The 52,795-nt window shown below is 46.2% G+C and overlaps 2 protein-coding genes across 2 annotated transcripts; both read right to left on the bottom strand.

The window, feature by feature from the left end:
* Positions 1-12,545: 12,545 nt before the first annotated feature.
* LEPROT (leptin receptor overlapping transcript) lies at positions 12,546-18,593 on the bottom strand. The gene is made up of 4 exons (XM_063166281.1): positions 18,519-18,593; positions 18,224-18,299; positions 17,090-17,276; positions 12,546-14,921 (listed from the first exon to the last, which is right to left on the bottom strand). The coding sequence occupies exons 1-4, from the start codon at positions 18,532-18,534 to the stop codon at positions 14,805-14,807; spliced, it is 396 nt and encodes a 131-aa protein (XP_063022351.1). The 5' UTR covers positions 18,535-18,593; the 3' UTR covers positions 12,546-14,804.
* Positions 18,594-19,649: 1,056 nt separating this feature from the next.
* Positions 19,650-52,411, bottom strand: DNAJC6 (DnaJ heat shock protein family (Hsp40) member C6). Its single transcript, XM_063166280.1, is given in 21 exon segments — positions 19,650-21,880; positions 22,489-22,665; positions 23,697-23,842; positions 24,305-24,562; positions 26,885-27,019; positions 27,645-27,713; positions 28,479-28,631; positions 30,423-30,875; positions 31,481-31,537; positions 31,540-31,560; positions 31,658-31,851; positions 32,023-32,050; positions 32,053-32,101; positions 33,096-33,213; positions 34,132-34,326; positions 35,147-35,280; positions 37,219-37,341; positions 40,712-40,860; positions 40,951-41,000; positions 41,731-41,881; positions 52,210-52,411. Coding segments are annotated over 21 exon segments (2,949 nt in total). The 5' UTR covers positions 52,397-52,411; the 3' UTR covers positions 19,650-21,778.
* Positions 52,412-52,795: the final 384 nt, after the last annotated feature.

The raw sequence follows: 52,795 nt of genomic DNA, 5'->3' as shown, positions 1-52,795 counted from the left end.
ACCCTCACACGGGACGGCCGGGAAGGAGCAGCGAAGGGTTTGAAGCACTGGACCCTCACACGGGATAACCGGGAAGGCGCGGGGAAGGGTCTGGAGCCCCAGGAGAGGCTGAGGGAGCTGGAAGGGGCTGCAGAATCCCTGAGGAGCTGGGCAGGGGCTGCAGAATCCCTGAGGAGCCGGGCAGGGGCTGCAGAATCCCTGAGGAGCCGGGCAGGGGCTGCAGAGTCCCTGAGGGAGCCGGGCAGGGGCTGCAGAATCCCTGAGGAGCTGGGCAGGGGCTGCAGAATCCCTGAGGAGCTGGGCAGGGGCTGCAGAATCCCTGAGGAGCTGGGCAGGGGCTGCAGAATCCCTGAGGAGCCGGGCAGGGGCTGCAGAATCCCTGAGGAGCTGGGCAGGGGCTGCAGAATCCCTGAGGAGCCGGGCAGGGGCTGCAGAATCCCTGAGGGAGCCGGGCAGGGGCTGCAGAATCCCTGAGGAGCTGGGCAGGGGCTGCAGAATCCCTGAGGAGCTGGGCAGGGGCTCAGCCTGGAGCAAAGGAGGCTCAGGGGCCCTTGTGGCTCTGCACAGCTCCTGACCCGAGGGCACAGTTGGATCAGAATCTCCTCTTTGGCATACAACCACCAATGATGAGCAGGAGCAGGAAGGATAACAAAGGAGCAGGAAATAAAATTCCTACAGACACAGCAGGAGGGAGAACCTTGGAAGAGTTAAAGCCCGTCTCATTCCACCCTTGCCACTTTCCACGATACCGGGTTGCCCAAGACTCATCCAACCTGGCCTAGCGCCTCTTAATGATGTTAATTAATTCAAATATCTCAATACCTGGTTGTGCTGTAATGCACATATCCATTATTTGCTGGCTCTGATTTAAGAGCAGTTGATATAAATTACCTTTAACTCCACAAGTAATGGACTAAATCACATTTTTGACCCTTTTGCACTTCAGCGTGTGAGGAGTTGACAGATGTAAAGCAATACCACATATTTAACAGGAGCTTGCAATTAAAAAAACAACACCCAAAAATTATTTCAAGGAATTTCAAGCAAGGACTGAGCCCTGCTAGGAAGGATGGACCTTTAATTTTGCTTGTGCTCATCCTTTTGTAAAAGGCAGCAATAATTTAGAAACCAGTGAAGTAGAGACTGGAAAGTCCCAGCCAGGCCCAGCTGAGGCTTTTATACAATGGTTTTTCTTCTCAGCAATATTACTTTAAAAGAAATGCAAACCCACTATCTCTGCTTCATGAGCTATAAAGACAAATATTTTTGTTTCCCTTTTGCAAGCTCTACTCAAGTAACCAGACTGGAACTATCTTTTGGGTGGTGTAAACACTTCTCCCATGAGCAAACCCACTGATTGGCTTTAATTTATTTATTGACTTTCTGTAATTCACAACCCATTTTCTCAAAGCAGCATCAGCCAATTTCGCTCCTTATTAAAATAACCCTCTCTAAATTGATAAATTCTATTTTTAAAATATTTCCTGATTCTAGTATGGCAGTTTGGGAAATGTGACTCAATACAACTCATGTCTGAGGTTAGGAAGCCACTGAAGCTTTCACATCCCAGACTTTCACAGCATCAGCAAAAGCTGTCAAAAGCTGCCACTAGAAAATCCTTTTATTTAGAATATCTTGAGACAAACATTTGACAGAGTTTTCTTTCACTTCCCCATGTGCCACTGCTGTTCTGCCAGCCAGGAAAAAAAAAAAACCCTACAAAGCCTCCACTAATGCAAATATATTTATTTTTAAGGTTTTTTTCCCCCTGTAACACCTAAACCAAAACTTCCTTGAGCTTAATCCTCTTGAGGAAGACAGAAGAGAGGTAATTCCTCCTTTCTGAGGTCTCTGACGTGGTTACGTTGTGCTTTCACCCTGATCATCCTTTGTGTAAACTTCAATTCCAGTTTATTGTGTCTCTCTTTACAGAGCAGCTTTCCTGGAGAGCTCTGGGGCTGAGCCCTGACAGGATTTGGGAACCAGGTGAGGTCAGGGAATAGGGACAGGACAAGGCTCAGGTTGAGCCAGCAGGAATTTCCTTGTGGAATGGAGATTTGTTTTGATAAATATTGGTTTTAGAGGTTGTGAGATTTAGAGGAGAAACTACTTGGTTATAGTTCAAGAGTAGTTATAAGTTTTTTTTGTTATAAGGTAATATATAATTTCTTTAAACTAATATATAGTTGTTATAGACATTATTTTGGTTTCTTAATTTATTATTTTTATTTACTTTTATTGTATTTTTGATATTTATATTTAATAAAATATTTTAATATTATTTTAATAAATATATTACTTCAATATTATTTTAATGAAATAAAAATATTACATATTATACATATATATATTTTTGTATATAAATACATATATTTGTATATATGTTTTTATAATTTTAAATGTTTAATTATTAAATATTATTTATATAGAGATATACATTTTATATATAAATACATATATTTGTACATACGTTTTTACAATTCTTTATGCTTTTAAAATTTAAATTTTTAAAGTTATTTTACATAACTATATTTTATATTATAATTTTTTATTGTTATACTTATGTAGTTTTTATTTATTTAAGGTATATTTTTATTTGTAACTATATAAATATAAGTTTATGATTTTTTTGTTGAATGTTTGTGTATTGTGTTTTTAGATGAGGTCAGGCCTTGGCTGCCCAGGGAGGTTTGGAGTGCCCATCCCTGGGGGTGTCCCAGGAATTCCTGGAGGTGGCACTCAGAGCTCTGGGCTGGGGACAAGGTGGGGATCAGGTCCTGCTGGCCTTGGAGGGCTTTTCCAACTTCAATGATTCTAGAATTCTACTACTTTATTATTATTATTATAAATTAATATTTTATTATTATTTGACATCTTGCTGCTCAAGTGTTTTCATCCCCGTTGTGTTTCTCTTCATGTCTGAATTAGCTCAGTGAGTTGCCATTTTGTCAGTGCCATTTTGCCTCCAGGATTTTCAGTTTCTCTGTGCTTTATTCAGCAGGACGTGGAAATCCAGGATGTTCTCCAGCCTCAGCACAGCATCCCCTGTGCTCAGGGCCTCCTCTGTTTGTGGAACCAGAACAACTTCTGGAGAGGCTTTTATTATAAATATAAACAAGGAAATGTTGGTTTTTTTCTCTCAGCCTCCACATTTCACCTCAGATTTTCTCTCTCAAAGCATTATAGAAATACCAAGGGGCCAGAAGCCTTTCAACAAGTTTCATGTTGAAAAACAACAAAATACCATAAAATACCAAGCCCCAAGTGGTTTTGCAAAGCACATGAGAAGATTTCAGTGACCTATGTGCATGTTTTGAATCTAAGTGTGAACAAGAAACACAGAACTGTTCTCCAACAGAACAAAACTTCAGCCTTGAGGGTTTATTTATTTTAAAAATGTGACATTAAAGCAATTCCTTCCACCAATTATGCTGGATACAGTCACAGAGCCTCTGTGTGGCAGATCATAATAATTCCCTGATCTCTTACAAATAAAAATCCCTGCTCAGCTCTCCTGAGTCAATCTCCTGCCTGGTTCTCCATCCACATCCATTCTCTGAGGAGCAGCAGGGATGCCAGGCTGGGTTTGGGTTGGGAGGGACCTTAAATCCCATCCCATGGCAGGGACACCTCCCACTGTCCCAGGGTGTCAGCCTGGCCTGGGACACTGCAGGGATTGCCAGCTTCCCTGGGAATTCTATTCCAGGGCCTGCCCCCCTCACAGCCAGGAATTCCTTTGCCATATCCAATCCAAACCCACTGTCCTTTTGTGAAAAATGCGTATTTCATGATTGGCTTAGTGCAAGCATTCAAATGAATATTATATGTGCTGTGTTAGAAAGTTATGCTGTATTAATTCTCTTAAGTAGTGTGTTAAATAGGGTTTTAGGTTATAACAAATGTTAAAATAGGAACTATGCTGTGTAGGATACTTTTTTAAGAGAGCAGCCACAGGACACTGAAATCTTTCAGAGAAGGAGAATTTATTGCTCCGTTATTGAGCTCTTCCCACCTCGCTCAGCCCTGAAGAGCCATCAGGACTCAGAGGAAGAAGCTGACACTGCCCAGCCAGAATCCTGTGTTTGAATGGAATTTATGCATCATGTGTGAGCTGTATGAATATGCAACAGGCTGTTGCTTTTAAAGGTTAATCCTCTGGTAATGTGGGTTGGTTTTGGGCTTATTTTGCCCAGAAAAAGGTACCCGGACGTCCGTAACTCTTTAGTTCTATTGTCTCATATTGTCCTAATTCAAATTGTCCAAATTATTATCATTCTAATTGTATTACTATTTTTAGAACCATTTTATTACTATTAACTTGAAAAATTTTTAAAACCAAGGGATTGGTGTTTTTCACACTTCCAAGGTGAAGCCATTCCCTCTTTTCCTGTCCCTCCATCCCTTGTCCAAACTCTTCATCTTTTAGGCAAAGAACACCAGGAGTTTGCACCACAGCAAGCACAGGGAAGTTTCCAAAATTAAAAATACCAGCACAGAACCCATAAAACCCATGACATTCACAAGATATGACTCTTCATTTATGCAAATCTGTAATTACTTTATAATCAAAGCAGGGTTTGAGAGGCAGAACTGACACTGGGCCAGGAGGGGCAGAGCCACAGCAGCTGCTCATGGAGAGGGAAGAAGGGAAAAAGGGAGGAAAACCAAGTGGCACCAAACTCACCCAAGGGAAGTTCAGCTGAACCTGTGGAATGAACAGCTGATGAACAGATAATATTTCATAATATATTCTTTATTTTTCAATAGTTAAGCTCTGTTAGGAATAAGCTTTTGAGGGAAGCAGAAGGGAATGATCTACAGCAAATTTCCATCCCTTTTTAAGCCTCCACATGGCTGCACAAGAGGTCCCAGGTAATTAGTGCTGTCACCATTAGTGCAGCTTATTTCCCAAGAGCCATGGTGTCATTTGGAAAAAGAGGATCCTGAGTGCATTCAAGGGGGAAATTGCAGCAAAATATACAAGTTTGGCCAAAAAAAAAGTGGTCCTTGAAGCAGCAGGCTGTGCAGTTTGACTTTCATTTTGACAGGCTGGATGTGTTTGATATGTCTATTTAATGGGCTTTTAAATAAAACCACTGTTACTATAGTAACATTTACATCAGAGGTTGTGCTCATGCTGCCTCTGAGGTACAGAAAACCAATCTGCTCTGCTCACCTTTGTGCTTCACGCCGATATTTTACATGGCAAAGCTGTTTTTCTAATAAATAATTTCCTTTTTTCGGAGTATTTTCCTTCTCAGCTTGGAAATGAGGATGCATTTGAGCTGGTTGGCTTTGCAGTGACTAAGCCCTGTGAGTGGGAACAGCACTGCTGGTGCCAGGGAGAAGAAGGATTGCATGAAAAGGGAACTGCAGCCTGGGGAAATCCATGCTGCATCCCTGGAGGGGCCCAAGGCCAGGCTGGACTCTTGGAGCAACCTGGGGTAGTGGGAGGTGTCCCTGGCATGAGAATGGGATGGGCTTTAAGGGCCTTTCCAAGCCAAACCCTTCCAGGACTCTACACTTCCATCCAACAGGACAAATTTTGCTTTTCTTCTCCTCCATGAGGTTTCCCTGGTCCAACTCTGCTTTCACTGAACAGCACCAGAACATTTACACAGCAAAGCATGACCCTCTTCAGGTGAGGAAATGAAAGCACCCCAGGGCTCCCAATTCCCCTAAAAAGACTTTTCAGTCACTCATGTCCTTTACGGGAATTAGCAGCTGGAAAACAAAAAGGAAAAGGGAAGAGTGAAGGACACCTCTCAAACAGCTTGACTTGATTCTTCTTCTGTTTTTCCTTCTATTTTTCTTCCTGATGAGCACCATTTGAAATCAGCTTTCAGTGCACACGTGCATGGATGGGACTGTGGAAGAGCCCAAACACCGCTGGCCATGTAAAGCCAGCTTGGCTGATGCCACAGCCATGAAAAAGCAGGACTGACTTTGATTCCAAAGCATTGTTTGGTCTGTTATCCCCAGAGCCCCTGCCAGGGTGACACACTCAGCTCCATCTCAGCGAGGAGAAAGCAAACACCACCACTTTCTCCCTCAGGGGGTGGTGCTGGCATCTATTTCCAGCAGCACTTCAGAAAAGCTGGCACCAATCTGGGTTCTCAAGTGGGAGCTCACACAGAGACCAGGAATTCACAGCACAGAGCTGGCACACAGAGAAATGCTGCAGAAAAGGGGAAGGTATTTTGAATAAATGCCTTCATTAAAAAAAAAAAAAAAACTAGGCTTTTTATCAATTTAAGCATTTCTAAATCTGTCAAAAATTCAGTTTGTGATAGTCACAGGCTCAGAAAAAATATCAAATTGGGGGTTTAATCCAGATTGAGGCCATTTTTGTGGTTTTGGCTATGGAGAGAGGATTTTACTTAAATGTTTATATCTCAGTGATGAGTTTCATCCAACATGAAATAGAAACCCCATCTACTCATGCCCACAATAAATGAATCATGGAAGGGTTGGAAGGGGCTTTAAAGTTTTTTTTTTAAATGCCACCACTTTTTCATTAGAGCAGGAGAAGTTTGAAAATGGGTACAAGGATCCTCCCCCACCTTGTCCCACCATCCCAAAAGAGAAAAAAATATTCCTAAATAAGAGACAACCTCACACTTATTTCATCCCCAAAGGGAAAGAAAACATTGCTAAATAGGAGACAACCTCACACATCCTTCATCCCAAGAGGGAAAATAACATTTCTAAATAAGAGACAACCTCACACATATTTCATGGCTCTTTTTTGTGGCATTATTCTCAAAAATCAGATTATTTCACCTAAACATCAAGGGAAGTGCTGGAATAGTGTCCAATTTTTAGCTCCTACTAAGCACAGGTTTGGGCACTAATTTTTGGATAAATCCTTGGAAGATTTGGGTTTCAGTGTCCAAAATCTGGCAGCATTTCATCCCTGTTTAGCTGGAGTGTGGAATGGCTGGATCCATGTGCTGAGATGTTGATTTTATGCTTATTTTCTAGATAATAATAGGTGAGAAGGAATTGCATGAGGGGGAAAAATACTGGAATATTGAATGTGTGGTGGGAAAACAGGAAAAAGTGGGCTAGGAAGGGAAGATATGGGAAGAGGCAAGAACAAGAAGCAGATGGATCCTTCTGGGGTGGGAATGATGTGTCCAGATAGTGCTGGCACAGAGGAGTGTGACTGAAGGGATGATCCTGCAATTGTGACAGCAGGGAAAGGGTCAGGGACACAGAGTCCCACCAAACAGGGGTGAAATCTCTGTGAGAGGCACTGGGAGGCTGTGCCCTCAGATTTATGGGATGGTGGGAACGCTTGGATGCTGGATTCTGAAGTTGCTCTCTCTTTATTTGGCAGAAAAATGGGATCAGCACAGCCTGGGACAGCCATTGCCAGTTTTTGACATTAAAAATGGGATCAGCACAGCCTGGGACAGCCATTCCCAGTTTTTGGGAGAAAAATGGGATGCCTGGGAGAGCCATTGCCAGTTTTTGGTGCCTCTGGAGCAGGCTGGGAGCAGCTGGCCCATGGAGAGGGGTGCTCTGTGTGCCTTTCCCCCAGGAATTCCACATGGGAATGTTCCCTCAGGCAGCAGCACTGATGCCTTGTGCAGGCTGCCCTAGAGCAGAGCTCCAGAATCAAGCAGGGATTTATTCCAAGGATCTCCTCCATGGACCCACCTTGGGCAGCACCAGAGCCCAGCCAGGGCTGCACCCAAGATGAACCAAAATGGCCCCAAAATGCACGGCCGGGCACGGGCTCTGTCCCTGGGATCAGTTCTGCTCCATTTGCACCTTGCAGTTCATTGTCCCATCCCAGCTTTAGCCCAGGCAGTCCCACCCTGCTTGTTTTTCTCTCTCCAGCCCACGGGGTTTGTGCTCCTGGGCTGAGATTTGGGTCATTTGTCCTTGGTGCCCAGCTGGAGCAGGAATTGTTTTGTCTCCCTGCTCTGTGCACAGAGCTCAGCATCCCTGAATGTGAACCCAGCCCCACACACTAAAGCAGCACAGAGTGTGAAAATAGAAAAGCCAAACCCGAGGCATCACCAGCAGCCTCAGCCAGGGGCTCCTGCAGGAGTTTGGAGAGGCCAAGGCACTGCTGGGGCTGCAGGAATAGGAATGAGCAGGGCAGGGATCAGCTCTCCCACACTTGGCAAGGAGCTCCCCAAAAGGCAGAATTCCCAGGGAATCAGAAAGGAATCCCACACCCACAGTGGTTCACACCACACCAGGCAAGAGCAGAACATTCAAACCCACAACTCCCTCCAGCCTCCACTCACACCCCAGGCCCTGCACATTTAAAATGCCATTTTTGGACTTACATCTCTAAACTCTCCCTTATTGATCAGGTATTTGTGGCAAAACGCCTCCCTTGAAGGCTGCCAAACACAAATCCTGAATAATCTGATTTGATTATTCAGTGCAGACAGGTTTTCCCTTCAGAAAGGTCACATTTATTTAATTAATTTATTTAATTCCAACCTGGAGCTGGCTGCAGGATATCTGAGCACCCCTGAATCATCCAAGTTCAACATCAGCTCTCTCCCTCCACATCACCACTGCTATTTCTTTGTACATGGATTAATAAGAGATAAAATTGACTATTGATTAATAACACTAATTTCAAAAGGTTTCATTTTGGGGCAGGAGTTTTGAGGTTTAAATGGGACCAAACCCTGCTGCCAAACTCAGTCTCCAAATAAAAATACAGCCCTAAGGAATGACCTATTACTGCCATTTAAAAGTTAGCTACTATTCATTTAATTAGATTACTAAAAGTGCTACAGGAAATCAGGTGTTGGCTGACCCTCAAAATGAGTTTACCTCATTACCTGCCCATTACAGAGCAGAAAATGTAATTATTGCAGGAACTTGGAGCACCTCACACAAAACTGAAGAGTCGTGGGCAATAAAAGCACTTCAGTGTCAGGCAGGTGGCAGAAAATTGGTTTTGCCCTTTGATTTACTTAAAAATCTGCAAAGAATCCAAAAGTTTGGGTTCTATTTGGAAATGATCCCCCCCAACTGACTTTATTTCTGTTTAAATTCTTCCCATCACTAAAGGAAAAGGGAGCAGTGCTGTCATTCACAGTGACTTCCATCACTTGTCAGAAGCATCACTGCCTCAACATGAAGATGAGACTAAAATTAATTGGGCAATTTTTCACACCAAACCAAAGGCCACACTTTAAAAATACCTCACAGCCCACGAAGCCTGAGCAACCATCTCAAACCACCACACAGTAAAACAAACACATTTCTTTTCAAACATCAGTAGCAGTGATGAAAGGTTTGTATTTCATAACACTTGTTCTGACATTAAAAACCTTCCAAATATGGCAAATCAACCCCTGTGAAAGAGCAGAGAAACAGAAATACCTGTGATCATCCTCAGGTGTCCAAAGGGAGGTGAACAATCCCAATCCTAATCGAGGAAATTGGCTGCATCCTAATTAACTTTGCACATTCCTCACCTCTGAGACTCCCAGATAAAGGCTGGGCACTTGGAAATTGTGTCTAAGGACTGGCTGGCTCTTAAGAGATCCATGAAAACTGATTTATTTTCTGCTGTAGGTTTTAATTAAGCAGCAAAATATTTGTTAGGAATGCAATCTTTAAAGGAATGAGAAGGAAACACAGGATACTCTGGACTGGCTAAGTGATATTAGTTTGTATAATATGATTTCCAAGATAAAATGTATTTCTGTATGCAGGAGAAATATTCTGCATTTCTTAATCTGGTAAAATTGAACAGAGTTTTCTTATGGGAAATGGTTTTATCATCCTGGAGCTGTTTAAGACATCATTTATGTGGTGATAAAAACATGCCACACTGTGACACTCAGCTGTGTCCTAGGAACAAGGACAAGCTGTAAATCCTCTCCCTGTGTTTGAGGCAGGGATTTGTGGATCCAACAGCCCGTTCCTGTGAGGCACAGCCAGGAAAGCCACCCCCTGAGCCAAGGACAGTGACTCCCCTCACATGGCAGGGGTCACCAGCCCAGCTGGGTCAGGCCTGCATCCCCCTGATCCCAAATTCCCATCAGCTTCCCCAGGGACAGCTTGATCAGCAGCCAGAGAGTGACAACTATTGCAGCTTTGTCTCTGGGTGGTGGGAAAGGTTTTTTCCCCTTTAAAGATGGAGAACTGGGAACAAAGGCTCCTGTTATACTGGGAAATAGCAGAGCAGCAAAATCCCAACTCCAGATTAAACAGTCCCCACAGAGGGTAAGCAAAACATACAAATGTCACCCTCAATCCTCTTATTCCAAGTGCTGCTTTCAAAGGCACTTTAAACACCCTTCAACTTGTCCCCAAATGCCCAAAAACCCAAAACCACCCAGGCAGCATCTGCCATTTATTGCCATGGACCAAGAAAGGGAAAGCAGCACAGTCAGGGCCTTGGGAAATGAAGCTCCAAGCAGTGATAAATCAAAATTCAAAGGTATTGGTAACCTGAAATGCCCCCCGGACCTACCAGAGACACCAACATTGCTGTTTGTACCTCAGAGTTATTCTCCTTTTCTGGGTTTCAAGTAATGTAAAACTCCAGCCTGAATACAATTTCTGCTTTGGTTTTTCCAACTCCACAACAGTGAGAAATTCATTTTCTCAGCATTCCCCAAGAAAATGCACGAGTGAAAATATGTGACAATGTAACACAGGCAGTTTCCACCAGGGAATTTCCACCAGTTTGGCAAAGAGCTAAAAAATATTAGGGGTTCAGACCCCAACACCTGGGCTGAGCTGAAATTCCTCTTATAATCATTTCACAGAACTCTTCCCTGAATGCAAAACTGCAGCAGGAGGGGTAATTATCATGTATAATGTGTATTTATTATTAACATTATGTGCATTTATTATTAATATTATGTGCCATTTTGCACAGTTATGTTCACTACATCTAAAGTACTGTATTAAAGAAAGCCATGGGTTGAGTCTCACTTGGAAAACAATCTTCCACCTGTTCCCCAGGAATTTCCTGAGGGAAAAGAGGGGTGTTTTTATAATTTTATAATCCCTGTTCTGTCCCCAGCAGAGGTGGGCAGAAGGAACTCCAGGTGTGGAATCTCCTGCACAGGCAGACCAGGGGTGGGAGAGGAAGCAGGGACCAACCAGTCCATTAGAAAGATAAATATCCTGAATATTTGTTACAATCTAGAACTATTCTATAAAAAAATAATAATTCCATTAAAAAATAAATATGGTCATGGGGAATAAACATCTGTAACCCATTTTTAATATAACAGCTGAACCAAACCTCAAAATAAAGGGCAAAAGCAAAGCAATAAAACAAGATAAATACAGAACAGGCCTTTTGAGAAAATGTCTCCAGCTGATCTTTAACATTTGATCCCAATTCAGCAGCCAATGCTTCCTCACCCATTTTATCAGATTTTCCCTGGGAAGCCCTGCAGTAGGAACTGGGCCTGTGTTTGCAGGGGCCACCTAAACAAATCAATGGCTCATTAGTACCTGGGGAGCAACCAGCTTAATGAGAGTCTGTCCATCCTTTACCAGAGCCCAAACAATCCCTGCAGAGCAAACAGACAGGATCTGAAAAGTCCTGCTGTGCTAAGAATTGAGATCAGGGTTACAAAACTCATCTTAGAGCTTTCCACCATTTGCAGTTTGTCACCACAATTTGAAATGTGACTGTTTGGTATCACCCTGGTGTAACAAGTTCACACTCGTTTTGTGGAATTAAAGGCTGTTCAATGGTTTTAGGAAGTTACCCAAGGTCCTAACAACTGCTCAGAGAGGTTACCAGCTTCTGAGAGGATTGAAGAACCCACAAAACCAGTGCCAGACTGGGACCAGCACCCCCTGTGCTGGGTTTTAACCCATCCCAGAGGATGTGACAGGGAATAAGTGAAGAAAAACAGCTGAACAGGGGTGGGATAGGAAATCAAAGCTACCCCACACAAACACCCCCAAATCCAGCAGCAGGTTAAAAAGGGGAGCTCAGCAAGCCTGGAGCTGCAGTGACCCTGCCAAAGGTGAGCAGCATTCCCAGGCACTCCCTGTGCACAGATGTGACCCACACTCACCTCCTCCAGAGCCCCACACTCAGGGCACTGCTGTGAAAATGAATCTCCAGCCCTTCCAAACAGACCCCACAAACTCCTCCTCACTGTGGGCGATTCAGTAACTCCATTTTCCCAAGCTCTGGGGAGATCAGAATTCCCCACTTTAATATTTTCATCACTTTAATACCAGGAGTAGTGACCTGGAAGAGAAGAAGAGCTCTGATGCCCCCTGCATCCCTGCCCTGCTGGCAGAGAATGGATTTTATCCAGACTCCCTGGAAGAAAGGGAAAAGCTCAAGCACTACCTTACATCCCATCTTTTTTATGGAGTGCTTCAAAAACCTCCCAAATTCACCACAAACCCAAGAAATGAACTGTCATCCTTTACCTTTCCAACACATTCTACATGAATTCCACTCCCATGGCTCCTGGAATTGCCCATTCCACACCAGGAAAGCAGCACTGGACATGTTTTACCTGCCCCCTCACACCTGCCTGTTGTCACCTCTTGAAATTACAGACAGACAAATCTTTAAGCATCAGATATGTTTATTAGACAATTCCAAAAGTCAGTTTTAGTAGGCAACTTGGAAAGAAAAGTAGAAGATATTTGAATGTCCATGTTTTAATACTTGCAGATGTCAGGGATATGGCATTCATAAAAAACTGTTTACAAAAGGTACAAAAGCTGCACTCCCAATGGCAGGAACAGGATGAGCTGGCAAGGAAGCTTTGGGAAATGCTGATCATGGAACACTGATCTTGCCATGGAGGTGCAGCCACAAAAATCAGCCTTGTGTGGAAATTAAGGCACTTTGGATACACAGTATTCACTTCCACACAGGGAAACCATTCCAGAGAAAGCACAATAAACTCCCACTGCAGGGATGGGACACAATTCCCAGTACAGACCATCAGAGCTCAGCGGGAGTGAAGCTCTGGAGAAAAAACCCCACTGAAATATTATTTTTTACCATATTTGATAACAAAGTAAATTTACTTTAGAGATTCCATGATTCCAACACAATTTTAAACATGTAATGTAAAGTCCACGTGAAAACTGCATGAAATTCACATTAGGGATTAGTGCACGTAGCTACTTCCAAATAATACTACAAATAATAAAAACAATAATAAAAAAAGTATTGACCTTCTCTACTCACCACCCATGAGGTCCCCACCAACCACAGCCCAAAGGGGATACAGTACAATGGAAAAATTTGGCAAAAAGCAATTTAAACCAGCATTTTCTGGTCCTCCTGGTCCCTTTAGATTGTCCTTGTTCACTGCTCCTGTCACACACTACAGAATGATTTCTTTTCAGGAAAAATTCCATCTCAGCTGCTTTTCCTCCCCAAAACTCCACCTGTAATTGAGTAGTTTTGTAGATTTCTATCTCAGCCTTTGGTACATAAATGGAGTAAAAGCTTTCCAGAACCCAGCCCCAATCCAAGAGGAGCTAAATGGAATTGTTAGCAATGGCATTAGGAATTTACCATCAGGCACTGACTGGGTTTTATTTCACTGTTTTACTCCATTATTGAGTGAAAAGTGCCACTGTGTAGGGGAAAAAGGCATCTTCTTTAGAATCACAGCAGGATTTAAACATGGAAATGATGTTTCATATGAAATATTTGGTTTATCACTAACCAAGTCATTTTCCCAGTTCCAACAGCTTTCATCAAAAGCAGGAAGAAGACACTCAGATAATTTGTTCTTCCCAGGATTTTTGTAAGTTTATCCTGCTATGCCTTGGATGGAGCATTAACACCCAGAAATAAACTGTCCTTTAATGTTAATTCCTCTTTTAGCAGTAATTAATTACTGACCATTCCCTCTGTTCTTACACAACTAAAGTAATAAAATTAGATTTTCTTAAGTGTGATTATGTGAATGGTTACGAGGATAATGCTATTAAAAATATAGTGTTTTAATGCAATAACAACCTTCTTCCAGACAAAAAACAGGAGCTGAAGAAGGGTGTGTTAAAAGCAAGGAAGAAATAAGAAATCCTACCCAGCAGAACACTCCTTTCCTAGCAATTCACACCCATAAAAATAACAGAGTTGAACATTAAAATGTGATTTAAGTGTCCTGAGGGTAGTTTCTCCTTTTGTGAACCTTCATAGAAGTCATGTCAGCTTTAAGATGCATTAAAATATGTTATTAGCCACAATTTTTAAACTGAACAGAGACAGAAAATTTCTTTGTCTGGAGAAAATGATCTTTAAACAAACATAAGTGGAAGGGTTTTTAACCAGGGTTATTTTCTTTTGCTTTCCTCAGGCAGTAAGAGTTGGCATCACTTATGTTTGGCTTTATTATCATTAAGAAAAATCAATTTTTCTGAAATTAATGAGATGTAAATGAAATAATAACTGATCCTAATTGAAGCAGAAAATTTGATCAAGTTGAACAATCCCAATTAGGATAATCTTCAAATTAATCTCTGATTATGTGGTTAAAAACCCAACAGGAGTAGTGACCAATGGCTCAATGACATTTCAATAAAAAATCAATGCAAATACAGTGAGAAATGTGTAAAACTGCTTATTTTTTGTAAACTTCTTCAAGGATAAATTCATAATTCCCCATTTTAGTGACTACTTCAAGCCAAGTGTCAGCACTGTCCCTTTGGCTGAAGTGCATTTAAGAAAGCAAATTATTCCATGATAATGTAAAGCCAGGTGAATGTTATAACACACCACACACATCAGAATATCTATACATACACACAGAACTGGGGAAAAGCTGTGAAATATTGAAAATCACCAGCACCACAGAGAGCTCCTACCACTGCTCCCAGCTGAAGTCATCTCCTCTGCCAAAGACAAGGAAAAAGCCCAGAATGGTCAGGAAAATGACTGCATTGCCAGCCAGCACCAGGCCACAGGCTCCCCACTTGATCTGGAATGCAAGAAATGGAACAATCAAAGCAGTTCTTGGAAAAGATGCTCAGGACAGTTATTTACAGCCATTAGATCAGCTAAAACACTAAAAAAATCACAATACTACAGAAAGGTGCTAAAAGCAGAACAGGCAAACAATAAAAAACTCAATTTGTGTGACTAATTATTCAATTAGCAGCCACTTGTATCACTAATAAACACTTCAGCCAAGCTACTGCTAGGATTGAGAAGAAAACGATGACTTGCCTTCCAAATCATTGAAACACACCTAAATCAGAGAGAAAGCTGCTGAAATTAGTGCTCTCCTTGCATTGCCAAGCAACAAAATCAAAATATCTCCTTTTAAACAAGTCACAGGCAGGGAAAACGTGGATTTAAAAGTAAACAGCTTTTTTCTTTATTCATGAGCTGCAGAAGTAATTTACTTAACTAAGGAACATTGACTCTAAAAATGCACAACTGAGAGTTCCCTCTCGTGGTTGCTCTGCTGCTGCCAGGCCCCACCTCCAAAATAAAAATATCAGGGGGATTGGGCATTGTCAATAAATTCAGAGCAAGTACACAACATTTATAAAGGTATTTACAAATGTATTTATTGTGTAAATTAATAAATTCAGAGCAAGTACTCAGCATTTATGAATGTATTTCTAAATGTGTTTATAAATGTATTTATAAATGTATTTATAAATAGTATGTATCATATATAATATATATTATAATAATATATAAATATAAAATAATATATATAAATGTATGTATATATATATTTATAAATGTATTTATTGTGTAAACAAATAAATTCAGAGCAAGTACACAACATTTATGAACAGTATGTATAATATAGAATATATATAATAGTAATATATAAATATATAATAATATATATAAATTTATGTGTATAGATATATAAATGTATATATACATTTATAAATATATTTATTGTGTAAACAAATAAATTCAGAGCAAGTACACAACATTTATAAATGTATTTACAAATGTATTTATTGTGTAAATTAATAAATTCAGAGCAAGTACTAAGCATTTATAAATGTATTTCTAAATGTGTTTATAAATGTATTTATAAATGTATTTATAAATAGTATGTATAATATATATATTATAATAATATATAAATATAAAATAATATATATCAATGTATGTATATATATAAAAATGTATATATACATTTATAAATGTATTTGTTGTGTACACAAATAAATTCAGAGCAAGTATACAACATTTATAAACAGTATGTATAAGATATAATATATATAATAGTAACATACAAATATATAATAATATATATAAATTTATGTGTATAGATATATAAATGTATATATACATTTATAAATGTATTTATTGTGTGAACAAATAAATTCAGAGTAAGTACACAACATTTATAAATGTATTTATAAATGTATATGTATATATTGTATGTATAATATATATAATATATAATATATATTATAATAATATATATAAATATATAACATATAAAAATGTATGTATATAAACGTATATATACATTTATAAATGTATTTATAATTGTATTTATTGTGTAAATTAATAAATTCAGAGCAAGTACACAAAGTTTAAAGGAGTGAAAGGGAAAAGCAAGAGGACTGAGAAAATCACTGGGCCTGGGGGAATTCTTTGCCTTTCAGACAAATGTGACCAAAATGTCACCACTGGGGAGAAGCTCAGAAAGCAAAGAGGAAAGATCTTAGGCACAGGTCCCTCAGGTTTTGAGAGGCCAAACCTGGAAATGCCCTGAGAGCCACAAGAGCAGCTCTGGAAGTTTGGCCTTTTATCTTTTAACTCCTAATACTCCCAGCCCCCAGGTTTGCAGCATCCTGAATGGAGAAAGCAGGAATTCCAAGAGAAAAATAAGGAAGCTGGAGCTAGAAGCGATGCAGAGGGTCATGAGACAGAGGCATGAGGTGCAGGAGGAGATGTTATCTTGTGTTGGGCCTAAACAAGGCTGGAGGGGAAAAACACCAGCTAAAAACTTCTCAGTCATGTGAGCTCTTTTTTTTTTTATCACATCAAAAAAGCAAATTTCAGTGGATTATTTCCACCTGGAGACAGCAGAGTAATGAACAAAAGCAGGATTGAAGATGATGCACAACAAGTGGGGCCTGAAAAGAAAAATTAGCAAGGACTTACTGCTTCCACCCGTGCCAGGATGATGGGGAATCCAAAGGCAGAGACAACAATTCCCGTGGTGAAGAAATAGGCCAGCTCCCTGCAGGCACTGCTGGCTGCATCGCTGTCATCTCCCACCCTCTTGGCAATGAAGTGGGGAATGGGGCAGATGAAGTAAAAGATCAGCACAAACAGGGGCCAGTACACGCTGGGGAGGGGCAGAGAACAATGTTAAAAGAGATACCTCAGTCACAAAGCTGGTGCAAAACTCCTAATGCTGCTTTTTGGCTTGAAGAGTGATGGGAGTGATCAGAAGATTGCACCCAAAATGGGGCAATTCCACCTGGATTTCCCTGCACTGATAGAGCAGCATGCAGCAAGGGTTCATTTATTTTACTTTTGCATTCAGTTTTGGATCAGTTCGGTGATTCAGCTCTGAGCACGGAGCGAGCAGGAAATGCACTGGGGCAGGAACAGGAGCAGCATTCCCAAATTACAGGGATGAAGCAGGCACACCCTCACATATCTCTGTATCACAGATCTCAGGAGCCTCCTGCGAGCTTTTAAAGTGTTTTACAGACACAGAATTACAAACTACAGGGATGAAGCAGGCACACCCTCCCATCTCTCTGTATCACAGATCTCAGGAGCCTCCTGCAAGTTTTTCAAGTGTTTTACAGACACAGAATTACAAACTACAGGGATGAAGCAGGCACACCCTCACATCTCCTCTCTGTATCACAGCTCTCAGGAGCCTCCTGCGAGTTTTTAAAGTGTTTTACAGACACAGAACGACGGAATTACAGAACAAAGCTCGCCCAGCTCCAGCCCCTGCCATGGGTGGGGACATCCCAAAAGGAAACTTGTGGGAGGATTGTTCAAAGGAACAGGAAATTAAGGAAATGTTGGTGTGAGATTACAAAGCAAGGTGGCACCGCTTTCCCTGAGGCAGCACAGGGCTGTCTGTAGTGCTTTTATTTTAACGCAAATACCGCCTTAGGAAGTGATGTGTGATCACAACAAAGCGCCACGTGCCAAGAGCCTGGGAGCTGGGGGCTGCGGGAGGAGCCAAAGAGCCCCATTAAATAATTAAAATAAACGCTGTAATTAATGGATTTTAACCAGAAACTGTGCGAAGGGCGCCGGCTCGCTCACCCGTAGTACTCCAGGGCGCAGCCCAGCATGAGGAACGTCAGCCCGATGGCTCCGCTGAACGACAAGGCCACGAGAGCTGCAACGGCACAGGGCGGGCGGTGAGGGACCGGCCCGCGGGCACCGGGCATCCCTCCCGGGGCACCCGCAACCGCCTCACCGCGGGCCGGACATCCCTCGGCGGGGGCCGGGTCCCACCTCCCCCGGTGCCGGGCACCCCTCCCCGCCTCTCCCGGCCGCCCGCCCCCGCGTGAGGCGCTGTCCGGGCCGCGCTCCCTCCTGAAGGAGCCCCCGGTACCTTTCACGCCCGCCATGTCCGGGCTCCGTTGGCACCGCGCGACTTCCGCCTTCTGGCCACGCCCCTTCACCGCGCGTCACGTGACCGAGCATTTAAAAGGGCGGGCGGTGGGCGGGAGAGCCTTTTCCCGCCACGCCTGCGCTCGCGACAGGGGGCGGGGTGTCCTGAGGGGACGGCCCCGAGTGGGGTTTAATGCACGTAAAAAACCGCAAAAAACCGCGTGTTCTCATATATAACCCCTGTATGAGGGTAAAAAACGTGTACGTGCGTGCGTTAAATTCGTATCTGTCCGTAAGGAGAGTATATTTGTGCACAAATGTATATTTGTGTGGATTTGAATCCGTAAACACCGCTTTAAAGAGCCCCCGCCCCTCAGGCGCTGCCGTTTTGAAAACCTCTGTTTTCACCCCAAAAAATGGAGCCGGCTCATTTGCCTCAAGCAGGGCCACCTCAGGACCTGCATCGTCCACCCTTGTGCTAATCCACATGTAAAAAGGGACAGCTTTTTTTAAAGCCGTGTTTTTCAAGCCTTGGATTTTTTGAGATGACACATCCGAACTCCCATTTTTGACCCAAGAGAAGCCTTTTTACCCCAAAACAGGCTTATTAATTCAGCAATGGCCTTTTTGCCCCAAGAATGGTCTTTTTGTCCCAAGAAGAACATTTTTGCCCCAAAACCAATCTTTTTTACCCACTAACAGCATTTTTGTCCCAAGAAAAGCCTTTTAGAGGGAGATTTTACACAACATTTTCAATAACCCTCCCCAGGGAGCTTTTCTTCAGATACCTCCCTCCTCAGCTCTTCTGTGTTCCCTGCTCCATGTTTTTCCCCATTTTTCATTATTTTACATTATTTTAAGCCATAAGGCTTATTAAAACAGGCTTAATCCACTATATGCTTCCAAAAAATTTGAAAAATTTAGGTTTGCTGGCTTGTTTGGCTGTGGGTCTCTGAAGGTAGGAGCCTGAGAACAGCAATGCAAAGTTGTTCCCAAATAATTTGGGAAAAGCACCTGGAATGCCAGCCTGTGGATAATGAGTGACAAAACTGACCCAGCCAGGGCTCACCACCCCTCACACAGGAGATGCAGGACTGCAACCTCGTGGTCACAAGCACAAAAGATAGCTGAATTTGTTAATTTGAGCTTTTTAATGTATATACAAATGTTATAGACCAGTCACAATTTCATCGCGTATATACCGTATTTACAAAAATTACAATAATTTAGTCAAACAGTAAACCTGAACATTGATAACCTCTGTCACTACCAGATATGACAAGAATGGATTTTTTTCAGTTAACTATTTGGATATACATACATCCTAATACTTTCATGCATCCATAAAAACATTAGGGATGGAAGTAATCAAAACTTAAGTGGGGTAGAGGGTTGGATATTTTTTTTTTTTGGTAAAGTTTAATGGTGGATTTGTATTTTTGTGAATGAATGAGTATCCAGAGTTATGTGCCGTGACAAACTCGATACAAAGCTAATGAGGTTTTCATCATTAAAAAAAGTACGTTATAGTAATGAGATCCTTTTTATTATATAGGCATAGGTCACAATATCTACAAATGTGAATGAGAAACAATAAACCAACAAATCACAGGAACATGATTCACATTCCAGTTATCTCTTTAAATAAGACAAGCACATACTGGATCAAAACATTAATAAATAACATCCAGTTTGTTACTATTATCTTAAGGTCTTTTATATAAAAGGAGACCTATGTGTTGGTTTCACATTTTCAGTTAATGGCAGTAAATAATGGACCAGTACAACAAAAGGATGAGTTTTATACAGAAAGCCATGTACTTTGACACACTGTCTTTGCAGTAATAGCTTTGCCACTTGAAAATGTAAGTGCAACAAGTAGTGGATTGTCTTGAAAAACCACCAGCCTTAAAGACTCACACCCGATGGCAACCTGCTCCTGAGGCAGTAAATACAGATTATTTCCTGCCCATCTACTGAGTATCCCTCAATCACGGGTAGGTGTTGGTAAATAAACTGCTAACTTTAGTTACTCTACAAAAGAACGCCAGAATTTGGGGTGAAGTTTGAATTTCAACTCGCTTTGGAGCTAGGAAAGTTGCTTCAGCTTCAGCAACAGAGAGATTCCCTTGTGATGCCACTGCTTTGGTCCAATAGAAACTTTGGAGCGAATCAATTTGCACTGGAGTGACCCCAGAGATCAGACCTGGTCTGTGGATGTCTGTGCGACAGCTCGTACACCATGATCTGAGAAATGAACTTGCAACAGGTTTCAGCCTGCCAAGAGCCTTGGCCAAGTGCTCCGGAGCTGATAAAGGCATAAAGGTGATACAAGTGGGCTGGGAGAAGTTCTGAATCCGCAGGAGGGGGAGTGCTACCTAGAAACTGGGAAGTTTCTAAACCTTTCTGTCAGAATTTTGAGTTGTTGGCATTTCTGTGATGGTTTCGAGCTGCTGATGAGAACCATGGGAAATGCAGCACGTGCTCATTCCTCACTTGGACCAGGATTCAAGGTGGATTCACCCTCCCTTCCCCCCAAAACTGCTGCTTACCAAACCAGCAAGGGGCTGCTGACCCAAGGACTCGCTGCTCGCTTTCCAAAGCATCTGGAGGAATTGTGCCTGCACATTTCTGCGGGGCTGGGAGGTGAAGCACAGCATTAATTAATGCAAAAGCAGCTGCCACACTGACCCAGCCCAGGATTCAGCTTGGGCTCTCTTCAGCCAGACTACACTAGATGAGCAATTAAGCAGCAAATGGTGACTGTTAGGAGCGTGCCTAAACCACAGCTGAGCATTTCAAGTGGATAATTCCATCCAAACTCAGGAAAAAAATAACATACATCCAAGTTTGGGCCTCACCAGCAGTTGTTGAACTCAACTGAAGCGTTGCCATATCACACCTCACAAAAACAAGGTAGGAAATTCACCAGCTACACTTTGTTGGAGACAGACCAGTTCCACCTTCTCCCAGTATGTGTTCTTTCTTGTCCCACTGGAACCCAAGATAAAATAGAAAAGTTACCAGAAACTGTAACCCTGTGGCTCTGGTGGGCTGAGCCAGGTGGCCAGAGTTCCTCTGAGCTCGGGATTCTGGAGACAAGTGTTAGGAAACCTTTCTCATGTTCTTCATGATAAGTATTAGGCTCTTAGTTTTCTGCAACTTGTGAATTTCCAGCCAGAGTTTGGTTGATCTGTGACATTTGTGACAAGAGACTAAATAAGCACTAGCACAGGTCTGGAGTGGAGGCTGACAAAGTACCTAATACAAGGGTTTTTGTCCTTGGTTTTCAAATTCTGACCAGGCATCATTCAGCTCCATAAATATCATCTTTGCATATTGTTCATATGGCTGCCCAGTAGCCTGGAATAAAAACAGAGACAAGAGAGGGATATCAGAGCTCCCACACAAGCTGGCACGTGAGCAGATTCCCAAGCAGCTCCAGGAAATTTCACTTTTTCCTTGACAAAAATCAGCTGCTCTGGAGGGCTGCTTTCCTTAAGAACTTCTTGGCTTTGCTGCTCCTCAGAGCTGAGAACCCCCAGAGCGGGATAAACCACCATAATAAATGTCACCTTTTAAATAATAAATATAGCATTGGCGTTGGGAGAGGATTTTACCTGCATGGAGGGGGAAGAGCTGCCACCTGACACGGTTCCTGGATGAAATCAGAATTCCTGCAAACCTCAGGCAGCCCACATCCTCCCAAGCCTTGGGACCCCCATTCCCTGCCAAGGGGAAGTTTCCTCCTCCCCACGGGGTGTCCCAGATGGAGTTGTTGCTCCCTGGTCAGCAAATGGCAGCAGCCAGGGCACAAGCCATGAGTTGAGAGTTCTCAACTTCCAGAAACTCGCAGAAATCTTGAGCTCCCACTTTCCACAGAGCTGTTTGCAGCAATAAATCAGCAATCCCATGCAACCCTTTATACTCAATTCTGGTTTCCCCCCGAGGTGGAGGCAGCCCAGCCTTACCTTGTCGGGGTGAACAACGAGCACAGCCCGCCTGTACACCTTCTTCACCTGCTCTGGGGTCACCAGGTCTGCCATACTCACAGGCTTCCACTTGGTCTCCCCTGCCCACAGCACCGTGTGCATGGTGGACAGCAGAGCCCTGATGTTCCTCTCCTTGCCCTCGATCCACTCCAGGACCTGCAGAAAAGAGTGTAAGTCCCTATTTATGCCTCACTTTAGAAATTCCACCAGGACTAAGTTTCTTCATTTGAATAGCTGTGGCCCCGAGGAGCATCTTAAATTTCTTTCCATGCTTTAGAGACCTTCAGAAAACCTTTAGCTAATTGTCATTAACTTTTATATCACTGTTTTTAAATTATCATTAATTTTATATCACTTGAAAGTTAAGACAGACTTTGAGCAACATCCCTGCTAAAAACACTGACTGAGTAATGCTTGATGGAATAGCCAAAATTAAGTGTTTAATTGTTTGGTTCTTTAGCAAGGTTAATTGCACACCTCAACTAAGCTCAGCTAAGCTAAAATGTAAATGTGAAAACAAAAGCATAAATAGATTTTACAGTTCCAGGCTGAGCTGCCCCAATGAAATAAAAACACATCAGAGCAAAGAGAATTATATTGGGAAGGCCAAATCAGCTGGGAGCATCAGTGACTCAACAGCTTTTGTGGGGATGCAAATGGGAGCTGGGAAAACTCCTGCCCACTCCAAGGCCTGACCTCTGGCCAGCTGTTGTGGCTGATGGTGGTGTTCAGTGTGGCTACTGTCACTTCCCAAAGGTTAAAACCTTTCCACAAGGCTAAAACCAGGACATTTTGAGAGGATCATTCTGTTTTCTAGAACTTTGCTTGGCTTTTGCTGCAGCTTTTCCTCTCCTTCTGTAATTCCAATTTGTGGTCTCATATTTCATATAGAGAGCAGGACAGACTGAATTCCCTTCCCTTCCATAAGAGATCTGCAGTTTGGCAATTTATTGAGGAGAGATGAGAGAATTCCGAAGCAGGCAGGATTAATGAGGCAGAGGATTAGTTCAATTAGCTGCGCCTGCTAATCAGGGCCGGAGTGCTGTGGAAGGGCAGCAGCCCAGACAGTGACACTGAGCAAGCCATTGGTGGTGTGGTCTGGCTGAGGACAGAAATGTAACCTTGCAGTTTTCAATCTGTTGAGGACATTGAATGACTGGGAGGACATCACCAAGAATTTTGCTTACTTTGAGTTTTTCAGGGTCCATCTCCTTTGCCATTTCTTCTTTTCTCATCTCAGCTATTGTTTTGGGACCCTTCTTGTCCTTGTGAGCATTAAAGCCTTGACCAGATAATAAATCTTCAAAATCTGCAGACACCTTTGGCTTGGAATCTTGAAAATGGAGAAGATATGGAGTTATTATCATAGCATGGGTGCATTTAACCCTGGCTTTCTACATAAGATAATCCTTTGGTTAATCACATTAATGATCTCCCAGTGCTAATGACTGTGCAGGCTCTCATGAAAGATGTTGCTTAATGTTACTTTTGAGTTGTTGCTATTATTATTATAGAATCCTAGAATGCTTTATGTTGGAAGGGACCTTGAAGTTTATCTAGTTCCAACCCCCTCCCATGGCAGGGACACCTTCCACTGTCCCAGGCAGCTCCAACCCCATCCCACCTGGCTTTGGACACTTCCAGGATTATTTTGGAAGCTCATTTGGAATACAGGACTTCCTAAATAGCACAGTTCAGTCCAGGAGAGGGTAAAGCACCAAATAATCCACGTGACAGACGTGCTTAGCCCCAACCTGCAAACCAAGGGACACCCACAGGTGCCCAAGGCTCTTACCGACATTAGCAGCTCCTTTGCCGCGCTCGCCCTGCGCCCCCGTGGCCGAGAAGCTGACGTTGTAGTTGGGTTTGTTCTGGGGGGAGGCGTGGGGCACGCTGGGCTGGCCCTTGGGCTGTGTCCCCTGCCAGCTGTAGCCCGTGCCCTGCTGCCACCCGCTGCCCCCCATGGGCTGTGGCGCTGCTTTCTGTGGGGACGGCGGGAAGGCCCCGGCCATGCCCGTCGGCGTGGTGGGCTTGCTGGCAAACGAGGGGCCACCTGTGGGCAGCAACACGGGGAGAGAGTCACAGCGGGAATGAACCACATTGGAATCAAGGGGCTGCTGCTTATGGCGTGAAAGAAGGGGGAAAGGCGTTTCTGAGCAGTCAAGTTGTGCAGCCAGGTGCAAATGCCCTGTGAAAAATGTGCATTTTATGATTGGCTTTTCGCAACTATTAAAATTAATATTGTATGTGTTGTGTTAGAAAGTAATGCTGGATTAATTCTCCTCAGTACTGTGTTAAATGTCGTTTTAGGTTATAACAAAATGTTAAAATAGAAACTGTGCTATGTAAGATACTTTTTTAAAGAAAGGACCTGTAGCAAGATAGCAGCCACAGGACAGCTGAATCTTTCAGAGAAAGAGAATTTATTGCCCCATTATCAGAAGAAATGAACTTCTTCTGCCTCGAAGGTGCTGTCAGGATTCAGAGGAAGAAGCTGACACTGCCCAGACAGAATCCTGTGTTTGAATGGAATTTATGCACCATGGATGAGGTGTATGAATATGCAACAGGTTATTGCTTTTAAGGGCTAATCCTCTGTTAATGTGGGTCTTTTTTCTGGCTTATTTTGCCCAGAAAAAGTACGTGGACATCCATAACTCTTTGTCTCTATTATCTCATATTGTCCTAATCCAAATTGTCCAAATTATTATTACTCTAATTGTATTGTTATTTTTATAACCATTTTATTACTATCAGATTTTTAAAATTTTAAAAACAAGTGACTGGCGTTTTTCACATACCCCACCTATAGACAATATTGCAAATTAGAGGCAGATCATCTCCACAGGTTTTCTCACAAAGCAGAATTGGTCCGAGCAAAGTCCCCCAGGGTTCTGCTTTCAGGTGTGCCACGAATGTTTGCAGCATGGCTTTAGCCCAGAGATTGCTCTGTGAGCTGTTTCTGGGACAGCTCCTGGCTTTGGGGCTTTGAGGAATGGGAGGTGGCTCAGGGAAGCAGGGAAAGCTGGAGGTGGCCAACAAGGAGCCACAGCTAAAGGAGCCACAGCTCCATGGGGATGGATGGTGGCAACACAGAGTGACACAATGATTAAAGCTGGGAGGGACCTTAAAGCTCATCCAGTCCCATCCCACTCTGCACTAGGCCAGGCTGCCCAGAGCCCCATCCAGCCTGGCCTTGAGCACGTGCAGGGGTGAGGGAGCTCTCTGGCAGCCTGTGCCAGTGCCAGCACCAAGCTGGGGCTGTTGGAATCGTGTCTCCTCACGCTGTGCTGATTAAAACCATCCACAGAGATGAGTCCCAGCGCCTCACTGCTTTAGGGGATGCTCCTCTGGCTCTGGTTGTGTTTGTGGGAGGAAACCAGTGTCAATGTTTTATTATTTCACACTGACATCCATACTCAGCTCCCAGCTCAGAAATGTGTCATGGAAACTGGATGAAGAGCTTTTGATTTACTCACGACCAACAAAAATGTGCTTAAACATCCTGGGGATGCCAAGGCATTTGTTTTTAAACCCCACCACTCTCCTACAGAATGTGTGCTTTAAAAGGACCTCGGTGGCTCTGACATGGGGCTTGGCACGGTTTTTATTTTGCTCCTGCAGAGCAGCCTGAAATCCAGCAGAGGGAACTGGGAAACCGAATTCCAGAGCCGTGCTGGGACTGACGCAAAGGGGAAAACAAACATCACACCGAACCACAAGGCTCCCAAAGAGCTGAGGGCAGCAACAAAGGCAAGGAAAATCTATTTACCACACTCAGACAATGCTGGGCTTTAAGGAAAGCTTCAGTAATTTCTCAGAACTGCCTTTTAAACATTGGAATTGAGGGTTTACTGATTTTCTCATTACATAAAACAAGGGGAAAAGGCTTTTCTAAGCAGTCAGGCTTTGTAGCCAGGTGAAATACCCCATCTTTAGATAATACTGCAAATTAGAGGCAGAACAATTCCACAGCTTTTCTCACAAAGCAGGAAAACAAGTCAAGTCTAGAAGGAAGCAATTCCTCAAGAACCCCAGCAGCTTTGCAGAGCCAAATTCTCCTCCCAGGCCTGTAGCAGCACTTGAGCACAGAGCATCCCCAGCCAGAGCATGTTTGGACTTATCAGAGGTTGTGCTTTGCAACCCATGCAGCCTGCTGAGCTCCCTGCACGTTGCCAGCACATTTTTTGACCAGGGATCAGGAAAAGCATGGATTTGTGAGAGTTACAGAGAGTCAGGCAGAAGGGAAAGCCTGCCAGCAGCCCTGGCATGCAGGTGGGCTGAGAGGCCCCACACATACCAGGCTGCTCAGCCTATTTCTCTAAAAGAATGCTGGTAATTTATTATTTTCCTTTTTTTAATAAGGGATGCAAACCTGCTAAACTTGCTCCAAGACTTCCCAGATCAGCAAATGGATCCAGTGTTTGGGGTTTAGCCTGATGAGTGGGAGTGCTGTGGAGGGATCCTGTAGGACTGGTGGCAGCAGACTTACTTCCCATTCCTAAACCACCTTAAAAAGAAAAGAAAAAATATATAATATATATAAGAGAAAAAAGAACATTTTTCCTTCTGTTTGACATTTTTCCTCCTGTTTGATACGAGTGCAGCTCTTCCCCAGTGCTCAGCCACATATTAGAAGACTGCTATTAAAATTGAGTGTACCATGAGTGTACCATTGTCAGTTCCTCAGCAGCCTCAGACTTGTTGCACTCCCACTCCCAATTAGGAACAGCAGCAGGAATGTTCCCAGACTGTCTGCTCTGCCAGAGGAATTGTGACATGTGCATACATTTTAACAACTAGAAGCCTTCAGGAAGCAGCTCTGGGAGGCCATGCATACTCTCCCAAGATCAGAAAGAACCAGGCAATCATTTAGTGGCATCCTGGGAATGCACAGCACTGCCCAGGCTTTTTCCATGGCTCTCGATGGGATGAAACAACCTCTGGATACCCTCACCTCACCTGTCCTGCTCTGGGCTCTTGAGGAAACCAACCCAGATTATTTTAAATCTGGAAATCTTTAGAGGGAACCTGTTCTTTGCAGTCACTGGCAGCATTTCCCCTCTGCCTCTCCCCTCTCAGAGCTCCCTAAAGGTGTTTTGTTTGCTAACCACCCTGAATTTTATGGCACATACCTGCTTTGTTGGGCCAGTCCCAACCACTGGAAACATCTGGTTGGATGGAAACTGTTGGAGTGCCTGAAGCTAAAGAGAATGACTGATATCAGTATCTGAAAGCATTGCAGCAAAACCAGCACAGCTCAGTGCCCACCAGGAGCCACTGGGACCCCACAAAGTCCCAGAACCTCATGTGGGAGGTTCCCCCCATGGCAGGGGGCTGGAACTGGATGGTCTTTAAGATCCCTTTCAGCTTTCCAGGGAGATACTCCCAAGGAGCATTTGTTAGATGATCAGGCACAAATAAATCCATGACTGAATGTGTTTCAGACAGGGTTACACCTGAAATTTTGGGGTGAGAAGGAGGAAATTAGGGAGCTTTTAAACAAATAGAAGAAAACTCCTTCTCTTCAGTCAAATTCAGCTGTGAATTTGGTTAGGGTTACTACTGGAGCTAAAGAAAGATGGTGCCTGCAACTAAAATCACCAAAGGATGTGTGTTTTCTCTAAACATGGCTGTGTTCAGTGCAATTAATGGTAGTTTGCTTCAAAGGAGACCTCCTAACCACAGGAACATGTGGGCAGACATTCCTCATGGCCTCTTTTTTATTTATATAAATAGCCTATTAATTAAGTCTAAGACCTGAGCAAAACTCAGCTCATCCTACCACACTTCAGATGCTGAATGTACTTTAAGTCCAGAGACAAAAAGCTCTTTCCTGTTTCGTGGGGTTTCTGTGGTTTAGAGTCCTTTTATGGGAATCATCACTTTGTACTTAATGGTTCCATTTCTGTTTCAAAGCAACATTTTACATTTCTTTAAACCCCCTGGAAGAGGCTCCCCTTTCTTACCCATGTGAAAGGGATCGCTGTGCACAGTTGGTGAAGGGCTTCTTGTGGCTTGGAGGAAAGGATCCCCAGGGACAGCTGATGAGCCAAGGAAGGAGCCCAGGAGGTCTGGACCAGTTTGCTTGGGGCTGCTTCCAAAAGGATCAAAGGCAGTGGCTGTGAAAACATATTTGAGGAAAGGAAATCATGAACTTGCAGCAGGAATGTGCTTCAGGGTAAGGGAATGCTGTGGGGAGAGGAAATCTGATACCTGCAGGTAACAAAGAGGGGACAGCCTGGGACTGTGGGGGAGCAACTGGAGAGCATCAATATCCCAAATTAATATCCCTAAAGAGCCCCATAGCCTGGCCATGGCAACAAACTGACCCCATCTCTCATTTCCTAAGAGAGGCTGAATTTAGAGCCAGCAAAGTGAGGGTTAAAGTACTCAGGCACCTCAGGTGGAGTTTTAACTGCCAGGAGAGTGTGGAGGACAGTCTGGAGCTTGGCATTACTGCCCTGGTGCAATTCCTGCCACTCCTGCTTCCTCTCAAGATGATCCCAGGCTGGCAAAGGTTATCCATGTTGGGGGTAAAGGGACTTTTAGAAACAGCTTTAGAAAATAATGGCTATCTTGCCTGCATCACTTGTTACAAAAATCCAGTTCTTCTCAAACTCCATTTTGATCAATTTGTTCAATCATCTCTCTTCCATGTAAAACCCCAACAAACTGAACCAAAAGAAACTCCTATGAAGTCACTCAGATTCTTGTCAACAAATTTAAGGTTAAAAGTATCCTGAAAGGTACAATCCCTAGAAGCTCTGCATGTGGTGATGATGCTACTCATTACTTATGTTACTCAATCAGTACTCTTCACTCATTTCCCAAGCTCTTATCCTTGTTTTCCTGGCTTGGCACAATTGAGTTGTGTGAGTCTGGCTCTGCAGAGCTCACAAATCCCTAAATCTTTTCCTGATCTGTTGCTGCACCACTTGTGTGATGTGTCTGCAAAACCTGCCCTGGGTGAGAGCCCTCAGACTGAGCCTACAACAAGAGAAACCTTCTACGGGTACAAGTGGCCAATTTCTTCCACTGAAACTTGCATTCTTCTCTCTCTTTGCACTTGCTCTGCTTTATCCTTCAAAAGATCCCTCTCCCTAATATCCGTCCAACCACTCCTGCAGCCTGGCCTTGGAAGAGACAGAAATTCTCTATTTCCTAGTCCAGGATCCCTCTCACAGCTCCAAACCCCTAAGTTCAAAGAGAAATTCAATTCATGGTGCTGTAGGTCTACCCAAACTCCCAGAGAAGTTTCTGTAAAACTCATGTGCACTATTGGGCCCATAATGAGAGCAAAACTGAGGCTCTGCAGTGGTTGTTGGTGTGAGGAGCCTCCAAACCCCAGGGTGAGCTCCAGTAGGGACTGGTTTGGTGAGGATGGACCAGCCTGGAGCAGAGGAGCTGGTTGGGACCTCTTGGGATCCCCTACATGAAAGGGAGGTAGCCAAGATCCCCCAGAAGGATCCTCCAAGCCCAAGTCACCACCCTTGGGAGGGATGCAGCTCATTACATCATCAATTTCATCTAAAGTTCTGCTCTTCATTACAGCCTCTGCTGGTTTTGTCTTCTAGAGGTAACACCAACAAATAATAATTGTCATTAATATCAAACTGTTTAAAGTTTTTGCTCTGTTTCCTTGATACATGAATGTTTCAAAAGTATTATCTTAACTTCCTCAAACACTTATTGCTGATATATTGGTGGTATCATGTAAATTTACTGATTTTTATGATAAGCATTTGTCTTGGTTTGAAAAGACAGGTATCTGCTAAGGAAGGCAGGAGCCTCCCCTAAAGTGGAAAATGTAAATGCCCTCCCTTCAAATTGTTTTAATTCTGATTTTCAAACCAGGACAGCATTGTTTATGGAGTATTGCTACGATATTTTTATAATAAAGCCACCATTACCTTCTCCCACCCTGGGGGACGGGGACGGGGACGCCGAAGCTGCCGAGCGCCGCGGGGTCGACTGCACAGATCCAGGTGCCCCCACGTGGAAAACCTCCTCAGCAGCAGCTCCAGCAGCTCCAGCAGGGCTCTGGGAGCTCGGCCCCCCGACCCCAAACAGGTCATTCAGCAGGTCAGAGTTAGAGGGAGCAGCGCTGGGCTGCGAGGGAAAGCTCTTGCTCATGGGGCTGCCATCCAGGCCCAGCAGGTCCACGTCTTCAGGGGGAGGTGCTGCTGGAGGCTCCTGCTGCTTTTTGCTGTGTTTGGGTGTCCCGTGGGGCTTGTCACCGCTGGCATTACTGTGCTGACTGGAAAGGGACAAGAGTTCGTCATCTGACTGTTCGCTTTCCTCATGCACCAACGCTGCTCGATCCTCTGAGGTGGGGTGAGAGCTACTTTTGTCAGATTTCTGATCTAAATGATGATTGAAAATAAAATTAGGCAGCTGTTAGTTTGGTCATCACAAAGGTCCCGTACAAATCAGCTTACAAGCAGAACAGAAGGCTGAGAATAGCACAGCAGCATTTGGCTAAAATCATTTTGCTTTGTAAAATAAAAACTGGTGAATTTCTTCCCCTAAAGGGTTTTGCAGCCCGGGCACAGCTGGGGTCTCCATCCATGGGAGAGTGGCACTTGGGGCATGGTCAGTGGTGGCCTTGGTAGTGTTGAGCAATGGTTGGACTTGATGACCCTAAAGGTCATTTCCAACCATGATTCCTTTAGCCAAAATTAACCTAAATTTTCTCATCAAGGCTTATTTATTTCAAGTTTTGGCATGAAGGAGGCCTCGGGTGAAGGCTCACCCTAGAAGTGTGTCAACAATGGTCCCACAGAGCCCAGTTTGAGGAGGATGCTGTAGGAAGGGAATTCCCACTCCATGGCAACACCAGGCTGTGCCCAGCTCTGTGATCTAATGCTACAGTGGGGTCCCTCAGCCTCCCTGCAGCTCCAGCCAGGGGAACAGGGCTTGTTTGTGTTCTTTGGAGCAGATTTGACTCTGAAGACCAAGCCTTGCCTACCTTGCCAGCTGAGAGAGGAGAAGAATGCACTCTGCCCAACGTTCCTGATGTTATCTGGGGGGAATCCGTGGCACCTCTGCCTGCAGCACAGAGCACCAGAGAGGTGGAATGAAACAAAACCCAGCTCAGCATGAAGGAATCAATCACGGGAAGGGAACAAATCCCTGCAGCCCTTACCTGCCAAAGCAAGAGTGTCCTGGTGCTCCTGGTGGGAGGAGAAGAGAATGGAGGGATTGATGTCTTTTGTTGTGAAGTTCTCCCATGGGGGAGTTAATTCAGTTTGTCTGTCAGCAGACTGTATTTCTATGTCCAGTATAACATGAAAAAGCTGAGGATATTTGTCTGGAGAGTCACAGGCATCCAGCTCAGGCCTAAAGGGGACAAGAGTGGTCCAGTTGAAAAGGAAAGAATATTTCTGGAAAGCTATAAAAAGGCTTTCAGTGCATTCAGGCTTTTCATATTTCATCTGTGACTGTTCTCCCTCAGCCTTCATCAGGCTTTTATGCATCAGGTTTGATTAATGTTCAGCTTCAAACACTCACTTGGTGAATTTGAGAGTGGTTGTTCCAGGGCTATGAATCCAGTGTGAAATTGAATTTGGAATATTTGTGTGTTGGTCATCTGAAAAGAAAAGAAAAGCAGAGAGAACCAGACTGAACAAGGGCTTAAATACAGGAGTTAGTTAATTCTACCCTAATCTTAACTGCTGCATAACTGAATTCATTCTGCTTGTTCCACAGGCAATATTTCCTTTCTCAATATTCCCAAATATTCCCAATATTTCCATCTGCCTTCAACCCTGCTGCTGCAGCCTCTGTACAGCAGAAAACCTTCAGGAACTGGCCTTCTTTTCCTTTTTCTCTTTATTTCTGGGATCTGCTTGTCAGTTTTGCAGTGAAATTAAGCTTTTCCTACAGAATACATTGGAGCAACAGGTTTGTGTCCCAAAAAACATAAAACCATTTCACTTGGAGTAGAGGCCTCAGGGAAACGTCATCTACACAGCAGAGGGCACCAAGAATGAGTGGAGAGGAGGAAAATATTCACTGCCCACTCTGCAACTTGAATATTAGTTTTAAATAAATCCTCAAGGAAATAGTGGTTAGGGAAAAGATTCCATGTTTAGGCAGCTCTTAGTTCCGAGGAGAGGAGAGGAGAGGAGAGGAGAGGAGAGGAGAGGAGAGGAGAGGAGAGGAGAGGAGAGGAGAGGAGAGGAGAGGAGAGGAGAGGAGAGGAGAGGAGAGGAGAGGAGAGGAGAGGAGAGGAGAGGAGAGGAGAGGAGAGGAGAGGAGAGGAGAGGAGAGGAGAGGAGAGGAGAGGAGAGGAGAGGAGAGGAGAGGAGAGGAGAGGAGAGGAGAGGAGAGGAGAGAGAAGAGAAAAGAGAAGAGAAGAGAAGAGAAGAGAAGAGAAGAGAAGAGAAGAGAAGAGAAGAGAAGAGAAGAGAAGAGAAGAGAAGAGAAGAGAAGAGAAGAGAAGAGAAGAGAAGAGAAGAGAAGAGAAGAGAAGAGAAGAGAAGAGAAGAGAAGAGAAGAGAAGAAGAGAAGAGAAGAGAAGAGAAGAGAAGAGAAGAGAAGAGAAGAGAAGAGAAGAGAAGAGAAGAGAAAGCAGCTCCTACTTTGGCTTGGAGGCGTCCCCCGATGGTGGATCTCATGTGGTAGACAGAGACAACAACATCTCCATGGACAGTGGCTCCCAGTGGGATCAGCACCTTCCCTTCCTGCACACGGTATTCTCTTGCAGGGGAACAGCAGGAAAGCCAGGGTTAAGCTCCCTCCCACCACATCAAAGCTCTCACCTCCCTCAGGCCAAGCAAGGAGGAGCATTCAATGCTCTGCTTGGTTAGAACAAAAATATCCCACAGGGGGAACCAACAGAGCACTGGATGATCTCTAGGAAGGTATTCCACTTCTTGCCAACCTCAGATCCTGATGTCTGTGGTGATCCCACCCCTGACAACCTCAGATCCTGATAGTTGATAGTTGTGGTTATCCCACTCCTGACAACCTCAGATCCTGATGTCTGAGCAGTTATTCCAATCCTGCAAATCTCAGATCCTGATGTCTGTGGTTATCCCACTCCTGCCAGGCTCAGATCCTGATGTCTGTGGTGATCCCACCCCTGACAACCTCAGATCCTGATGTCTGAGCAGTTATTCCAATCCTGCAAATCTCAGATCCTGATGTCTGTGGTGATCCCATTCCTGACAACTTCAGATCCTGATGTCTGTGGTTATCCCACCCCTGCAAACCTCAGATCCTGATGTCTGTGCACTTGTCCCACCCCTGCCAACTTCAGATCCTGATGTCTGAGCAGTTGTCCCACTCCTGACAACCTCAGATCCTGATGTCTGTGGTTGTCCCACCCCTGCCACCTCAGATCCTGATGTCTGTGCAGTTATTCCAATCCTGCAAATCTCAGATCCTGATGTCTGTGGTTGTCCCACCCCTGCCAGGCTCAGATCCTGATGTCTGAGCAGTTATCCCGCTCATGCCAACCTCAGGCTCCCCCTGGCCATTTATTTCACCCCAGGCACTAACTCTCAGCGAGTATCTCCATTTATCAGCAGCCAGGCAGCGACTGCAGCTCAGCCATCCCCAGCCAGGTGGCAGGGTCTACATTCACTGCCGAGGGAGGCAGGGCCCAGCACTCACTTCATCCTCTCGTACTCCTGGGAGGTGGTGAGGATCCTGGTCTCCCCGCTCAGGATGTCGCAGAAGGGCCGGCAGCCGTTGCGCTGCTTGTTGAAGCAGGGGACGGGGCTCAGGGTGACTGACTTGATCGTCAGTGGTTTGCAGTGGGGGATGACAGGTTTGTCTGCTATTAGGTCACAAATGTACCCTATGTACCTGCAGGCAGAGAAAACCAGGGCTGAAACCTCCATTTCTTTCATTTCATGCTCCAAATCTGCCTCGAAATCCAGCGGCACTGCTGTTCTTTTGGAATCTCAGGACTGGAGTCTCCATGAGCTCCAACATCCCTGCAGCTGGCACAGAGCCTGCACTGGCAGTGCTGTTTCTGCAGGGATGCAGCTGGCACAGAGCCTGCACTGGCAGTGCTGTTTCTGCAGGGATGCAGCTGGCACAGAGCCTGCACTGGCACTGCTGTTCCTGCGAGGATGCAGCTGGCACAGAGCCTGCACTGGCACTGCTGTTTCTGTGAGGATGCAGCTGGCACAGAGCCTGCACTGGCAGTGCTGTTTCTGTGAGGATGCAGCTGGCACAGAGCCTGCACTGGCACTGCTGTTTCTCTAAGGATGCAGCTGGCACAGGAGAGGAATTCTCCAGGGCCCTGTCAACCACAGGTTCAGCATGGAGTGGTTGGGTTGGAAGGACCTTCAGCAGTGACATCTCAAATAAAGGAATAATTCAGGTTGGGAGATCTGAATGTCACCTGCTCTCTGCTCAGAGCAGGAGCAGCTTCCCAGCTCAGTCTCAGAACTTGGTTTTGTGCTGGGGGTGAGACCCCACCGGGGATCTCCAAGGAAAGAAATCCCAAATCCCACAGCTGCTCTGGGCAAGCTCTCCCAGACCTGCTCCCTGCTCATCTCTGAGGAACACTGTGGGATCTGGACACCTGGCTGAGCCTGGGGGCCAAAGCACACCTGCCAGGCCTTTGGGCAGCTTTGAGCAGGGGGATGGAGCTCAGTGCTGAGCCAGGATACTGTACCTCCTGTGAGATGGCCACAGTACAATTCCAGGTCTCTTTGTGTTCAGCAGCTGCACAGCAGGGCCAGGATGAGAGAAGAGGTGACAGAAACAGAACATTGCACTGACCAGAACTGCTGAGGCTGCGCGGCCGTCCTGGCAAGGAAAGGGGCAGAGAGGAAAAACTGTGAGTACCAGAAAGATCCTTTAAATTCCAGCTCCCCACTCCTCCTGAAATCACAAAATATGATTTATCCAGAAAAATTAGGATTGAGACCACAAGATGATGAGCAATTTTGAGTTCTGTGTCATTTGTTCAACACCCAGGACTTCAGTGAACAAAGCTGAGATAAAATCCAGGGAGCAGCCAAAGCTGAGGGTGGTTTACACTTGTTTGGAAAGCCCACAAGAACATTTTGGCTGCAAATGTTGGTGTTTCGTGGCTGCTCCCCAGCTGTAATTTTATAATTATTTCAAACACAGGCCTGGAAAGTGACCACAGCGGTCAGAGTGCACCCATCCTACAGCTGCAGGCAGTCCTCTAACAGAAATTTATCCTGGAAAAGGACAAACAAACAAAAAATCCAGCCCCAGGCTCCCTCACCCAAACACCTCCACAGCTCTGATTGCTCCTGATGGGGTTTTTTAAAGGTGATTATGGGGGAAAGTTTGCTGAGTCACACTGATAGACCAAAAATGTAGGAAGAGCAGGAGAAAATCAATGCATTCCCAGTGCCCTGGGTTTCTGATATACACCTTGGCTATCCCTAATTGCTCCAAACCCCTTTGAACTCTTCCAGGCATGGGGAATCCACAACTCCTCAAGGTCTCACCACTCTTGCTCCTTGCAATTGTATTTTTCAGGCCCCCTTTAGGCATTCCAGCCATTTTCTGTAGGATTTTCTGTACTGGAGCTGATCCAGACCCCAAGAACCTACTGACATGAACAGGCTGTTTGCTTTTTTCCAAGTTTAGCCCCTGCCAGTTGTTTCTGGCAAGATCTCTCAGGTTCATATAACCTAAGTGGGTTTCTGCAGCCTTGTTAGAAAGTGTTGGAAAGGACTCCCTGTCCTTTATCACATTATCCTGATATCCATTGCTCAAAGGACAGGAAAGGAATTGGATTTTTGAGTTGGATTTCCAGGATTGGAGACACCAAGTGCATCCTTCTCTGTTTGAAGGGAATTGACATCCCTGGCTGTGCTGTGAGAGGCAGAAATGCCAGGCTCTCATGGGAGCTCTGTGCAATTTGGGATCAGTCATTTCCTCCACTCCTCCCAGTCTGTGCTGATCAGGGCTGACAGCCTCCTGGTTTAATTTGGGCTCCAGGAGCAAAGCAGAACTCTGCTTTGGGGCATTGCTGTCAACGGGAAAGGTTGCATGGAGTAAATTAGGAGCGATCCAGGATCACACCACCCTCACACAGTGCAGCATTGCCCAGTGCTGAGTAATCCCTCTGGGGGCTTCCTTCAGCCAGGCCTGACCTCTCCTGATGACAGGAGACTTCAACAGTCTCCATTTCACAGCTCCACAGAATTCCCAGCTCTGTGGTTTCTGCCCAGTTTCCAGCCCCCTTCAGTCCAAAGGCTGCATTTTCTCCTGTGACTACTTAAAGTGCAAATCACAGAATCACAGAATGGTCTGTGTTGGGAGGAACCTTAAAGCCCATCCAGTGCCACCCCCTGCTTTGGGCAGGGACACCTTCCACTGTCCCAGGGGGCTCCCAGCCCCATCCAGCCTGGTCTGGGGCACTGCCAGGGATCCAGGGGCAGCCACAGCTGCTCTGGGCACCCTGGCCAAGTCACAGCAAGCTGGCAGCTCTTGGGTAAAATTCAAACCTTTCTCCTAGAGAATGACTTTGACCTCTCTTGCTTTGCATTCCTGCTTCTCATTCAGTGATTCTCTTCCAGCTGAGCTTTGGGTGATGATGTCCTTTACTCTGGGTCAATCCCATTCCATCCCATGGATCCCATCCCAATCCATCCCATCCCATCCCATCCCTCCTGTCCCCATGCTGTCCCCAGGCTGCAGGCACTGCAGGAGCAGTGTGGGCTGGCAGTGCCCAGCTGTGCTGGCTGCTGTGGGTGCACTCACCATGCAGTGGATGACACAGACGTTTTTGGGGTTCTGCTGCAGCCAGTTGTGCATGTTCTTGCAGACAGCGTAGAGGTTGTGCAGGCTGGGCGCCTGCCGGACGGGCCAGCTGCACTCAGACACCTGCAGGGATGGCAGCAGCACACAAACAGCTCTGTGGGGGCACCAAACAGGCCCTGCTCTGCTCATTCTCCCTGCCAAGACACCTACTCGTCCTTTACAACCCGGAGTTATGTGCTGCAGTCCTACTCCAGCTGTGCCTCCCATGGGTTATGAGGAGGCAGACAAAAAAGCTTTCTCAATGCAATGACATTGGGCTGATGTGTTGCTCCTGACTGCACATTTTTCAAAATTTACATTTCACATCAGATTATCTGGAGGGGCTCTTTTAGAATGCTCCAGTCTCACCTCGATTTCTAAAGCCTTTGTACAATGTGTCCCTGAAAACTGCTCTGATTTGCACAGGGCACTGAGCATCTGTTGTTCTGAATCCTTCTCTGGCACAGGATCTCCAAGCCCTGTGTGACAGATATTAAACTGATGAAAGGGAAAGTTCTGTTCAAAAAAAAAAAAAAAATCCTATCTAAGTATGTTAATGTATGAGCCAGAAAAATGAATGGCTCCTTAGAGCAGAAACCCCACAAATCTTAAAGTCTGTCTGGTTCCTATTCCTCATTGTGCTGCTGCTGAGTCAGTCCTTGCAGTCCCAAGCAGCACATCAAATAGCCCTAAACTGACATCTCCCTTTCATCTGGTTATAATTGAAACATCTCTTTTTTAAAAGGCATTTCTGGCCAGAAGAAATTTAAGGGAGGAATGTCCTGAGGCCTGTCCTCAGCTGAAGAATTGGTTCTCTCTCTCAGCTGACATTTGGCTGCTGCTCAGTGGGAATGGGGAAGGAAGGAGATGATTTGCCCAGATGTTCTGAAACAGCCACATGATCCCCAGAACTGTTTCATCTCTCAGAGGAAGGAAATGCTCCAGGTTTTATAAAACTGGCACTGCAGGTTCTGTCTGACACCTGCACAACATCTTGGAGCAGAAACAGGCACCCATATTCCAGCCAGAGCCCTGCCAGGCTGTGCTGTGTCCAGCAAGGATCCCAAAGGCTCCCATGGGATGCAGGGCCAGGTCAAGCTGGCAAATTCCATTTTTGTCTTACAGAAAGTTGGATATTTATCTGATTGTGTTTTAGATTTGTGAAAGTTTTGGCCTCCAGAATATCCAGATGTGGCTTTGTGTTGTAGAAATCACTGAACAGATCCAGCAGTGCTCCAAGTTTGGAGAGCAGGGAGTGACCATCCTGTTTACCCTCTCACCTTCTCCTGTCTCCAGAGTTTCTTTCATTCCTTCTGTTGTACATCCTTGATTTTCCCTGTTACAATTCCTACAGTGACCCTTCCACTGACAGTCCTCAGAGCAGCCCTCCCTGCCAAGCATCTGGAAAAGCCATTATCACTTCTCTAGTAAATAACACACATTTCCCCCCAGTCCATAATTACATATTTACATTGCCTCTAATTACACATCTGCCTGATGGTTCACAATTAGGAAATTAAATGTGTGCTTGGTGTTTCCATCAAACAGAACCTCACCAGCACTCAGCACACACAACCTTGGGGAAAAGCAGCTGGGATTCTCCAGCTCTGGGAATCAGCACTCAGCACTTGTTTGACTTTAGCAGCAGGGACGTGACCCACGAGGGGCTGTGAGGTTTGGGTTTGGTTCATGCCAGATTTGAGTTCTGTGGTTTGAAACTCCTCTCCTCTTGGGGACAGCCAGGTCTCTGCTCAGAGTCACACTCTGGGTGGATGGAAGGGATCCTGAAGATCATCTTGTTCACACCCTGCTGCCTCCCACTATCCCAGGGTGCTCCCAGCTCTGTCCTTGGACCCTTCCAGGTTTGGGGAGAACCTTTCCCAATGGCTCAGCACCCTCCCAGTGCCCTCTCCTCCTCAACAGGCTGGGCACCTGGGGCTTGCTGACCCACTCAGGCACAGCTGGGCAGGGAAATGGCCCAGCAGGACAGGAATTCACCTCCCTCCTGGAATCCCTGGAATTATCTCCCTCCTGTGCCACCACGCAGCACAGGGACCCGCTCGGATCTCAGGAGCAGAAAGCTTTAAAGAAAGCAGGGACTGAAAAGCTTTTCCTGTCAAAGAACCAGTGTGTATCTCAGTGCAGCTCAGCTGACATCCTCATCCCAGCAGGAAACTCACTGAGGTTTCACCTCCTTGAGAGCCCTTTAGTGTTTTTTATACAAAGCTCAGCCTGGTAATTATTTCATGTATTGTGTTGTTCACACTTTCTCATGAAAAATACTTGGAATCAGAATTTCCCAGCCCATAAACTGAAACCACAATATTTTATTAAAAGGTAATTTTATTTTCTTCCTATGTGAGTCAAAGTAATGGTTCCAAAGCACCAAGCTGTCCTTTGGGAGTGGTATTAAAAGTCTCTTGTTAAAGTGTTGGGCAGGGTGGGAGATAATTCCAGGGATTCAGGAATTATGGCCAGCTCACACAGCAATAGATCTTTAATGCTGGGCTTTCAGAAGTAGATAAATTTTTCTCCGCCCACAAACAGCATCAGTGGTGCACCAAAATCAATCAAGACTGAAGATTCTGAGCTCTTAATATCTCTTAATTAGTCTTCCCTGTTCATTTACTCATGTTTGAAGTCTGGTTACTGATGGCCACAGAGAAATTTGCTTTAAGTGCCAGTGAGTGGTTTCTGGTGATCAGAATTACTGAAGGTAAATTCAGCTACACCTCAAATTAAAACTAAATTAGCCTTAGATTAGATTCATTTACCCTGACTGAGAGTTAAGCCTGCCTTTTGAGTTGAAGGCACCAAAAAGTTAGAAATTTTAAAAAAACAGAACACAACACCAAAACACAGCACTCCCTCGTGGGAGAGGGAAAGAACAGGAAGTTTTTAGAAAGATTAAATCTAATCTTGCATTTCAGCAGCAGCATTTCAGAGATTTCCTCTAAAAGCCATTAATGAAGCAGAGCCTCGCAGTGCTCCCTGATGCTGCTCTGGTTTTAGAGAGGGAAACTGGGCCAGGCCGTGCAGGTGGCTTTTTAAAGTCACAAGAGCCAAAATGCCCCTCAGATCCCCTTTCCATCCTGAGCTTTGCCTGCTTGATTAAAGCCCAACTGCAAGAAAATCATCTCCCTCCTTCTATTGGTAATTTCTTCCAAAGGCTTTTCATTTTATTCTTTCCCTGCAGCAGCTCCAATACTCTGTAGGAACAAACTCTGGTTTATCTTTATTTCCTTGCAGCCACTCCATGCAATGCCTTTCACTCTCCAGGCTCCTCACATGAGCATTATCCCTGAACTTTCCAGCTCTTTCATCCTAGCTAAAACTCCCAAAGCCACCCAGCAGCTTAAGAACACCTCTAGGTCCTAAATCCCCTCAAACTGTGGGTCCAAGAGGAGCTGCTGCCCCTTTCCCTGGGGAATCTGCCCCCGTGGAAGGCACTCACCCTGTTGTGGAACTTGGCACTGCGATAATATTTGGGTGACAAGTTGAACACGGTGTAGTGGTCGGGGTGCCTGGAGTCCAGGAACGTCCTGACATCCTCAATGTGGTTCCTGAATCCCAGCTCCACGCCCTCAGCAGGAAAGGACATCACTGCCAAGGCAAGGAGAGGCCAGCATCACTGGGGTGCCTGCAGTTCTGGGCTTTGGAATTCTGGGCGTTGTGTTTCTCCACAGTGCTTACCTATGATCCTTGAGGTAATGTAGGAAATGTCCAGCTCTCCCTTGGTGTAACTAAGAGACAAAGCAGGGGACAGAATTTAGGCACTTCAGCAGCACGTTAGGAGTGTTTGCCCAGAAAAAAAATCTACTTATCACACAAGGAAAATTCATCTTAAAATTAATTCTTGAGATGCAGACAGTGACCCAGCCTCCCCCTCTCCTAATGCAATTAACTGGATACAAAACCTGCAAGAAAGGTCCCTTTTCCCTTCTGTCATTAATTTTTAGTGCCAGTTTCCAAGAGAAATCTCCAGCAGTTTGCACTTTGCAGATCCCTCAAACCCTCTTGGGTCTTGCATTAAATTTCCTTAATTCTTGAAGCCCCTGATTCCATGGAAGGGGTCAACACCAGGACAGTCCCCAAAGCAAAGTCACCTCAGTCTGTCTTCCATGCCAAGGTGGATTTAGGGATGGGAACATCAGCAAGCACAGCAGAGAGAGACATCAACACCAGTGACAAAATAAATATTCAGGGGGTGTTTCACTGGAAGGATCCCACAGGGAATCCTCCAGGAGCTGGAGACCAGGTGCTCCATTTCACTGGCATTTCCCAGATTTCAGGGTGCTGATGCTCACTATGAGCTCACACGGTTTTACTTTGGTTTTCCTTGAGGCCAAACCCCAATTGTGAGACAGAACCAAAGAATTTTTGGGGATTTTCCCCTTTCCTCAATCCCTGTGAGCTGAGCTCGTTCAGTGGGAGCAGCAGCTCCTGGTTTTTCCTGCTCCTGGTGCACTGTACCTGGCCACAGACTGCATGACCTTGGAGGAGGTGTCCTTCAGGGTGTCCTTCAGGTTGTCCTTCAGGTTGCTGAAGAGCCTCCCTGCTCCTCCCTTCACCATGTCCAGCAGGCCTCCCCCGTAGCTGGACTCCATGTCTGGTGACGAGGCACCTTCAACACAGCAAAACCAAAAATTACAACAGAACAAAGCCAAAAATTACAGCACAACAAAACAAAAAATTACAACACAACAAACCCAAAGCCAACATCACTGGTTTGGAACAAACCCCAGCAATCCCCCTGCTCTGTCCACACCAAGCAGGTCCCCATGAGCTGCTGTGTGTCAGGCATGAGGAAGAGTGGTTTTCCTCCTCCAAGGGATGAGGGATGGCTCCTTCCTGCCTGCTGGGCTCACAGCTCACAGCACTGTGTGCAGGTTGTGTTCAGCCTCAGCACAGGGCAAAAGATCTAAATTGGCCACTTCTCCTCTACATTCTGTTTTAGAACACAAGATGGCTCCTCGAGGCACAGGAATATTTCTTTTGCCAAACTTCCTGTGAGCATGATTTAAAAAAAAAAAAAATAAAAGAGAGAAAGGAAAAAATCAAAGAAGCTTGTTGGCTTCCAAGCATGGAATCTGTGTTTGATCTCCCCTCAGAAAGTTTGTTTTCATGTTATTCTGTGCTGGGAGAGCCAGGGCTGGAAGGAGGAGATGTTCAAAAGGGGCTTTTAGTTCTGCAGGTCAGCTTTTAAAGGAAAGCAAGGCAGAAAAGTGGCAGCTTGGAACAGGGAAAAGGGGACAAAGGATCAGAGGTTCAACAGCACTGGGCAAATTCTTACAGCTGGAAATGCTGTAGGAGAGCAACAGAAGGCTCTGAGAGAATGGAAAACTTAAAATCTTTAGAAATCAATCTGAAGATTTAGAAAGTGGAGAGGAGAAAGAGAGAGAAGGAGACTTTCACTGTATTTCCAGGAGAAGCAGCAGGAATCAATTCCAGGTTTCCTGTGTCCCCTAAAGCAGAGACTCAGAAAGGATGGCTGAGCAAGAAATGGCTCCCACTGCCACGGGGCTGGGGTGGATGGGATATTGGGAAGGATTTGTCCCCTGGGAGGGTGGGCAGGCCCTGGAATAGAATTCCCAGAGCAGCTGGGGCTGCCCCTGGATCCCTGCAGTGTCCAATGCCAGGTTGGACCACTCTGTGTTCAGAATAAACCTCCAACAGTCACCAAGCCCAGAATTACAGAATCCCAAAAATCACCAGAATCCCAAAATCACTGGGTTGGAAGAGACCTTCAAGATCATCAAGTCCAACCCAGCCCCAACACCTCAGTTATCCCATGGCACCAAGTGCCACATCCAGGCTTTTTTTAAACACCATTCCAGAACTTTATCACCCTTTCTGTAAAAAACTTTTTCCTAACATCCAACCTAAATTCCCCTTGGTGCAGCTGGAGGCTGTGTGCTCTGGTTGTGTCAGTGCTGCTGGAGAAAGAGCCCAGCCCCAGCTGAGCACAGGCACCTTCCAGGAGCTGTGAGAGTGATAAGGAAATACCAAACAGAGCAACAACCTCCTTCCAAAGCTGAAACATGTCAGCTGGGAGCCTTCCTGCCATGGTACACCCTCAGCAGTGAGAGTTCAGCTGAGGGAGCCCCTGTGACAGCACCAGCCTGGTGTTGGACAGGATGGGAGCTGGACACTGTGGAAATCCTAATTAAAGCACTTAAGTGCTGATTTTACAGAGGATCAGGAGATGGATGTGCAGCAGAACTTCCCCTCCCAAGGCAGAGAGAGCTTTGGAAGAGAACAGTGATCCAGGGGAGCTCAGAGGGATGTGCTCAGTACTGGAGTAGCTGAGGGTGGCAAAACCATCAATGTCTGGATTAGCCAGGCCAGGAAACTCATTCCTACCCAGGCAAAGGGAAAGAAACCCCAAATCCAGAAGGGAAACACCCCCTCCCTATCCCCTGCAGTGCCACAAGCAGTGTTTGTGCTTATTCTCAAAAACCAAACACATTCAGACCAATCCTGCTTTCAGTGTGGGGCTTTGGAGGCAGAAATGGGAGAGTGGGACAGGTGTGACCTGGAGTGATGGGGACATTTTGGCACCTGCAGCCAGAGGTGCCCCAGAGTGACCAGAGCAGAGGGTCACACCCCCTGAAGGAGGTGCTGTGGCTGGAATCCCAGATTTGGAATCTTTCCCAGCAAAATCTGCACGGCTGGAGGCCCTGTCTGACTGGGGAGGTCCCTGAGCAGCCCCCCAGAACCCCCCCAAGCACAGGGCTGAATTCCAGCTCTCCTGAGAGCCCAGGGGGAGCCAGCCGACATTGAGCAGGCATTTCAGACTCTGTCAGTCTGGCTATTTGTGCTGATGAAGCAACTCTGAGCCTCGGAGAGGGGAGGTGCAAGGAGGCTGCCTGGAAATTGAGGCTCAGCAGAGAAGTGCTGCCTTTCCCAGGTCACTTAGCAGGAGTGAACAGACCCTTTCTGCCTGGAAAGGGCAGACAGAAAGCAGACATGAAGCCATGGGAAAGGAAGCAGGTTTCCCTCAGGCTGCCCAGATTTTGTGTAACAATATCTTCAGTGTCAAATGAGGGGGTTTATTTTTGCTCAGGGAGCTGCTGCCTGTGCTTTTGTTAGAGGTGAAGTGAGGAAGGATCTAAATATTCCCTGTTCCTCATCATGGAATCACAGAATGCTTTGGGATCTGAAAGACCATCTCATTCCACACAGAAAAGCATTAAATCCTCATCTCCCATCTTCCCAAAAAAAGAGGTTTGGGAGTTTTAAATCTCCTCTGAATTCTCTTCCAATGGTACCACAAGAGCCTGGCACTACAATGGAAAAAATTTTGTTTGTTCCTGTGTTTGTATCCCAAATTCCCCATTTCTAGATGGTTTTTTTTCTGCTTGTTGCAGCCTTCTCCCTCCCCACAAGGTATTTTCTGGGGGAAAGAAAGGGTTTTTCCTTGTTTTATCCTCTAAGATAAAGGTGGTGGCTGTCCTGTGCCTGGGCAGAAACAGCCCTTTTAAAGTTCCCTGCACTGAAAGGAGTCAAGCCACTGTTGTTGTGGCTTCAGCAACAAAGCCTGGATTGTTTTTAAGGAACACTCAGCAAAAAAAAAAAAAAAAAGCTGCTTTTTGTGCTTCTCCCCCCCAGCAGGCAGCAGAGCTCACGTTCCTCCCCCAGGCAGCTCTCCCAGCAAAGCCTGCCTCGTGTGGGACGTGCTTTCCCACCAGGCTGCAGGGAGCAAAGCCAGGCTGCCACAACTCCAGCATCACTCTGACATGGTTCCCACTCCGGGGAGGGTCTGCAGGGCAGGGGGAGCAGCCCTGCAGCAGCAATTCCTGCTACAGCAGGGTTGGAGCATCCTTTGAAGGGTTTCCCATGGCTGGAGGGGTGTTGGGTGCAGAGCAGAGACTCCACATCCCTGGGTACCCTCAGCATCCCCAGCTCCTGCTGTTCTCCACATCTTGCAGAGGATTGCAAAGAGGAATTTCACCTTCCCTGCCTGGGGAAGGGTGACAGGAGCTCCTAAAATCTCTGGGCAGTGGCTCCTCTGCATCCAGTGATAATCAATAGCTGAAATATTATCAAAATCAATACCTGAGGGCTTCACCTGCCAGCTGGGCTTGGAACAACCTGGGGTGGTGGAATGTGGGCTTGGATTGAGATTGGCTTCACAGTCCCTCCAACCCAAACCATCTGTGATTCCGTGGTTCTAACTGTGTTTTAAGGGCACAAAATCACATCCTGATACCCAAACCTTCCTTCCAGCACTCATCCTTCATCTGGACAGCTGAGCTTGACCACATTTAAGCCAAGACTAAACCATGGATGCTGTTATGGGCACTTGCATCCTGTCTTGGATCAGACACAGCCCAAGTGTCAGAATTACATCAGCGTTTCAACAGTCACTGGGTGATGATTTGGGAGAGAAATCACCACCAGCAGAGGCAACTAAAACAGTGATAAAGGGGCATTCACAGGGAAAACCTGTAGAAATTACTTGGGAAGTTCCTCAGACTCACACAGATCCCAAACACTGATTATTTTTTACCTAATTTTTTGCTACCAGTCCCATCTGTCTCCTCCTCCTCCTCCACTGTCCCAGATTCCTGGTAGAGTTAGGTTCCCTATGAGGCTGAGCACACTTAAAGTGTTATTCCATAAAAATAAGCAGCAAAGCATGTGCAGAGCAGAAGAGCCTCTGCTCATTTGATAAAATGAGTGCTGAAACTCCCACACCCAGGTTTCACTCATCCTGACACTTCCATTGTCCCAGGCTGCTCCAAGCCCCATCCTGGGACACTGCCAGGGATCCAGGACAGCCACAGCTGCTCTGGGCACCCTGTGCCAGGGCCTGCCCACCCTCCCAGCCAGGAATTCCTTCCCAAAATCCATCCAACCCTTCCCTCTGGGATTTTCCAGATATTCCCCCTTCTCCTGTCACTCCAGGCCCTCATCCAAAGGGTAAAACCATGATTCTCTCCTAAGCAGACAATCATGAGGCACAGAAGCATCCCCAGCACTAAGATATCTTCAATAATTTATTCAGCTGAGCAGGGAGTTGTTGCTTATGAGGTTGTTGTTTGGGGTTTTTTTACTGCAGCTCTCCAGCAGTTCCATCCAGGCCTTTTGCCTGGAGGAAATGGAAAATGCCTCAAACAGGGGAGGCTTAGGTTGGATATTGGGAAAATTTCTTCCCCAAAACTGTTGTCCAGCCTTGGCAGGAGACATCCCTGGAAGGAGTTAAAAGACCATTTAAAAGATGGTCTAAGAGGGCTTTTCCAACCTGAGCAAGTCCATAATTCTGTGTTTCTGTTGGACAACAAAGGGTCCCCAGCCTCCTGTGGGAAGGAGCCACTCAGCGCCACTGGCAGCAAACTTTGGGGTAGAGAAATCAAGAACCTCTTTTTTGTTTTGCTGGGATAAAACTCCAGAACTAACATTGCATGAGCCCAAGGCTTTTTATCCAAAGGTTTGTTTGAAGCTGCTTAAATGCAAACTTAATGGAAACAATTAAAGTTCTTCACGGAAAGAATTAAGGTTCACTCTTTCTGCTTTTGCTCGAGAAACGGAAACTGAGGAGTGCAGCTGCCACCAAAAACATGGAGGATTTCCATGAAGAGGGGGTTTTACTCCGTGTTTTCTTGGCAGAATAGTAATATTGGGGGGGGGGGGGATTACTACCCAGTGCTTGCTAGATTTGTTTAATTTGTTAAAAATTTCCCCTCATGAAAGTCATCTTCAGCAAGGCCCGACAGCGAGCCACCAGGCCGGAGTGTGAAATGTGTCTGTGGAGTTGAGGGACATTCTCTGTGCTTCTCCCCCCTGTCAAAACAACTGAGAAAAGACAAAACTCCTGCCAACACCCCATCATTCAAGTGTCCAAAACACACCAAGCAAACAAAGGAGCCATTAAACAGAACCTCCCCGTTTGAAAAGGCAGCGAGGGGGGAACACAGGCCAACATTGTCCGGCCAGGCCTTTGTCCCCGTGCCAGTGACATGGAGATGTCTCTCTTCTGACTCAGAGACAAGGAATCACCAGAGCACAAGACATTATGTTTGCAAGTGTAAAACAGCTCAAGAAATCTCAATTTCACTGCTTGCAGTTTCTTTCAGAGGCTTTTTCTTGGTGGTTATTCTGCCTGAGGAAGCACAGAGCACAAGCAAGTCCATGCCCCAACCCTTTAAAAGCTCTTTTCTATCTTATCTAGATCATAAACACCACAGAGCAGCACAGAAAGGGTTTTTTCCTTTCATAACAACTATCCTCGTTGTTACTTTTGCATCTTATTTCCTAGAACCTCTTCTTTCAATGCTCAGCCAGCTGCTAAGAAAGCAGAATTGAATGCCACAGCAAAAACCCAAATAAATTGGCTTCTTCAAAATTCTGCCTGGTTCTCATCTTGAGAGCACTTGCAGCAACTTAAAAAAGGAAGAGACAGAAGCAGCTCTGGGTAGATGCCTTTCTTGGAATCTGGTTTTATAACTCGTGGTGTTTTGTGTCCTGTGAGGTTCAGCTCAGGTCTCTCTTTGAACCTCCTCTCATCCATTTCCAAACCTCTATCTCAAGTTGGGGAATTTGCAGGAGGGAATTGGGAATTGTTCCTGTGAGGGTGGGCAGGCCCTGGCACAGGCTGCCCAGAGAAATTAGAAGTGTCCAAGGCCAGGTTGGATGGGGTTTGGAGAACCCTGGGACAGTGGGAGGTGCCCCTGCCATGGTAGGGTGACACTGGATGAGCTTTAAGGTCCTTTCCATCCCAAACCATTCCAGGATTCTGTTCAGGACTCAGCTGACCCCTCTGTGCCAGCTCTCTGCCATCCATGAGGAGCTCCAGCCTTCCAGCAGCAGCCCTGTGCTTCTGCCTCCTGGCTTTTGCTTCTTTTCACTCTGAGCAACACCAGTCCAAAAAAAAATATTAAGGCAATAATCAGGAGCACTTGGGAGTTGGAGCAAAGCTGCAGCCACTGATTATTTTCCTCGCAGAAGGTGTTTATGAGGCTGCAAATCTGCATTAGGAGAGGATGCTTGAAGATCTAATACTTTGCATTAGTCTAAGGAAATTAATAGAAAAACCAAACAGGAGCCCAGTTGCTCAGCTCATGGGAGTTGGTGACAGCAAACACAGACCTGTTAGTGAAACCAGCAGCAATTTGCCCCAGAAGTGCCAGTGCTTTGCCTCCAGCACAAATCCTCAGCCATCCAACATGTGGAATTGCTCACTGGTGACCCACACACAAATATTACACAGAGCAAAGGGCATTTCCCTGTGCCCAGGTGCAGAAGAAATCCAATATGAGGGGAAAGAAAAGAAAGGTTTGATTGTTCAGCTTTTTAACATGGTTGGAAAAGCTCTTTAACTGCAGCAGAGCTGTGGCAGCAGGAGCTGGGCAGTGCCTGTCCCAGTCCCCCTGTCCTGGGGGCAATTTGGGGCCCTCGGGACAAGGACATGGAGGGGCTGGAGAGTGTCCAGGGAAGGGGATAGAGCTGGGAAGGGTCTGGAGAACCAGGAGAGGCTGAGGGAGCTGGGCAGGGGCTGCAGAATCCCTGAGGAGCTGGGCAGGGGCTGCAGAATCCCTGAGGAGCTGGGCAGGGGCTGCAGAATCCCTGAGGAGCTGGGCAGGGGCTGCAGAATCCCTGAGGAGCCGGGCAGGGGCTGCAGAATCCCTGAGGAGCCGGGCAGGGGCTGCAGAATCCCTGAGGAGCTGGGCAGGGGCTGCAGAATCCCTGAGGAGCTGGGCAGGGGCTGCAGAATCCCTGAGGAGCCGGGCAGGGGCTCAGCCTGGAGCAAAGGAGGCTCAGGGGCCCTTGTGGCTCTGCACAGCTCCTGACAGGAGGGGTTTGGGATCTGCTCCAGGGAACAGGGACAGGAGCAGAGGGAACGGCCTCAAGTTACACCAGAGAAGACTTAGGTTGGATATTTCGCAAAATTTCTTAATTGAAAGGTTCTCCAGCCCTGGCACAGCTGCCCAGGGCAGGGGTGGAATCCCTGGAGGGATTTAAAATCCCTGTGGCTGTGGCACTTGGGGACATGGACAGTGCTGGCCTCAGTATGGTTGGACTGGATGACCTGAGAGAACTTTTCCAGACCTAATGATTCCATGGTTGTCTGTTCTGCTCCCCACAAGACGGACAGACAGACAAACCAGTGTCCTAGCGTCCCCCAACTCTGGTGGCACTGGGTTCTCCCCCAGACTGTTCCCTTCCCCACTGCAAACAGCAGCTGCTCTGCCCCACAGGAAACCGTCACTGAAAATCGGGGGAAAAAAGAAAAAAGGACATAACGAGCTTGGATATGGCCAAGGCAACTCAAAGGTTTCACCTTCAGGGTCTGACACTGAATTCCACAGACAAGAGATCCCCCTGTCCCACCAAAACCCAGCAGCACAGTGTTTTCCCTAAGATGGATTTTACCCCACCCTTCTCCTTCCTGAGGAATTCAGATCTCTTTTCCCACCTGAATTATTCTCAAGCACTGCCCACCTTGGGAGTTTCAACTCTGGCATCATTGGGAGGAGAGTGAAATATTTATATTACCAGTATTTTCTCTACTTAAACAAAAAAGAAATGCACAGAATGTGAGTGGTGTTTTTTCCTTGTTCCTATTAAGCCAAAATCCCAAGCACCTCATTCTCCTGTCTGTGTCTTACACTGCTCCCTAATCCTTGTCCCCAATTATCCATCTGCAGCCTGTGTGAAAGATAAATCATGTCCCCCAGTCCAGGAGCAACTTCAATCACCAAATCACTCAGAATCACAAGCACACCTGAGGGGTGGATTTGGTTCTTTAAGCTGCTGTAATTTCATAGTTGGCAAAGAAAAATGGCTTTGCAGCGAGCTGGGAGAAATTAGGAATTTATCAGCCTGAAGTGCTCAGATGAACAAGAGAGATACAAGTGTGGGGTTTGGGTTTGGAACAGAGCATCACAAGCAACACACAAAATTTTAAAATTTTGTTTTGGAAAAAACCACCAAACAGTCCCTATTAAATAAAGAGGTTATTTAAAAAATAATCTATAAATGGAATTCAAGGGCTACATTAAGACCTGAGGCTTTTTGCTGCTCAAGTGCCAGGTGTGTTGTTCAGAGCACCAGGGAGAGTGAACTGAAAGGAGAAAACTCTGGCTGAGACAGATCCCTTAAAAATCAGCTCCCAAATCCCAGAGCCAGCCCATGTGTTTGGGAAGAACATCCTGGAAACTGGTAGAGGCCATTAATACAATTTAATGCTCTGGGCTAGAATCAGAGGAGCTGCAGAGTGGAAATGGCTGAATATTGCAGAAAACCTGTAAATAAAGGCATTGTCTGGCTGCACATGAGCAGGGGTTTTTTGTTTGGTTTTTTTTTTTTTTTTTTTTTTTTTTTTGCTCAGCAAAAGCAGAGAACCAAATTGAGCTGCACTCAAATGACAGCCCAGGATGAGGCTGGAGAGGAGCCCCACACCTGCCTGGGAGCCACCACCACCTCCCACTGCCCCTCTGCCTCTGCTCCCTGGCCTGGCAGGAAATTCATCCAATTCATCCAGGCAATGGCCTTGATGATAGACATTAACCTGCCTGCAGCATCTCACCATCCCAGCAGCTGCCAGGACCCAAATCACTCCAACACAGCAGCCCACTGTGAGTAAGGAGCTGCTGGCACAGCCTGTGATTATGAGCAATTGCAGCAGAGATGTTGTGGCAGCAAATTCAGAGATGTTTCTGAAGTTTGGGAGTAAAGTAAGTTAGAGAAAAAACAAACACCAGCCTAAAAGAAGGCTTGGAAGCAAATTCAGATGGCAAAGGGGAAGAGGAAAACATGACTGAAAGTGTTCAAGGAGGTGGGGCAGGGCTGGAGCAACCTGGGACAGTGGGAGGTGTCCCTGCCCATGGCAGGGGTGGCACTTTAAGGTCCCTTTAACCCAAACCATTCTGGGATTTTATGATTCTTGTTACATCAGAAAAAATGGGGGGAAAAAAATCAAGGATAAGGCTCTCCCTGCCCAAGCCCAGCCATGGCTCATTAGGGTTTTTTTCCCTCAAAAAGAGGTTACCAGGTTAAGAAAAGAGGCTGTATCTGAAGTGCTTGTGGGGTGCCTGTGGCCCAGCCCTGTCCCTCCTGGAACAGTGCAGGTGTTTTCCTTAGGAATTACAGTGATGGGCCAAGCAGTAAAGGGTTCAAACGGAAAGAGGGGAAATTTGGGTCAGATTTACAGAAGGAATTGTTCCAGTGAGGGTGGGCAGGCCCTGGCACAGGGTGCCCAGAGCAGCTGTGGCTGCCCCTGGATCTCTCGCAGTGCCCAAGGCCAGGCTGGAGCAGCCATGGCAGGGTTGGAATGGGATGAGATTTCAGGTCCTTCCAACTCAAACCATTCCATGACTCTGTGATTCCGTGCTGCAAGACCACCCTGTCATGGGTGGCCATGAACGTGGTCCCTCCCGAACACCCAGGGTGTTTCCCTGCACCACTCTGGGCTCCACAAGTTCCTGCAAAGGCTGTGGATGCTCCTGGAGGTGGGCACAGGTGAGGAACCAGAACCAGAGGGGTCCCTTCAAAGCACGGCCACTCTCCCCACTCCTGGTTAGCCAGGCAAGTTTGAACCTTTTGAGGTGAAGAGCTCTCTATCCCATTACCAGCCATAAAGACCATCTGCTCCCTTACTCCCTGATTAAAATAAAATGGTGCGCGCCGCACATCATCCATCAGAATTAATCCAACTCACTTTGATGAGTGCCTTTTAGCGGGGTGGGGGGGAGGAAAAAACCCAAAACCTCAGGACAATTCCGGGCATGCAACCCGCGGTGGGGCGGGGGACAGATCCCAGAGAGCGCTCCATCCATTTTCCCTCATGCCTCGCACGCTTCATCCGCGGGCGCGGGGGGCTCAGGAGGCAGCCCCGAGCAGGCTGCGGCGCTGCCCGCCTCCATCCCGGCGCGCCCGGACAAAGGGCCGCTATTGTCCCCGCGGCCCCGGAGCCCCGCCGGCAGCGGCCCCGCGCCCGCCCCGCCGTACCTGAGCTGTCCATGGTGCTGCCGCCGCCGTCGGCGCGGGGCTGCGGCTGCTGCTGCTGCTGCTGCCGCCCGGGGCTCCGGCCGGGCCCCGCGCCGGCCCCGCCGCGCTCAGCGCCGCTGTCCACGAGCTGCAAGGATTCATAGCCGTCACTGCCGGGCTTTTTGCGGTAGCTCCCGAGCAGGCTCATGGGCGAGCCGGGCGGGCGAGCGGCTCCGGCGCCGCGGCCGGGAGGGAGGAGGGATGGAGGAGGGATGGAGGCACGGAGGGAGGGCACGGCGAGCGCTCCGGCCGCCCCGAGGGGAGGGGAAGGGAGGGGAAGGGAGGGGAAGGGCGGGCCCGCCGCCGCCGGAAGCGGGCGGGGAGGACGCGGCAGCGGGAGCGTCCCGGGGCTGCGAGCCCGGCGGCGGCTGCTGCCAGCCCCGAGCGCTGCCGCCGCGCCCGTTCCTCCTCCCGGCCCTGCCTGCTGGCTCGGAGCCCTCTCCTCCCGCCGCCCCGGGGCTGCGTGCGGGCTCCGGCAGCGCCGAGCGACGCCGAGATGTCGGTGGCACGGCTCGGGAAGGCGCGGTCCTGCCAAGGTCACCGCCTC

The sequence above is a fragment of the Melospiza melodia genome, chromosome 11 (assembly GCF_035770615.1).
Source record: "Melospiza melodia melodia isolate bMelMel2 chromosome 11, bMelMel2.pri, whole genome shotgun sequence".
Classification (NCBI taxonomy): Eukaryota; Metazoa; Chordata; class Aves; order Passeriformes; family Passerellidae; genus Melospiza; species Melospiza melodia.
Note: the sequence above shows the minus strand (reverse complement) of the source record. Positions and strands in the feature narration are given on the sequence as shown.

Coding starts and splice junctions, on each gene's coding strand:
- LEPROT (XM_063166281.1), bottom strand. Junction 17,277..18,223: donor TGCGCCCTGGAGTACTACGG/GTGAGCGAGCCG, acceptor GCCCCTCCCCAG/CGTGTACTGGCCCCTGTTTG. Junction 14,922..17,089: donor TCCTGGCACGGGTGGAAGCA/GTAAGTCCTTGC, acceptor CTTGCATTCCAG/ATCAAGTGGGGAGCCTGTGG.